Raw genomic sequence first — 72,089 nt, forward strand, 5'->3', positions numbered from 1 at the left:
GTATGCTTTTATTGTTATTATTTTTTAAATAAATTTGACTTCCAGTTTATGATTTTTTGGTAGCTTTATGTTATTTCTGTTTTCAACAATGGGAACTTTGACATCTTTCTGTCCCTGAATTGAATGTTCATTTTGCAAGGGGAAGAAAAGATGACATATTTATTCCATAATGAAAAAGCTAATGTAGAATAACTATTAAATTGAGGTGTTTTAGCAAAAACCAACCAACCAACCGAAAAAACAACCACCCAAATGGGTTGTTGTTATTCTTTTCTAAAACGTTTCTAACAATTCCCAGTAGGAATGGGTGGGGCCAGCCTTCCTCATTTACAATCCAGCTGCCGTGAGTCAAGAGCCTAGCTTGTTCTATTCCCAATTGTGTAATAAATGCAGAAAAAATGATGTGAAGGTCACAATCTTCAAATCCATTGCACTGTATTTCACAAAGGATATCCTGGCAGAAGGTGGGAGGGTACCATGATGTAAAGAATTGTCTGGAAATTTCCTGAATCATGCATTTTGTAAAACCTTATGCTACTCCTATGACTTAATAAGAGACAGGTTAAATCACTCTCCTCAGGATAGTAAGACTGGTTGGAAATACTGCCCTCCGCCCACACAGTTATAGCTACAGCCTAGGTTCAATGATTCCTCATCCTTGTGTTTTTTTCTCATATTTAATTACTTCTTGAAAGATTAAGATTATATACAGAAAAAATAATTCTGGTATCAGAGAATACAGGTATAGTTTTTCATGTATCAGGACTATGTGATGATACTTAAGCAATAGTGTACATACCATAATACATGTTTAATACGGAGTATGAATAATAAAGGACTTTTCTTTTTCACCTTGTTTATAATGAAATTTTATCCAGAGTTTGGATCAAATAAATTTGTGTTAACTGTACTATTTTATTGAAATATTCCAGTCTTAATATTGGATAATTAGAAATAAACATTTTAAAGTATTTATGAATAAATAAGAATCTTTTCCTGTGTATAAAACTGTACTATTTTCATTAGAAATAAACATCACTTTCAAGAACCTGTCTATGTTTGATTTTGTCAATTAGCAGGAAAATTGTAGATCTTAGCAACAGTTGAATTATAATGACCCTTTAAAGATACATACTATGTGAGCATTGTGTGAAGATGAAAATCATTCTTCGATTTATCTCCGTGAGGTGAGGATTAGTAGAAGTGAAGATGAATTTGGACCCTAAGTGTTGCCTCAAATTTCGTTGTATTTAATGATGGCGAGTCGTTATTTGGTCTTTCTTAAACTTTACTCTTTTAAACTGTTACACTTTCTTTTTTTTTTTTTTGTCATCTGCTTAAGGCAGGGATGGAAAGAAAACTGTTGAAGCTGATTAAAGAAAGATTAGACGGTATAGCTTGCACCAGCTGTCTGTAAGGAGAGGAGAAATGGGTGACCTGTCTAAAGCGAAGAGAGAAGACATGAATATGGTAGCAACAATCTAAGCAATCTTGCAAGGGAGGGGCAGGAGGAAAATCAGCTTCCAGTTATCTAAGCAGGTGATTCCCCAATGCATTGGCATCAGAAACCTCAGGTTTCATTTTTTGTTCCTTCTTACCTTTGCATGATGTCTTGCTGGCAACAGGACATGAAGAAATCATAAATCAATCTTAGAAAATAGGAGGGTGGTCTTAATTTGGCTCCAAAGACCCTATTATAAAAACAAAAAGTAGGGGAAATAAATAAATATCTGTTGATTGATTAATAAGTGACCTGGTTTTAGGAGAAGCAGTGAGTAATAACCCTGCTTTTAAGAAATCTGGTCTGGACAAGCTCTAGTCACTTTTAGCTCACGCCCTCACAATGCTGGTCCACTTTCTAGTGCCTCTGAATTTATGTCTCATGTGAGCCAGCCCTTATGGGCTGTCCTTCATGAGCGAACCTTGAAATTATCTTCTCACCAAAACTCACATATTTTGTCCCCCAACACCCTCCTGTTTCTAAGAACAAATTAATCCATGTTAATATAATAACAAATGCTCCGAAATCAGCCTTTTCCAAGTAACACCAACATTGTGTGTGGGCTTTTGGGAAACAGTTTATTATCTAAAATTAATAACTCTCATTGTCAGCACTGCACACACCATGGCAGGTTTGGGGAAGAGTGTGCGTATTTTCATCAGGTGGGCCTTTCAATGAGCCTCAAAAAATTATTCGTTCATGCCTTTTTCTGTAAACATATATGCTTCCATTCTGTTATTCACGAAAGCTGTGTTATAATTTTTTATTCATCATTAACTTCCCACTAAACTGAGTTTTTTGACATTACAGCCATGCCTTATTATTTGCAAAACCAAAGATTACTTGATGTAGAGTTAGTTTACAATAATTAGCAATTCATTTAGCTTGAAATAATGGGAGGTATCTGGTTTATCACCGGCAAGCAAATGGTTACCTTGTACACCAGGAACAAATTAGGTGGACCTCTGAGTGGTTTAAAAATCACTTTTAAAGAGATGGTTTATAGAGATTTTAAAATAGCACTAAATGTGTCACAAGATCAAATTGATACATTTATATCTATGTTATTCTCAACTGATAATTCATAGAATGTATGGACTGCTACATTCTGTACCTTGTATGTCCACATGTAGTAACCTTTCTGAGTTTCCTAACCATAGACTCAAGGAGGAAGGCAGGATAAAGAGATAGAATGGTTTGGGGAGTAGTGGTAGGATAGTAGGAAAAATTTAGGTGCTGTGGCTCGGGGAGGGGTGAAGACTGAGGAGCTCGTGGAGATAGATGAGATTGTAGGAACAATAATCAACTTTATTTTCTGCTTGTAGAGTTTGGAGTATGAGGCATTTGTTTAATCTTAAAAAAATAATTCTCATAAAAAAGTGATTTTTTTTTGAGACAGAGTCTCACTCTGTTGCCCAGGCTGGAGTGCAGTGGCACAATCTTGGCTTACTGCAACCTCCGACTCCTGGGTTCAAGAGATTCTCCTGCCTCAGCCTCCCAAGTAGCTGGGATTACAGGCACGCACCACCAAGCCCAGCTAATTTTTGTATTTTTAGTAGAGACAGGGTTTCACCATCTTGGCCAGGATGGTCTCGATCTCCTGACCTTGTGATCTACTTGCCTAGGCCTCCCAAAGTGCTGGGATTACAGGTGTGAGCCACCACACCCTGCCAAAAAATGATTTTATACTTTGTCTATTTATTATGTAGGGCAGAAAAAAGGCATGAGAGAACAGGACATGGGTAAAGGTGTGACTCAGTTCTCCCCTTTCTTAAAAACATCCCTGAAAGATGAGTAGTTGGTTAATTACTGTTTTTGATAGTGATGATGTGCCTTCATAATTAATCATGTTTGTCCTGAACATAGCAGCAACTAATTTTGGTATTTCCTTTCAGTTTCCCAGGATTTACCCTAAGGAGAAAATTGCTTGACTTCCTATTTCTGTAATTCTATTCTCACATAGTGGCAGGTATCCTGGTGCTTCAAAGAAAAGACCCTTATGAGAGAAGTCTTCATGCCAGGTTTGTCCAGGACATACTGCCCCAAATGTGATGTAGTTATTTGGAAGCATCTATTTGATTCTACACTCCAAGAAAACAGGTATTAGTGTTGCTCAGTGTTAGATAATCGGCAAATACTCAACAAGACCTATACTGGTGCTGACACAGGGTTCTTCTCAGCCACTTGGCCAACTGGAGATCTCAACGGCCAGTGATGCCCCCTCACTGCCTGGGCTCACTCAACACTGAGGCTGCCACTGGAGGCAACCTGCCCACTTGGGCCACCTGCATTATAGCTTGTACCCAGTGTTTGGTGGTTCCTGAGCTATTGTCCCATGTCAAGAAGAATGAGGATATGTTGACAATTCTAAGGGTGAGGATAGCAGAGAAGAATTTGATGCAACAACAGAACAGCTCTCAGTAGAGAGCATGCTGATTGGTTTGTGAGTAAGCAAAGAAGGTTAAAGCAAAGACACCATTCAAAGGTGGGCACAACAGTGCAGAAAACCAATTGAGAAAGGGTAGGTATATGTAAAATAGGTGAAGGGTGGGGATCAGTCAGAGGAAAGTGTGCCAAACAGGAAGACAGCTTCTCCATCTGGCCTGTGGATTTACCCAAGACTTCTAGCTAGGCTTTAAACTGTATTTGGCTTGAAGGTGGGATTTCACCAGGGACCCACCCCATCTTCCTAGGCATTTGACTGCCCCCTGTCACTATCATTGCTACTATGAAAGCATCAAAGGTTTATGTAAGGAAGGCATTCTGAACGTATTCTGGTTCAGCAGGGCTGCTTAATGTAAATTTTTTTTTATAAAAAGGTTTGTATAATAACAATTGCTAACTATTTTCTATAATGAATGAAGAAAACCCATTTTTGATCCAGACTTTAAATTGCTCTTGCTTGGAAGATACAGAAAAATAGATTAGAAATTCTTCAAAATTTGAAGAAAAACTGTATCACAGTAATTTGAAAACAGATATTGGTTAAAAAAATTTTTTTTTCGAGACAGGATCTCACCCTGTCACCCAGGTTGGAGTGCCGTGGCATGATCAAGGCTCACTGCAGCCTTGACCTTTGAGGCACAGGTACTCTTCCCACCTCAGCCTCTCAGGTAGCTGAGACTAGAGGTATCTGGCACCACTCCTGGCTAATCTTTGTATTTTTTTGTAGAGATGGAGTTTCGTCATTTTGTCCAGGCTGGTCTTGAGAGACTCCTGAGCTCAAGTGATCTGCCTGCCTTGGCCTTCCAAAGTGCTGGGATTACAGGCGTGAGCCATTGCACCCAGCCTAATTTAATTTTCTAATTGCTTTGTAGTGATAATTGGTTCAGATGCCTCCTTCCCTGCCTTTTTTCTTTTGCCACGGACATCACTTTTCTACTTTTAAAGTTAGCATATAGGAAACTTTTGAGAAATAATTTTTTCCTAAAAAACTTTATGTTTTCTGCTATCTCAGTACCATATTTACAATAAATAATGGAAAGTTTATCTAAATTAAAGAAAAAATTATTCTTTACATTTTCTTTTTAAAATACTATTTGAGCTTGGGATGCCACAAATAAAATGAGCATCTCCATCTCCTTCTGTCATTTAGTGACAATTTTATTTTGGGCAAATAATCAATAATTCATGTTGCACTTTTTACCAGGAAAAGGTTTTTAGTGGCCTGTTTCCAGAGCAGATGATATTCTTCAAAGTATCAAGATGAGGGGACTGTTGGGATAAAATTGCCCTTTTAAAACATTGCCTGTTTATTTAAAAAATGTAAAAGTAAAGGTAATTTTACTTCTACAAAAATTTATTTTCCTTATGAAATGATATCCATGACACAGTAGTGGATGATCTTTCTTCTTCACAAAAGAAAGCTCTAAAACACATGTTGAGGAATAGAAATACCTTCCATTCAACACCGTGCGCCAGGGGAGATTTTTCCATTGCTTCAGTTTTTCTTATTTTACTTTCAGATTTGCCAGTGATGGTTCAAAGTCAGAATTCAACTTGGAATGGCAAAGCTTCAAGCTTAAATGGACTTTCCATAATGAACAGGTTTAGACATTATTGTATTTTGAGGTCAGTCTTAATTTTGACTTGAAAATACAAAATTGATAGTTTGGAAAGATCTATAAAATCAGATGATTCCTCTCAGTTTTATTAAATCATGCTGGAGGGAGTAGGAATCTGATAATGTTAATGAGCGTGTTATAAAACATTAGCTTTGCCAGTATTTCTGTGGTGTCCAGGCGGGAGCCACACTGACTGATAGCATTGAATCGGTTCTTCTTGTTCCTGGCCTGTGATATACTGTGCTGCTCTCTGTGGACATGTTTACGTTAGTACCTCGCAGTGACCCTCTCTTGGGATGTCTCAGCTATCTGTTTCAGAACTCTCTCGAGACAGAGGAGAAAGTTACATGGCAACCTGCAGAGATAAACATGTTAACTTGCGATTCAGTTGCCCCAATGTTTCTATCTAATTGTCTTAGAGAATTTTGTTCCCAGCACTGTTTGATTTAGAGCATAGGGTTGGGTTAAATTATTACCTAAAATACTCATTGTCATGATCATCTTTTCTTGCCAAATGTTGTGAACCAAAACATAATGTTTTTAACCTCTCAACTTTTATACTGATTTAAGGAGGAGATAATGGTACTCCTTTCCAGATTACAAAACTGTGCCTCAGGAGCAGAAAGAGGAAGTGAAAAATCTTGAAAATGTTTCCACTTCAAGTTTCCTTCTGTTATCTAGAAGAATGGAAAATACGGTAATTCTAGCCAAGAGCAGCGGTCACATAAAACTTAGTTTTCTAGTATTATTCTCCTTGTGGAAACCTAAGCCGTGATGGTATAGAACTCACAAGCCAACTCAGGCCTAGAAACTTAACTCCTCTTCCAGCTGCCACTGAGCGGGAAGTGAGTTGTATTGACTTGCAATGTCTCTATCTTGCCTTTCCCCTTAAAGTGACATCTTGTTTCTTTGCATGTTTTGAGTTGCTCATGGCTTCCAGCTCTGGCATCCTCTTCTCTTCTGGCCATGGTGACCTGTGTGTATTCATGGTTACTATGTGAGGTCAGTGTCTGAGTTTCAAGTCATAACTTCATTAAAGGCTGTGTCTGAGATTGTGCAACACAGTGTTGAATGGATGAGAGCCCAGTGCCCATTGGACTGAGTGAAGGTACAGTCTGTTGTTAAAGCCGCCAGTGGAAATGTGGCAGATAAACAATACTACTTCTTTCCTCCTTGACCAGAAGCTAGACACTCCCGTTAAGAAGAATAGCTAAATAAAAGCAGTTGGTCATTTTGTGAACATCATCATCAAATTTACATTTCCAAAAGGATAAATTTTTATGGAGATATTGTTATTTTTTATATGCCTATCTTTGGTCTGCTCCTTGCTTGGGTATCCTCTGTGATTCTGAAATTATTGAAAAATATGACAATCATCCCTGATTTACCCACGGTAAAATTTTTTATCTTCCTGACAGGGAGGTCAATTTCTTCTCACTGTTATTTAATCTGAGTTTGGAGAATGCAAAATATTTTTCATTTTTGGCTGATCAAAACATAAAAGTAGATATGGGTGAATTTGCTTCATTAAAAGTCACCTGATTAGCTCAGGATTGTCTAATATTTCAACTCATAACTTTCTGGGGCTGATTACATAAGAGAGCATGCTCTTAAGTCTCTAAACAGCTTTTCTTCACACAGTTCTAGAACAGGGCAGAGTGTAAAAATAAAGGCTACAATGAGTCCCAAATATTGCTAAGTAGAGAGCAGAAAGAGAAGAAGGGAAATAGGTTATGGTAAACATACACTTTAAAAACTATGGGCCGGGCGCGGTGGCTCAAGCCTGTAATCCCAGCACTTTGGGAGGCCGAGGCGGGTGGATCACGATGTCAAGAGATTGAGACCATCCTGGTCAACATGGTGAAACCCTGTCTCTACTAAAAATACAAAAACATTAGCTGGGCATGGTGGTGCGTGCCTGTAATCCCAGCTACTCAGGAGGCTGAGGCAGGAGAATTGCCTGAAGCCAGGAGGCGGAGGTTGCGGTGAGCCGAGATCGCGCCATTGCACTCCAGCCTGGGTAACATGAGTGAAACTCCGTCTCAAAAAATAAATAAATAAATAAATAAAAAATAAATTAAAAAAAAAAATAAAAACTATTATTTGAACTAAGCTTTGCTTAATGAGCTACATTTGGATTCACATTTTATTGCTGACTTGTAAGAAATCAGGTGCTAGGGGCTTGGTCAAGGAGAACCTGGAGGGACCAGGGTATGGTTTACAGCCAACAATGCTGGTGAGAATCTGGGACACAGGTAGGTTTGTGGTGTAGAAGAAGGAGGGGAGAGGGTTCAGAAATGCTAGCAACTCAGCTGTAGATAATGGTTTCAAAGTCAGGGTGGGCTGAGGTCAGCATCAAAGCAGGCAAGCCAAATGTGAATATTTCTGAAGTCAAGTCCGTGGGTGCCAGAAGCCGCTACCAAATGCAGGACTCCAACACAGGAGTACCGAAGCCTAAATCGGGGTCTGGTATGGAAGAATCTATGGCAGGTAAATTGGTGAACAAAAGGGCACTCTGTAGACAGTGGCTTTCATCATAAGGAAGTTTTCTTTTCCTGCTCCCAGGTTTAAATGGCTGCTGAGAAGCAAGAGCTTCTCTCCTGCTGCTGCCTAGGCTCTGCATGAGAAGGAGGCAATTGGAAGGGCCCAGTTGGAGTTCAGAAGTGAAGGTAAGGAATGGTAGTGTGAAAATGACCCAGGGATGCAGAGTTTCCCAGGGTAAGCCCTGCTGTTTTGGCCACTTTGTTACTCAGCTAATTTTTAATTCTGAAATTTATATTAGTCCGTATACCTAGCCTTAGTGTAAGGATTCTTATTTTGTAAATTAGCCTACATAAAACCATACCAAATACAGCCTCTGAAATGCAATGGAAAACATTCAATATCTGCACATAATTCTGCCTTATAGTAATAATCTCTGGTCATAGTATTGAAAAGTAAACATAGGAAAGAAAGAAAGGAAGGAAAATAGAAAGGTAAGAAAAAAGGAAAGAAAAGGAAAGAAACATTCAGTTCCTCATTACTTATGCGGATTTCTGCAGCCAACTCGAATTTCTCCCCAGAAAATGGGTTTTTCTTTTTTACTGCATGGTCAGCCTGCAAATTTTCCAATTTTGTATGCTCTGCTTTCCTTTTAAACATAAGTTCCAAATTCAGACCATCTTTTTGTAAACACATATGACTTTGTGCGTTAGGAGCAGCCAGGTCATATCTTGAACACTTTGCTGCTTAGAATTTTTTTCCACCAGATACCCTAAATCATCTCTTTCCAATTCAAAGTTCCACAGATCCCTAGAGAAAGGACACAATGCTGTCAGTCTCTTTGCTAAGGCATAGCAAGAGTAATCTTTCCTCCAGCTCCCAGTAAGTTCCTCATCTCCATCTGAGATCTACTTGGCCTGGACTTCACTGTCCATATCACTATTAGCATTTTGGTCACAAACATTCAACAAGCCTATGGGAAGTTCCAAACTTTCTTACATTTTCCTGTCTGCTTCTAAGCCCTTTATACTGTCCCAACTTCTGCTTCTTACCCAGTTACAAAGTCATTTCCACGTTTTCAGGTATTTTTATAGCAGTGCCATACTCTCCTGGTACCAATTTTCTGTATTAGTCCATTCTCACACTGTTATAAAGAACTACCTGAGACTGAGTAATTTATGAATAAAAGAGGTTTAATTGATTCAGAGTTCCACAGGCTTACCATGAACCAAGACCAGGAGGTTTCAGAAACTTATGATCATGGCAGAAGGTAAAGGGTAAGCAAGTACTTCTTACCATGGTGGAGTAGGAGAGAGAGAGCAAAGGGGGAAGTGCCACACACTTTCAAACAACCAGAACTCGTGAGAACTCACTCACTATCATGAGAACGGTAAGGGGGAAGTCCGCCCTCATGATTTAGTCACCTGTCACCAGATCTCTCCCCTGACATATGGGGATTACAATTAGAAATGATATTTGGGTGAGAACATAGAATCAAACCATATCAGCCTAAAGAGCAAACTACCATTGAATGCTGTTGCTACTCTTTTTTTAATAAGATAGATTGATTTTATGTTTACATGCATTATATTTTTATTGTCAATTATCCATTTTACAAGTTTATTTCTGGTTTTACTCTTAAATGTCTATTTTTGGACTAAAAAGTAATGTGGTCCCTCATTTTGAGTTCTCATTTGGGAATAAGGCACTTCTAGTTCCTACTAATTCTGAATATCTTATTTTTAAGTTACCATTTATTGAGTGTGTCTATGGGTTAAGTACTTTATATGCAATATATTGTGACATTATTTTTACAACTGCCTTCAGCACTCAATCTGTTAAAGATGTTAAATTTGTCTTTCAGCAATTCACAGCTGTGGGGCCTCACAGTCATTTCCACACAAAATTTAGCATGACTGATTGGAAAAATGAATAGACATTATCCTTTATGAGTTGCCCCTTCTTAAGGACATCACCCAGTCAGTAATGCCGCATTAATGCTGAACCCTGATGAAGGGCTGAGCAAATGTATTTTTCCTTCTTTATGATGGTTTTACAAAGTTATTATAAAATAATAAATCCTCATTTGAAACTAATTTTGAAATTACATTAAAGTGAGAAGAAAACAAATCATCAATAGTCTCTCTCTACATATAGCTATTATTATTTTGATGTCTTTCCTGCTAGTCTTTTTTTCTACTTATATGTATTTTAAGTAATTAGAACAACACTCGTTTTCTCCTGATATTATAAAAAGAGGATTTTCATTAAAATTATTTAATAATTTTCAAAAACATTTCACCATATAGATCAGATGTAGCAAGCTGATGATATGTAGGCCTGCATAGCCCATAAACATATTTTGCTTGGCCTTTAAAATATTTAAAAAAAAATTGAATTGTCAATATTTTAAAATCAGGAGATTTCACATGCCCTAGCCAACTGCACTAGTCTAGGTGACTGGTTTGTTCTTTGAGTTCTGGGATGACTCTACCAAAACTTATACTAGCCACTTACCTATTGTGATCTGTTTTAGATTATTTCAATTTTTTAAATGGTCAGAATGAACACTATCAGGAATACCATATTTTCTGTATTTCTGAATGTTACCTTAAGAAAGATTTTGGAAGTAGATTGATTTCATTGAAGTTTCAAGTGTGTTTTTTACACTTTCTTGACTTTCACTTCCAGCCTTCTTTACATTTGGCTAATCTGCTCATACTGTCTGCTAAGCAGGGTCTCAGGCTGACTGCGTGGGCATTAGCCAGACCAGGCCTCCTGCTGGTCTGGAATGGAGGGCCTCTCAGCAGCCAGCATGAGAGAGTGCCCGGCCTGACTTTCCACTCACCTCTTTGCTCAAATTAATCTGGCCAGGGTCTCCTTTATTATTTTTAAAATCAAAGGTGAGTTAGTACAGTGAGGTTGCTTTTTGTTTTGTTTTTTAAGGCAGGGTCTCACTCTGTTGCTCAGGCTAGAGCGCAGTGGTGTGATTATGGCTCGCTGCAGCCTCGATCTCCTGGGCTCAAGCCTACCTCCGTCCCCCTGCCCCCTACAAGTAGCTGGAATTACAGGCATGCACCACCACGCTTGGCTAATTTTTGTATTTTTTTGTAGGGCCAGGGTTTTACCATATTGGCTAGGCTGGTCTCCAACTCCTGACCTCAGACAATCCACCCACCTCGGCCTCCCAAAGTGCTGGGATTACAGGTGTGAACCACTGTACCCAGCCACAGGTGAATTTTGTGATGTTTATTCACTGTACTGGAATATAATGTCATTTTAACAATGAATTTTTACTTTTTTAAAAAATATTCTTATATATATATATATTATTGCATTTTAGGTTTTGGGGTACATGTGAAGAATATGCAAGGTTGTTGTATAGGTACATACATAGCAGTGTGGTTTGCTGCCTTCCTCCCTATTACCTATATCTGGCACTTCTCCCCATGTTATCCCTCCTCAACTCCCCACCCCCTGTTGTCCCTTCCCTAGTTCCCCCCCACAGACCCCAGTGTGTGATGCTCCCCTCCCTGTGTCCATGTGTTCTCATTGTTCAACACCCACCTATGAGTGAGAACATGCGGTGTTTGATTTTCTGTTTTTGTGTCAGTTTGCTGAGAATGATGGTTCTGGGGGATTGTTTCAGTGCATGACTATACTTTAATGCTTAAAAATATTTGCTTTATGTGATAAAATCCCTATTGAATACAGATTTGTCAACACTACACAAAAATGAAAGATGGAAATCCTTATGGAAAGATGAATAACTTTCATTGACCTAGTCGGGAAGTCAAGACACAAATACATGAAGTGATTCAGAGAATAAAATTAAGTACAGTCACGTGTTTGCTTAACATTGGGGATAAATTCTGTGAAGTACATTCTTAGGCAATTTCGTCATTGTGTGAACATCCTACGGTGTACTTACACAAACCTAGATGGGATGCCCTATTACACCCGGAACCAGGAGCATTAAGGAGTCTTTAATTAGAAATAAGGAAGCTTAAAAGGCTTCAGAATGACAAAATGAACTTTGGGGACTCACGGGAAAAGGATGGGAAGGGAATGAGGGATAAAAGACTACAAACTGAGTGAAGTGTATACTGCTGGGGTGATGGGTGCACCAAAATCTCATAAATCATCACTACAGAACTTATGTAATCAAACACCACCTGTTCCCCAGTAACCTATGAAAATAAAAAATACTAAAACAAAGAAACAAGGAAGCTTAGATTGGTTCTCACTTTATGGTAAAAAGTATTATATATCGAGTTTTAGAAATGGTTATTTTCTTCTCCATGGGTCTCTTCTGATTTTTTCTTTTGTTTTGTTATTAGAATGCTAGGTGTTGTTAAAGTTGAGGTGGGCAGAAAGTTGAATGTGGGCTAACAGCTTAGTCTTGAAGAGTGTACGGTGTTCATCTAAGTTTCATGAACCATTTATATCCCAGCCTAATTAGCTAATTAGCATAATGTTACTAAGACAAAAATCACAAATTTCCTTTCCTTTTATTTAAATATGGGCTACTTAACTTGCTCTGCTCTTGGATAACAGAATTTACTCTTAACTGTGAACTCACCAGTTTGTGAATTCATGCTGTTGACACCAGGGATATTGGGAATTTCAGAGAACAGATCAATGCAAAGCAGTTCCTGCTGCTAAAACATGCATGTGTGTGCCTGTATGCACATACATGTGTATGTGCACACACGCTTCTCCAGATCTGTGCCTTATTCATAGTAGATTCATGCTTTCTTAGGACCCTGCTCATATATTTTCTTATTCAATAATTTATTCTTCAACAATAGATGTCAAAGAAAAAATAAATGACTAAAAGTGAATAAAGTAGTGTGTCTTCATGTTCAAAATGTTGACCTGGGTTTTAGAACACAAGATCGATAAACAGGTCTTCTTTTGCTGTAAACATTACTCCAGATATTTTACCTTAAATCGCCATAGCATATCATTCTATAAACTTAAGAGGAATAAAACTACTAATTTTGAACCCTTTGGCAAGGAAATTAACTAGCATGAACATTCTTTCAATAAGCATGTTGGAATCCATTTTCAAGGCTGTTTCTAAGTCATCAGATGAGTATAAAAGAGGCATCAAGTATTTCCATCACCTTCAACAGTTGTAAAGTTCAGAAAACAACGATATCTTTCTTTACTTTTTCAGACACTTGAGTTCTTAGTTGGTCTAAGAGAAAAGCAACATCGAATAGCAATGGTAGCCAAGTTTCCCTGGGAGGGAATAGTGACTTCATAGCTTGTAAACACGGCATTGCCACACACTGACCTGTCTGCAGCTTTGACCTCATGTGACATATTTCTAAATCCTTCTCTGTGCATGTTTGAGGGACAAAGGGATGGGAAGAGAGAGGGTGAGTTGAAGCACTTGGGGGCCACGAGGAGCTGATACTTTAAAGAGCAGCAAAGATGGCTTGAAGAGCAACAAAAATTAATTGTTAAGGACCAAGTAAGGCGTAGAATGCAAATGATAAGAGAGGGATTGGAAACTGGATCAAACTGGGATAGAGTGGAGCTTGAGCAAGATTAGGAACAAAACAAGGGCATTCCAGGTTTACAGAGTAGCATTGCCTGTGGCTTGCTTTTATGGGCTGCTGGCTGAATGCTGCATGAAAGGTGTTGTATAATTTAAAGCACAGGATGGACAACACAAGACTCAGGAGATTTATTTTAATGGTATAATGCTACCTTGATTAGATTCTGTAGTTCCAGATCTGTGTTAAAAATAAGTCAAGAATTGATCTAGAACAACAAAAACAAAAACAAAAGCAAAACAGGGTAATGTATTCTGATTTGTGTCAAACATTCTTAGACCTGGAAGAAGACAGTTAACACAACTTTTGAAAAACTGCCCTGTAATATGTCAACAGAACGACTTCCTGTTGCTCAACATAGAGGGTCATCTTGACTAGCTTAGTTGGCTAAGGGTGTTTTCACCATCCAGACTAGGATGTCCTTAATCTTCTCCACCATTCATTTATAATGGCTCTTTGATCGATGATGGAGAGATATGATAGTGACAGTCCAGATAAATTTCCTGACCACAAATCCCTTTGATTCAAATGGGGTACAGGGTTCATGGTGATAAATATGGACACCTACTAACACAAAACTTTCTGACATTTGTACTACAAATGGCAAGAACTGTGAGGCAGAGTGTAAAGAACACTATTTGAGGAAAGAGGGTGGTTAGGATTTAACTTTCAGTTGTGAAGTCACAGGTGAGCCCCCAAATAACTAAGTAATCTCAGTCACGTTATTTCTCTGAATTTTGAGCTCCATTAAAAAAGGAAGGAGATTATTAGCCATAAATAGCAAAGACTTGGAACCAACCCAAATGCCCATCGATGATAGACTGGACAGGGAAAATGTGGCACATATACACCATGGAATACTATGCAGCCATCAAAAACAATGAGTTCGTGTCCTTTGTAGGGACATGGATGAACCTGGAAACCATCATTCTCAGCAAACTGACACAAGAACAAAAAATCAAACACTGCATGTTCTCACTCATAGGCGGGTGTTGAACAATGAGAACACGTGGACACAGGGAGGGGAGCACTATACACTGGGGTCTGTTGGGGGGAAATGGGGGAGGGATGGGGGGGTGGGGAGTTGGGGAGAGATAGCAAGGGGAGAAATGCCAGATATAGGTGAAGGGGAGGAAGGCAGCAAATCACACTGCCATGTTTGTACCTATGCAACTATCTTGCGTGTTCTTCACATGTACCCCAAAACCTAAAATGCAATAAAAAAAAAAAGAAAAAAAAAGGAATGAATGAATGGCATTTTCAGCAACCTGGATGAGACTGGAGACTATTATTCTAAGGGCAGTAACTCAGGAACGGAAAACCAAACATCGTATGTTCTCACTGTTATGTGGGAGCTAAGATATGAGGACACAAAGGCATAAGAATGACACAATGGACTTCGGGGACTTGAGGGGAAGGTACCCTCTATGGATAGGTGGTTAATGCTCACCATTTGTGAAAACTTTAATTTGTCCATCACATTTTCTTCCAGACTCCTCCATCCACACCCAGCTTAAGATATGAAAAAATCAGCCAGTGATTTGATCGGCTTGCAAAGGTGAGTTGGATAGTGTTTCTTACATGAATCTCCACAAAAGGCTATACCTTGGCAATGTTAGCAGCATCAGCAAGCAATTCTACCTATAAGCAGGATGTCGTGGGCCCTGAATTAAAGAATCCAGGGCAACCTACGCAGTAACAAAAGTAACCAAAGTCACTAAAACGGCTTATATTTGGAAAAAAGGTTTATCAATAGCTTGATGATAGAACAAGCTGTCAAGGCTTGATATTAGAATTATTTTGGAAATTCTTACCTTTTATAGTGACCCCTGAAGCTTCTTGTTAATCTGATGTGAAGCCTTCTTCTACGGGACATAAGATATGAGTAGTAAACACAGATTGCTCTGTGACAGCTGGTATTTTATGGCTAAGCTCAGTTCCAAAACCAGAAATGTATATTTATGCTAATGTGCTAGCTCAAAATTGAAGTAAAGCCTACTTGACATTTTGGAGATTGTCTTTAGACGAGGGCCTGCCAAGGATAGCCTTTCCTGTAGGTGACGAAGATTCAGCAGTAGTTGCCTTTTGTGGAAGGAAAATACAAGTTGCATAGCTATGGTTTTATATATCTTTTGCTTTCACCTGTGTTTTGAAACATTGCATGGCTGCTTCTAAATTGTTCTTTTTAAACCCTTTGATCCATCTCATTATGGGTCAGACATAATATGGTATAGAAAAAAGGCAAAAATATTCTGAGCAGATAGGAATCCAAATCTGGTTTTTTCATAGACTATGTCATATTGGGGAAGACAATTTACCCCTCTTAGCCTCAACGTTCTCATCTTTTAATTGGAAATAATAAGTCCTGGCCAGATGTGTGGCTCATGCTGTAATCTCAACACTTTAGGAGGCCAAGGCAGGAGGATCGCTTCAGGCCAGGAGTTCAAGACAAGCCTGGGCAACATCATGAGACCCTGTCTCTACAAATTTTTAAAATAAATTAGCCAGGTGTGGTGGTGCAGGCAGATAGTTCTAGCTACTCAGGAAGCTAAGGCAGGAGGATTGCTTGAGCCCACACGTTTGAGGGTGCAGTGAGTTACGGTCATGCCACTGCACTCTAGCCTAGTGATGGAGCGAGACTCCATCTCTATCTTAAAAAAAATAGTAAGTCCAACCTCAAAGATATTGAATGAGATAGTATTTATGAAAAATTGTAACACAAACTACAAATGCTGTGTTATAATTATTACTATTCATTACATCATTAGCAGATCTGGAATCCTAGAAAGTAAGGTCTCTATAAAGCAATGAAATTTATTTAAGGGACAATAAGAATTTGTAAGTGAAGCATTCCTTAACTAGGAATGCTCTTCACAGAATTAGAAATATTTTTGTTCAATATAGTGTCCTGTATTTGTTGATGTACTTGGGCATGATCGGGGTTTGCAGATTCCAAGAAGAACAATCTAGATTTGGTGTACTGAGAATGTCTATTACCTAAGGACCGCATTGCCAGAGCACACCTTGTTCCCTCAGTCTTGTTTACCATCATTATTTGCTGATAGTATAACCAGTGGGGGTCCTCTGAGTATACAGTTGTTATTCAGGCTTTGCTTCAATCTTTTTGTTCCTTAAAAAAAAATGACATGGGTTGAAGAAAAAGTTTGATTCTCATGGGTTGATACCATTTCCTTCTTTTATATATTTGGAGGTCCTTCTAGAATACCCAGGGAATTTGTTATCAGTTTCTGTAGCTGGATTATCTCATCAGTATCTTCACAGTGGCACTAATTTCTACTATCATGAAATTGATCCTTCTTAAGGGAGTTGTGGCAACACCTTCTACAAGGAGCCTCTTCCTTCCAGGGGAGCCATATTATGTAATTGCAGGCCCAGTTTTGGCCATGTAAACAGAAAGATCTTTATCATCCTGCAGCGTGGCTGGGGATCTTAACGTTTTGGCTATACAGGGTTTTGTGAAAGTTACCTTTATTAGTGTGGGTTTACCACGGTTGGAGTGACTTGTGTTTTACTCATGGACATTTATGAGTACTGTTACAAATTCTGCATCATGCTGGGTTCAGCCTGCTTTTCTGTATTCAAGGTCACTCTCTGCCAGATGAATGGCTGGCTGTGAAAATTCTTGGTATCATTTTGGTGACTGTAGAGCACATACCTCTCTGACAGTCATCTTTCCTTTCAGTTTTATTCTTCCTTGCATATGTAAGCAGAACACTGGTATGACTGTGTTCAGTTGGAACAAGGATGGTGTTTCTTAATTGATCTTCAGATATCCTGCAGTCCCCGTGTTCTCCTCACCCTGCTGAGAAATGCACTTCATCTGGCTTTTTGGGTAACATTTATTTTAAGTCCTTCCCCTTTAATCTCCGTGAGGTGTAAAGTTTATTCAGGCTTTTTCTTAGGTCACTACAAACGTCAAATTTGTTTAGCCAAGTGGCCCTGACTGATGAACTCTGCATACAAGATAATCCCTTAACAATATTGTCTAAGAAGTCTTAGTTTTGCAAAAATTACTGTGAACTAACCCAACCCTAAATTCACTGCATTGAGGAACAGGAGTACAAAACCGTTAAATCTACAAACGATTCACTGCATATATCACAATAATAAGTAATAAATCATAACAAGAATCCATAGGTACTAGGGTGATTGCCATTATGTCTTAAATTTTCTCACTCTTTTTTTTTTTTTGCTAATTTTCAGAAAAGTGATTAAAAGTCCTTTTGATCATCACTGGCCAAAGGTAATGGATTGTATATAGATATCTAAACTAGGGGTAGAGAATGTACTAGTTAGGACATAAATCACATAAAGAATGAAAACAAATGATACAATTAGAAAGTCGTATGGATGTGGATGAACCTGGAAACCATCATTCTCAGCAAACTGACACAAGAGCAGAAAATCAAACACCACATGTTCTCACTCATAGGCAAGTGTTGAACAATGAGAACACATGGACACAGGGAGGGGAGCACTACACACTGGGATCTGTGGGGGGAAATAGGGGAGGGACAGTGGGGGGTGGGGAGTTGGGGAGAGATAGCATGGGGAGAAACGCCAGATACATGCGAAGGGGAGGAAGGCAGCAAATCACACTGCCATGTGTGTACCTATGCAACAATCTTGCATGTTCTTCATATGTACCCCAAAACCTAAAATGCAATTAAAAAAAAAAAAGAAAGTTGTATGGATGAATGCTGCACAGGAAAAGACTTTTTTTTTCTTTTTCCCAGCAAAAACCTCATACACATTAATAGAAAGAGAATGAGCTTTAAGAATGGCAGAAAATAACAACCAATTATGACTGAAGAAGCTGGTCCTGATGGAAAACATGTGCTTCCTTGTGTTTGCAGTTTGGGTAGGCTCTCAGTGCTGCAAGCACGTTGGAAACAGAAGGGAAATTGTTCTGACTTTTGTAAAAGTCAGGTTTAGTCATGCCCAGGGCTGGGGACATGAGTGCTCCCTGAGCCTCACATCTTTGGAATATGTGAGAGAACAAAGAGGTTTTGCCACGATTGGCTTTCCTTGCAGACTTTCCCTTCATTACATTCCAGCACAGGGGAGCACGTGGTGTTGGAGCAGGCCCACCGTCGGTTTGTTTAGAATCACAAGGCAATACGCTGTGGGTTACCAGCGCAGGCAGTTCATCTGTTACTTTTATTCATTTCCCATTCTGAGTTTTTAGGGAGTTTGGGGAGTTTTGGTTCTTAAAGAACAGGTTTAATTCAGTGTATAAAATATTAGAATGTTTTTCTTCCACTGAATGACAGTTAAACCACTTTCTCTGAGTACATAAGCTCCTCCATGGTTATAATTTAAGCAAGTTTGGAAGCTGTCATGCCATTAGGATGCTTCTTAGTTACGCATCAAGTCTTTCTTTTATTTTATTTTAATTTTTTTGAGATGGAGTCTTGCTCTGTCACCCAGGCTGGAGTGCAGTGGTGCAATCTCGGCTCACTGCAACCTCCGCCTCCTGGGTTCAAGCGATTCTTCTGCCTCAGCCTCCCGAGTAGCTGAGACTACAGGTGCGTGCCACCACACCCAGCTAACTTTTGTATTTTTAGTAGGAGGTTTCATCATGGCCAGGATGGTCTCGATCTCTTGACCTCATGATCCACCCACCTCGGCCTCCCAAAGTGCTGGGATTACAGGCGTGAGCCACCACGCCCGGCCATCAAGTATTTATTGAGTGGCTGAAGGAAAGATAATATTTTGGTAAGTACTTGAGCAAACATTAAAGATCTATAAGTCAAATAAATTGCCTTCATGTAAACTGTTAAAAAAAAAAAAAGATCTATAAGTCTGAGGATCTGAAAGATGTCAGTTTTATCCAGAGAAGAAGTTAGGCACTACAAGAATCAGAGTTAGTAATCATGCAAACAGAGTTTTCTGATAGATGGCCAGGGATGGTTTTAATTTTGAATATTATAGTTGGACTGCAATATTAAGCCTCTTACCACTTTTAAGAACTTCTAGTACAGAAAAAGGAACATGTCCATAAGGATTTCCGTGAGTGTGGACTGAACCACTTCAGCTGGAGAACAGGATGCCAGAGTGTGTGTGCATCACCTCAAAAAGCCACAGCCCATGTCCAGGAGGCAGCTTCCCATGTAGAGGAGCAGGAATTGGTCCAAACTTCATAAATTCACAACGTACTCAATGCTGTGCAATTAGAATGCTTTATTCACCTAGAAAAGTAATGTCCACCAAGTCATACTTCTAGCATAATCACAAGAATTTGAACGCTTCCTGGGTTGAATATGAGCTGGGCCCTTTCCTGGAGGAATTGCCACACAGAGAAACAGCCAGGAGCCCATATTGGCCCTGAGCCCTGAGCATCTTCTTTCTTCAACAAGCATTTATTGAAAGGCTGCTGTATGCCAGGCACTAGGCAAGATGCATGGGGAAGAAAGATGGATAAAGCATAGTCTGACCTTGAAGAACTCACCAAGTAGGTGGGAGACAGACGTGTTCATAACTACTAATGAGAAAGTGTGATAAATCCTGCACTGATGGTTGAACGAAGTGCTATGAGCACAGGGAGGAGAGAGTTAAGCACTAGTTAACACTAGTGAAGAAGTTCTGAGTTGAGAGGGTCCTTACAGCTTACCTAGTTCTTCCAATGCAGGATGCTCACTATAGCATCCCTGACTGATGGTCCTTCAGTCTTTGCTAGATTTCCTTCTGGAAGTGGCTCAATGCATTTTTAGGCATCTCTATTAAATAAATTGATGCAAATGGTTATCTGACAAATGGTTATCTGATGCAAATGGTTGTTCTGAGTCTATCATTATCTGTCATCTCATTTCGTCCTCACCTCAGGATAGGTACTTCTAATATTCATTTTTTTCTCATGAACAACTGTGGCTCACAGAAGTAAAATAGTTTGACAAATTTATATATCCAACGATGGCTGGAACAAAGTCGTAAATCCATAGTCTGACTTCAAAACTGTGTTCTTAGCCTTCCTGATACTCTCATGTGCTTCTATTCTGCCATTTGCTAAGAAAAAGAAGTTCAAGTTCTCTCTTTCTTGACAGCTCTTCAAATATTTCAAGAGAACATTCGTGTGTCTATATGGCCCTCACCTGTGACTTCTCTAGACATCCAGCACTTCTCTAGTCATTCACTCTATTTCCAATGTTCCCCAAAAGACATATTTTTCAGACCCTTTACCATCCTAGCCATCTCTGAAGCCTCTCCTGCTTGTTGATGAGCCTTCTAAGATCTCTACAGAATCAATACAGCATTCTGGAAGTGGTCTGTCTGCTACTGAGTGAAATGTGTGTGGCATCTCTTTACCTGGAAAGTGTTCACTTTTAGGGACCACCACATCACATTCTTGACTTTCAATTTGCTGTCGAGAAAGCTCATAGGTCTATTCCACCACCCCATTTTTATTTCCTTAACAAAATTCATACCTTATTTGCAAAAATTTTGGGAACATGCTCAATTCACCTTATTATTAAGTCATACCTTAAAAGAGATAGAGTCAGAAATATTTCGTCTTCACATGGCTAGAAGCTGGGCAGGTGCATCCTGTAGAGGCAAGTGGCTAGGCAGAGTTGCCAAGGGCATTCTTTCTACCCTTGACCCTCTTCAGTTTTTCTCACCTACAGGAGACATCAAGTAAGCCCTTGATGTTAGGTCGTTTAACTTTAGGAAGAATAAAATATGTTCTCTTCAGGTACGTGGCTGAGGCATCACTGTGTTCTATTTGATCTAGCCTCTTTGGGGCTCTGTGAGAATAGAAGAGCTGGATGATGAGGGAATATGTTTTTCTGGCAGGAAGAACTTGGCCAAGTATTCTGAAAGCTATGTTCCAAATCCCATTGTAGAAAGATTGCTCAAGCCTTAACCAGAGCTTCATTTGATGACCTTAGTCACATTAATATTCGCTGGGGACCTGTGTAAATGTTTTAGTGGTAGTTAAGATTTAAAAACTTGAATATCCAGTCTTTTAAAAGTTATAAGTCCTAGTCCTAACTACCACTGCAAAAACTGAGATAATTTAGAAGATCATTAGATTTTCAAGGTGAGCCAGATTTCAAATATAAATCGTAGATACATTTGAGTATTGCAGAATTATTCTTTTAAAGTTACTTGAAGCATGGGAACTGATTAAGCTATAAAAAAGAAAAAATAAAGATACTTGAAGCTAAATGTACTTAAGCATTAAGATATATATTATGGGAACAAAAAGAGCCACTGAAAGATGAAAGAATATTTTACTTTATTATTTTCATTTCGGGTGGGTGATGTGCTGACATTGTAACATGTTTGAAAGAAGCACATTTCACCCATGCATATAAAAACCCAGTCATTATGCTTATGAACTACAAAAAGATTGAGCATTTTTTTACACTGATTAAAACTTGAGGAATACAGTGTGTTTTTCTAGGGCTTTCGCTGCTGGAAATGATCACCTTGCATAACGGCTCTATTTTAAATCAAATGTCACGCTCCACATTAGCAAGTTCTTCATTTAATCAGGCATAGAAAAACCATCTTTCTGGGCTATATTTTTTTAAGACAGAGTCTCGCTTTGTATTTTAATAGTTTGCAGAATGATCTCAATAAGTTGTTTAAATCTGATTTTGGAAAGGAGTCCTCAATCAGAATTCTCAAAGAACAGCTCTTGCTCACATTTCTCTCTGCAATTCTTCATTGGAATTATCTGTATCTAGATTCGTGGCTCTCCAAGTGGGATCCCAGGACCAGCAGCATCAGCATTGTCTGGGTCCACGCCTGAAGGGCACATCTCAGATGTCCCCCAGACCGGCTGCATCAGAAGCTAGAGGATGGGGTCAAACTATGTGTTTTAATATGTCTTCCATGTAATTCTGTTGCTTGCTAAGTTTGAGAACCAACGGGCTCCATTATTTCAAACTTTTAAAAATCATTCAATTATGTTGGGCCAAATTCTGATAAAACAGAATGAGGAGAGGTCTCTACTTCTACTGTGATTACTGGTGAGCAGCGAACTTGGTCATGTGACTGGCAGAGACTCCTCTTTGCTGTATTTCACCACTAATATAAAAGAATGAATTGTTTGCTCTTTCTTTAGGAAATCCATCTAGGTATCCTGGAGTGCCTAGGCCTAAAACTGGCAGAACAGTGCTTACCTCAGCAGTTCAATCAAACTCTCCACCTAACACAGAAAGAAATACCCTTAAGAAAAGATTCTTAAAGATAAGAAAATTCTTACCCTTTGAAAGTCTGCACGAAATAACTTAGCAACCTAAATTTTAGTTAGAAGGAACTTAGAGAATTTCTTTAATTTTATTGCTGTCAAAAGGAATATTATGTTCAAATAGGTAAGACAGTTTTTTCTGATCTTGAAAGCCTGTAAAGACAGTTGCAATCACCTGTAATCACTTTGTTACTGAACTTAAGTTTAATTGCTGTACATGTCAGAAAATGCATTTTTACATTTCCTATGTTATTTGCTGTGTTAGGGTCACATGGCAATTCAAGTGGTGCCTACAAGCATTTTTCACAGTTGACAGTTTGAATACATCCGTTGCCAAATTCTGTTGTGCTTTGGAGCAGATACCTTCTAGGGCTTGTGAAAGCACAGCTCTGGAGAAGATAACCCTCAGGGCTTTGGAAGAGGGGACAGATCTGACTGCCCAAATCAATACAGACTCTTCCAACCGCAACCCAAATCTCTTTGGTCTGAATACTGGAGGAGGTAGGAAATCCTTAGAGTTGAGCAATTAGCCTTTGTGTGTGTGTGTGTGTGTGTGTGTGTGTGTATGTGTGTGTGTGTGTGAATGGTGTGGGATATGTGTAAGGAGGGGATGCTTTCTCTCTAGCTAGTGGGAGATGCTCACGGGGACTGCACACATTCATGACACGGAGCAAAATAAGTAAAGTGAAATTTTATGTTTTACCTACTGTCTCAAGAGTGTTCAGCAAACCAGTTAAAAAGGCTCAAACTTTTAAAGTGCAGGTACAATGTCAAATGATACTCAAATGAATTTTTAAGACTAGGATTGTTACTGTCTTACTTAAGGATTATACTTATCTTAAATGTCATAGGTACTTTCCATTCAATAATGATTCCTTGCGATTTATATATGTAGGCCATAGCAATTCGATAAAATAATAGTACACTTTTATAATGACTGGTTAAGATTTTTTGTTTTTGTTATCAGAGAGCTTCTGAGAACATTTTCTTCCTTTCCTATTTTTAGCTGTGATGATACTTCAGATATATAAAATGTAGCATTCACCTTCTGGGGTAGGGTTCAGTCAAGCTGATCATTCTCACTCTGGAGAGCTCTGTTAGAGAATCCCTCTTTTCACTGAGTTGAGGCAGCTCTCCTTCTGCACTGTTTCCAGGACAACAGGAGACTGTCAATATGAGAGGCTCATGATGAGCCTATGACTCTGTAGAGATCGGGAGAAGAAGAAAATATTTTATCCATTTCACAGCCAAGGAAACAAATACAGACACAAACACCATAAAAGAGGGAACAGGATTCAAATTACTGAGTAAGGATTTTGAATTCCATACTCAAAGTCTACCAGAGTTTCCATATTAGTGTCTCCTAAAGACATTTTATTTGTTTTGCTGAAATGAAAGACAAAATGCATTCTCTTGACCCGTGCCATCCAGTAGAAATACGTGAGCCATATATGTACTTTTAAATGTTCTAGTAACCACATTAAAATGGTAAACAGAAATAAGTGTAATGAATTTTAATAATATATTTTATTTATCTTAGTGGATACAAGATACTATGATTTCACAATGTAATCATTATAAGAAACTAATGAAACCCTACATCCCTTTTTTTGTATTAAGTTTTCAAAACCACAGCACTAGTTTGGACTAGTCACATGTCAAGTACTCTATTGTCACGGGTGGGTCGTGGTGACTCATTGAACAGCATGACTCTGGAATCTCCTTTTTCTACACTTAGCTACTGATCCAACTTCCCCTCTCCATCAAAAATACAAAGTGTCTTTGCAGACATTGAGTTCCGGTCCCTGGGAGCTTTTGAGCAGAGGCTGGGTGACTACCATTTGGTGGGAATATTGTGGAAACTCTCAATAAAGAGTGTTAGTGGAAGTTTGCACAATGGAAGTGTTAAAAATCCCTTCCAATGCCGTTTTTGATGCTGTGATATTGAGAAAGGAGACAAGAAATTGTGGGTTTGGAAAGAACTTCTTTCCATGTTAGACGTGCCGTTTTCTGCCATTATCTCTTGCTTTGTAATTTACCTCTTTACTACTTCTAATGTGAATGCAATGATTACTTATAGGGTGCTATCTAACCTATAAACAACTCTCATAAACACTATTTATTACTCATTCAATTATTTCCTCACTCACTTAGTAAAAGCATATTAGTCCCTACAATGTATAAGTCTCTGTTCCAGGAGCTGGAATGTATTAACCACAGTGGGTAAGAGCGGCATGGCCCCTGGGCCCATAGAAGATTCAAGCTCATTTGTTCCTATTCTTCCTTACCTCTGGATTTTGGAATCTCCCCACCCATGTTTGGCTTGAGTCACAAAAATAATGGTCTGATCAGTCTCCTGGTATAAAATGTCAACCTGTGCCTGTCGCAGAGTTGCCAAGTGACGAGAAAACTGAAGATGGTGTTCTCAGCTTCTCTGTTGTGATTAAGGCACTAGAAAAAACCAGCACCAATGAGAAGTAAAATCTGCTGACGTTTAGCTCTACGCACGAGTTGAAATTGTCATTTGCATTCAAAGCCCCTTTGCTGTCAGCTAGTTGCCAGATAGACGCTTAATGTCCTTTGACTCTCTGCTACACCTTTTTGTGCCTCATCCCAAAGTTCTGGAAGAATTAAAGCTTTTTCTGAGCCATGTTTATTAATTGTGATGCTTCCGCTTTAGCGAAAGAAAAATAATGGAAACCTCGGGTGTCAGAAAAACTGATTCTTGGGCCTGATAGAAAAAGAAATGAGGATTTCGGATGAAGGAAAATCACTCATAGAAATATTTCAGGGATTTGATTATGATGTTGTACAGTAAGTTTGAAAATACTCTGTCTCATTCATTTAGTTCTTTAGTGTCCCAAAGCACTTTGTGAACTCCGTTGCTAAATTCTACGGTATTCAACTTGTCTGGAATAGCTTCTAACAGTGTCCTGTTACCACCAGAGAGCAGCAGAGAGCTTGGCCGCTTGACTTGATCTCATTAATTAAATAGCTAAGAAGAAAAAGAGGCAGCTGATTAGCTACCAAAATGTTCACCCATTAGCCTGTCTCCCCACTCTTTCACCCCTTCTCTCTCTGGGGTGTGTGTATATGTGACTTTAATGATTTACGTCATTGGTTGGGAAGGGTTTTCTAACTTGTCTAGGAGCTTTGGGGATGGGTCAAGATGCACCTCATTCTTTCACACTCACCCATGCCATAGCCTGAGTAATACATGAAGGCAGTGAATCTGAAGTCTGAGAAAGTACAGTTCTTTTTCTGTAGACCAGGCATCATCAAACTGCTGCCCACAGACAAAACCCAGTTTGCTACCTGTTTTTACAAATAAAGTTTTATTTCAACACAGCCACACGCATTTGCTCATGTTTTGCCTATGGCTGCTCTCATGCTACAATGGTAGAATTAAGTAGTTGAGACCATGCAACCATATGGTCTGAAAAGCCTAAACTATTTACTGTCTTGTCCTTTACAGGAAAAGTTTGCTAACCCCTACATGACACCATATCAGTATTTAAATTTAAATTATGGAAAATATAGGAAAGCAGAAAAAGTCCCAGACTGGGGGGTGGGACATTAACAACGATTGTACTAGTCCTGGCTCTGCTGGTTGGTAGCAGTGTGTCCTTGGGCAAGTCCTTTTACATTCTGAGCCCTAGGTGGCCTCATCTGTTAATGGGGACTGGGAGCTCAGGGCGTAGTTGAACTTGGTAGTTTTTTTGTTAATTTTTTTTTTTGTTAATTACTCTTGCTTTTTTATAGTTTTATTGTTAATTGACAAGTAATAATTGTATATATTATTGGGGTACAATGTGATGTTTTGAGATATGTATACATTGTGGAATGATCAATTCAGGCTAATTAGCATATTCATTACCTCAAATATGTATCATTTCTTTGTGGTGAAAACATTTAAAATCCTCTCTTTTAGCTATTGTGAAATATATAATACATTATCATTAACTCCAGTGACCTTGCTGTGCAATAGAACACCAGGACACTTAATCCTTCTACCCAACTGAAACTTCAAACCCATTGATCAATGCCTCCCTTTTCCCCAGCTACTCCCCCTTCCAGCCTCTGGTATTCATTACCTTTGTTTTTGATATATATATTGTATATATGTTCCAAATTATTTATGGGAGTATCATTTTTCTGTCTCCCCCAGGCTTCAGTCTTCCTCTGGGAAAATCTCTCCAGTGGACAGCTTGTAGGTTGGCATCAATGCCCTAACTCCCACTAGGCCTTTCCCTAGTAACTAGTGCTTTTTTTTCCTGGTGCCTTGACTCTATGTTAATTCCACTCACGGTTTCTGCTCTTCATCTAGGGCCATTGTTTGAACTCTGGCTTCCAATGTAACTGGCAATCTGATTTTTGGAATCTGCCCTTCTGCTTCCTACCCCTACCCTGAGGGTAAAAGGCACTCCCCTTCCGCATTCTCTTTCCTTCTTCTACTTTCAAGTCTCCAGATTTGATGCCATAGGATTTCTCTGCTGGGCCAGCTTATATTATATATCAGAGAGGTCTGGAGTCAGGCTTGCATATCCTTGGGAATTGCCTTAATTTAACTTGAAAGAACAGGTAAAAGGATGAGATCAGTGCTTCGGTTACTTACTCTTGCTAAGCAGGACTCATTTTTCTTTTTCTGAAGTCTGCATTTGGAGGCCTATAGCCTACATCCTTGAATAGCTTTTTTAGAGTTAAGTTATTAGCGATCATACTAAATATAAATGTAACAACTTCAACAATTCTGCTTTCAGATTTCTTGTTGGAATGTCCACTAATCTGAATCAGTATTGATTTCCAAATGTAAACATAAAGAAAAGTATATGAAATAAAAATTTACTATTATATACAGTTCGACTCGACATTTTAGTTTATTACTCTTTTCGATTGATTTATTGGATTAATTAAATATTAAGTTGATAAATTACCTACATTAATTAGTGTTGGGAATATGATAGTCAAAAAGCAAATAAGACACTGAAATTTTTGGAAAGCACAAAATGTAAAATAGAACCTGATTTAGTCTAAATATTTGTACCTATGCATGCTTTTTAAAAATGTAAATACATAGCTAACGCCCTTTACCATCAATCTTAATGTTTGCATTTCTTGATTTATTCACTATTAATGTATAGAATATTCATTAGCAAAATGCCTGTTATGCATCTGGGAAATCACTGATCGGATTTGTGTGCCCCAAATTTCTGATGCCTAGATTTTATAGTGCAGTTAGATATAAAAGTGTTATTATCTATACTGTTGTGGGGGTGTTTAAGTCTGTGTGCTAAGATGCTAGTCAAATTTTGTATTAAAGAGGAAGGAAGCTCACTTTAAAATGTAGCCATTATTATTTAAATATTTGGCCCTTCATAGATGGAGATGATGCTGTTGATACCTTAGCCACTCATATATTTTTTGAAACAACTGGTTAGGTGAGTCATCTTACAGTGTACACTCTTCCCAGTTTCTCCCAGGCCCAGAGGTGTGTGTGGAAGATTTGGGGTCAGAGAGTTGAGTTCAAATGACTGCTCTACCACTTATTACTGGGTGATTTTGGCTCAATCTTTGAGTGCCTGTATCCTTATCTATCACAGAAATGAAACACTCACCTTGCCTATCTCGTAAGATAGCTGAGAAGGCTAAAAGACAACTTGATGATCGAAATAAAGGTCCTAGTACCCGATGCAAATGCAAGCTCAGTCTGGGGTTAAAGTGAAGCCCAGCAGTCAGTGTATGACCATAGCCCATAGGGTTGGACTGATGACCATGGGGCCTTAGGACCAATTTAGTCAGTCGGACTAACTAGCTTGGTTAATCAAAGTTTACTAATTCACTAACATGGACTAATGAGTCCTTAACATTGATCAAATCAACAAATATAGATTTAATATTAACTATGTGCCTGCCAGTGGGCTTGTGTTGTGGAAGCTATAAAGGAGCTCTCTGCCTGTAAGAGCTTACCACCTAGAAGATAAGGATATATCTGTCAGGTGTAACGGGAAAACAGAAACCATTTAAAGTTTTCAACAGAGGAATTTTTAAAAAATTTAAAACAATCACAAACTGTATATAAAAGACGCAGGTATAGTACAGAGAGGGTGTTGCCGGCTTGCTGCACATCATCCCTGGTACTTCAGTGCGTATTTTCTATGAACAGATGTACTATCCTTTGTAAGGATGATATAGCCATTAGAATCAGGAAATTAACATTGTTAGCTCACTACCGTCTAATCTTCAGACTCCATTCAACTATTCAATAATCATTTTTAACAAAAGGACCCAAGAATCCAGTTTGGAATCATACATTGCCTTTGGATATCGTGTCTCTCTAGACTTGTTCAGTTTGAAGAGTTCCTTAGTCCTCCCTTGACTTTCATCACCTTGTCACTTTTAAAGGTTACATATCATTTGTTTTGTAGAATATCCTCTATTTGATTTTATCTGATGTTTTCTCATGATTAGATTCAGGTTATGTGTGTTTGGTGGGAATATCACAGAAAGGATGCCGTGTTCTTTTCAATGCATTCTATTAGATGGAAAACACTTTTCATGTGTCCTCTTACTGATGATATTCACTATAATCACTTTCTTAGGATGGTATGTCCCAGGTTTCTCCACCGCAAAGTTAATCATTTTCCTTTTGTAGTTAAGTATTTGAGAGGGAGGTTACTTTGAGACTATGTAAATATCCTTTTCCTCATCAAACTTTTAATCCACTTATTCATATCAGCACAAACTGTTGGTTTCTTAATTTGTTCAATAGATTATAATTTTTATTGTCATTATTTTGCTGTTCATATGACCCCTAATTTGGCCAGTGAAAGCTCCTTCAAGCTGACTTTTGTGTACTTTTGAATGCCCCCATCATTCTTTGAGTACTTTCTTACATTCTGGCCCCAAAAGACATTCCAGGCTCATTTTATTCTTTCCCTTCCATAGCCCTGAAATCAGTCACATCTCTCAGGATTTCCTACTCCTTTTAGTGGAGAATAGTATAGAGATGAATACCTGGTATTCCATGCCATATAAATGCGTCTATATGGAGACAAAGATGTGGTTCTCAGTGTGCTCATTGCTATTGCAGTATTGCTGCTTTAAGACCCTCACAGAGGGAATTTAATTCAGGAAACTGATTCAAATGGTGATGGGGAAGCTGGGGCCACCTGATTTGGAAATAGAGTCTTTGCAGATGATCAAGTTGAGATGAGGCAGTAAGGTGAGCCCTAATCTAGTGTGGTGGCTGTCCTTATTAAGGAGGGGGAACATACACACAGGGAGAATGTTGTGACAATAAAGACAGATCTGGGTGATGCATCTACAAGTCAAGGGATGCCAAAAATGGTCAGCAAACTCCCGGAAGCTATGAGAGGGGATAGAACATATTCTCTCAGAGAAAACGTCAGGATACCCTGCTGATACCTTGATCTTGAACTTCCAGGCTTCAGGACTGTGAGACAAAAAATATATATTGTTTAAGCCCTGCAGCTTCTGGTACATTTTTGTGCCGGCCTTCACAAATGAATACACCACATTATAGGTGGGTATCAGGTACTTAATCATCTACTGATAAAGTGGTACTTGGTCACTGACAGTGGAAAGTGGTATAATAAAGGGGCTGAAAAGAAAGGAGCTGTGACCCAAAGACTTACTGTGTCTTCTTCCCACTGTTCCCTGGGACCCACCTAGTCAGTGTTGAGCTCATGGCTCCTCTTCCTCCTCAGCCACTCACCAATGGCACCAGTGGCTGGGAAAAGCCAGTGGCCAGCTCTCTTTGTGACAGTGTTCCAAGCTGGCTCCTGCAGTTGCTCAAGCACTGGGAGCAGAGATTCCAGCTGTCATTTTACTTCCCTCTTATGTGAACAAGCTTGACCTCTTCCCTTCAGCCTCAGGTTTACGTAAGTCTGATATCAGCTCACTACCTGGATATAAGAGCAGAGTATGTAAAATCATATGCAGTTGGTGTGAAGTTAAAATGCATCCTGTGTTCATGGAACAACATTCCTGCTCTCTTGAATATAGAAAAAGAAAAGAAAGTTTCTATTCTGGTTTTTTAGTTGGCTTATTTGATTATTTTGCCTATAGACTGTCATCTGCTAAAGCTAAGTAAAGGCCAGCTTTTAGGTTTCAAATTTATATTGCCAAATTTCTCATGCATGACATATTGGGGATTAATTATATACATTTCATGGAATAGAATAGAGAACCCAGAATATAAGGCTGCACACCTACAACTATCTGAACTTTGACAAACCTGACAAAAACAAGGAATGGGAAAAAGACCATTCAATAAATGGTGCTGGGATAACTGGTTGGCCATATGCAGAAGACTGAAACTGGATCCCTTTCTTACACCATCTACAAAAATGAATCCAAGATGTATTAAAGACTTAAACGTAAACCTCCAAACTATAAAATCCCTAGAAGAATTTTATAGGCAATACCATTCAGGACATAGGCATGGGCAAAGATTTTGTGATGAAGACATCAAAAGCAATGGCAACAAAAGCAAAAATTTACAAATGGGATCTAATTAAACTAAAGAGCTTCTGCACAGCTAACACAGCTATCAATAAACAGACAACCTACAGAATGGGAGAAAATTGCTTCAAAGTATGCATCTGATATGGTTTGGCTCTGTGTCCCCACCCAAATCTCACATCAAATTGCAATTCTCAGTGTTGAAGGTGGGGCCTGGTGGGAGGTGATTGGATCATGGAAGGGTTTCTGATGGTTTAGCACTGTCCCCTTGGTGCCACCTCATGATAGAGTTCTCACGAGATCTGGTTGTTTGATGTATTACCTCCCGCTTCACTCTCTTTCTCCTGCTTTGACCCTGTGAGACATGCTGCTTTCCTCTTCACCTTCCGCCATGATTGTAAGTTTCCTGAGGCCTCCCCAGCCATGCTTCCTGTACAGGCTGCAGAACTGTGAGTCAATTAAACCTCTTTTCTTCATAAATTACCCAGTCTCAGGTAGTTCTTTTAGCAGTGTGAGAACAAACTAATACAGCATCTGACAAAGGTCTAATATCCAGCATCTATAAATAACTTAAACAAATTTAGAAGAAAAAAACAACACCATAAAAAAGTAGGCAAAGGATATGAACAGACACTTTTCAAAAGAAGACATACATGTGGCCAATAATCAAATGAAAAAAAGCTCAATGTCACTGATCATTAAAGAAATGCAAATTGAAACCTAAATGAGATACCATTCCATACCAGTCAGATGGCTATTATTAAAAAGTCAAAAGATAACAGATGCTGGTGAGGCTGTTGAGAAAAAGAAATGCTTATACACTGTTGGTTAGAGTATAAATTAGTTCAACCATTGTGGAAGACGGTGTGGCACTTCCTCAAAGACCTAAAGACAGAAATACCATTCAACCCAGCAATCTCATTACTGGGTATATCCCCAAAGGAATATAAATTGTTCTACTACAAAAACGCATACACTTTTATGTTCATTGCAGTACCGTTCATCACAGCGAAGACACGGAATCAACCTAAATGCCCATCCCTGATAACTAGATAAAGAAAATGTGGGTTTATACCACATGTTCTCACTTATCAATGGGAGCTAAATAATGAGAACACATGGACACACAAAGGAAAACAAAACACTGTAGGCCCTTTTGGAGGGTGGAGGATGGGTGGAGTGAGAGGATCAGAAAAAATAACTAATGGGTACTAAGCTTAATACCTGGGTGATGAAATAATCTGTACAACCACGTATGGAAGAAACCTGCCCATGTACCCCTGAACCTAAAATAAAACTTAAACAATTATATACATTTCAAAAGGGTACTCATCAAATAGTGAAGATTAATATCTCATTCCTCAGGAGATGACACATAACTGGAGGTACTCAGTGTTACCTCATGTGGCAGATACAGTTCAGTCCTATCCGCAGAGAACTGACCTTTATGGAATCTGGCCTCAGTATTGAATATATTGCTGACATATGCTATGTGATATTGCATGCTTATTACTATACGTAACCCACAACACAATGCACTCTTGCTATTAAGCCTATGTTTTTGCCTATGAGGACTTGAGACAAAGTAAAACTTTTACCTCTAAGTACTTAGATGTAAAACATGTGTCACTGATGTTAGGAAAGGTGGCAGGACAAAGGCCCTGGGGTCTGGGCTATGGAAAAACTGGAGCCTATAGCTTTTCAAAAAGTAATGACTTTCACGATCATTTATATAGGACTATATTTAATGGGCTCCATATACTGAGTAATGATTATGTCCTGTTTTCTCTATAAAAGTAAGAAGTGGGGTAATTTTCAAATGTTTTCAACTTGCATATTTTTAATTCAAACGAAAATATTCCTCTTTTTCTTTATGTGGAATATTCTGGTCATTCTTTCTCTTTGAACTCCTGGCCTCTTGTTCATAGTCTCACATGTAGCAAGGATGCATGGAGAATAGATAACATTAGCTTTCTGTCTTTACACATTTTATCATTAGGTAGAACAAAATACATTTTATCATTAGAACAAAGTACATTCATCATTAGAACAAAATCCGGTGCCTGGTGCTGTTTTCCTCACAGTGCACCTGTACCCCAAGGGGAAAATCAAACCTCAGGATAAACACATCATCTCTTGTGGGAGCATCAACTTGACTCCAGGGTATGAGAAGTAATATGATTTTTATATTAAAACACACCCAGATTTATTGTAGAATAGAATATGTAATCTGTATGATTTTTAAACACAGAACACAACTGTGCACGGCTATTTTTTTTTGCAAGATGTGAGCAATATAAGGTAATATTTAAAGCTGAATCTCTGGACTCAGGTGAACGACATAAAACTTCGCTTGACTGGGCAAATTTTTAAATCGTTTTATCCCTCAGTTTCTTTGTCTATAAAGTGGGGCTGATGATCACGTGTAACTTACAGAGTTGGCATGAACATTAAAGGTACTTAGCTCACTGTTTAGCACATGGTAAACACACAAACGTTAGCTATGATGCTGCTGGTGGCAGTATGATCAGAACCTTGAAGATGAAAATGGATGCTCCTTCACTAGGGGTGAAGATGCTTGCATAGTGCTGCTCTGGAGAAATTAAGTCCTACTTCTGCCCTCTTTTTCCTGGGTCAGCGTATTCAGAACATACTGAGAAACTGGCCCAAAGCACAACTGTGAAGGAGCAATTGTTACCTTTGACCTCAGAGCCAATGGTGCTCGCAGGTTGGTGCATAGTCTTTGGATCATTAGGAGTAAAACATCACCTGGAGAGAAACAGCTGGGAAGGTCGGATTGGCCAGTGAGTGGGCAAGGATGAAGAACCATAGATTTTAACTTAAGGGTTTGCAAGTGGCCCAGCTGCCCCAAGAGAGGTGTCGGGCCCGAGGTTAAATATTTATTAGTGTCAGGTGAGGTTAAGTAGTGAGGTTAAATATCAGGATGAGAACTAGAAGGTGCTAACGCTACTCCTCTCCTGCGGCCATGACTGAACTTACTAATGCATTACCACACGTTTTCAAGCCGAGGGCAGGTAAGGTCTCAGAATTTTCCTCAATTTGTTGCTCCAGGCAAACACTACTAAATGATTGTCACTTGAGATTTTTTCTGGGTAGCTCTTCAGAAATTCCAGGAGCTTTGGACACTATTATTTAGAAAAGTCAGCAACAGAAGTGGCTTCCAAGACTCACCTGCTTGGAGAAAACGTCTGTGACTCATGATATTTTAGTTTCTATTTCCTACAAACAAGTGGTGGTTTTTTTTTTGTTTGTTTTGTTTTTTTTTGAGACAAGAGTCTTGCTCTGTCGCCAGGCACCAGGCTGGAGTGCAGTGGCTCAATCTCGGCTTACTGCAACCTCCGCCTCCTGGGTTCAAGCCATTCTCCTGCATCAGCCTCCCGAGTAGCTGGGATTACTGGCGTGCGCCACCATGCCCAGCTAATTTGTGTATTTTTTAGTAGAGACGGGATTTCACCATGTTGGCCACGGTGGTCTCAATCGCTTGACCTCGTGATCTGCCCGCCTCAGCCTCCCAAAGTGCTGGGATTACAGGCATGAGCCACCGCGCCCGGCCCAAACAAGTGGTTTAATCCAGCTTTCAGGATGAAGACCAGTAAGATAAAGCTAATGACAGCAGCTGGAATGACGTATACCAAACTCCTAACTTTTCTGATGTGTTTGCCATTTAAAAAGAGTTTGTTAATAAAAATGAGTGGGTGTCACGTTGGAATTTTATGCTGTGGGGTTTTGCGTAGATTCCTGCCTGATTCTGCCTAGACTAGTCGGTGCTTTCTGTTCTCAGGTGGGAGGTGTATGTGTAGGTTACACCAATGCACAGGCTGTACTAATGCACAGGCACTCAGGCCAGTGCCGAGCAAGGCTCCAGGGGGGGAAGTTAGGTCACAAAGAAGAAGGCGGGTAAAGAGTGAATGTCGTGTTCAGTGGGTGAAGCACAAACCTGAAGTTGTTTTACTTTTTGCCAGTCATTACCGCTACCTTCATTAAGTCGAATCTCCCTTCTCTACTGTGTAGCAAAGAATTGAACTTTCTGGAGACCAAGGCTGAGGGTTGCTTTAAGCTCAGGAATTTGAGGTTGCAGTGAGTTATGAGCTATCCCTGCCACTTCAGCCCGCATGACAGAGCGAGATCCAGTCTCAATAATAATAATAGTAAAAGTAATAAAACTCGCCTCTGCACTGATTTCTGGGAGGAATTCTCTGAGTCCCTGAAATGTCTAGCTGATAACAATGTTTCTGTTTACCCGGAGGCCTTGGGCCACACTAGATCATCTAAGTGTGATTAAGGTGGGGGCTTTGGTCATGTGTTATTGGTTATGTGAGCATTTACCATGCATACATTAGAGCCTCAATAAAGACTCTGGACACCAAGGCTGGGGAGGGCGCCCACGGTTGGTGGTATCAGTGTGTATCATCCCACCTTGTTCTGGGGAAATTAATGCTGTCTGCGACTCTACTGGGAGAGGACAATTGGAGGCTGCATGAGTGGAACTCTCCCGGACTCTGTCCCAGACTCTGTCCCGTGCCTCTCTTCTTTTGGTTGATTTTAATGTATATCCCGTCTCTGTAATTAACCATCATCACGTGTATGACAGATTTCAGTGGGTTCTGTGACTTCTAGCAAGTTACCAAATCTGAAGGTGGTCTTGGGAATCCTTGAACTTACAACTGATGCCAGAGATGAGGGTGGTCTTGGGGACTGTTCCTTAACTTCCCATCCACTTAAAGCAGATTCCCTTATGATACCATGGATAGATTCGGTAGCTGTCCAGATCCTTTGGTTAGCGAGGATCTATTGAATTTAGAGGTCCAATTTTAAAGTTTCAGTCTCCTTCATTGCCAGCCAGATTTGTAGCTTGATGTAGGAGGGGTAGGCCTTGGTCTTCTCTTTCAGTCTTGGGCCCCTCACTGTGGGAGTACGTGGTCTTCCTCTGGAATTCTCCCTCTTCTACTAAGCCTCCAGCTTCACATTTGGTTTGAGCCTTGATTAGAGAGAGGAAAAGAGACAAACATTGCACTTCATTAGTTGTCCTTGTTTTTTTAGCTAACCTTAAACAAACGCTGATGCCCTCTGTGTGGCAGGTGTCAAAAGTGCTGGTGCCTCATGGGTCATGTGGTGGGCTCTCCCAGGGTTTGACGGGTGGCTGCCCACTGCAGAGTCCTGATTATACCTGTTTACATCCTCCAAACCTCGTCTAAGCTGCCTTAGTGCTGGGGGCTCTCCTCCTGGGAAGAGGGCATTGAACAGATTATTCAGATTACATTTTTCAGGTCACTTGACAATATGATTAGGGTTCACTGTGGCTGAGCTCTTCTTTGTTACCTGTTTAGTTCTGTTCCCTGGTGGCCAAAGGGTAGACTAGTGGTACTTTGTCTTAGGTAGGCTTTACAGTCTTAAAACTTATTGAAGGCTTTGAAGAGCTTTTGTTTATGTGAGTTATAGCTATCAATATTTACCATCATAAATTAAAACTGAGAAATTAAAAAAAACTTTACTCCTTTAAAATAATAAACCCATTGCATGTTAACAAAATTAATTTTTTATTTTTATTTTTATTATTTTTCTTTTTGTTTTAAATATGTTATACTTTAAGTTCTGGGATACATGTGCAGAACATGCAGGTTTGTTACATAGGTATACATGTGCCATGGTGGTTTGCTGCACCCATCACCCCATCATTTACATTAGATATTTTTCCTAATGCTATCTCTCCCTAATCCCTCCACCCCCTGCTATCCCTCCCCTAACCCACCACCCTCCAACGGGCCTCAGTGTGTGATATTCCCCTCCCTGCGTCCATGTGTTCTCATTGTTCAACACCCACTTATGTGTGAGAACATGCGGTGTTTGGTTCTGTTCTTGTGTTAGTTTGCTGAGAATGATGGTTTCTAGTTTCATTCATGTCCCTGCAAAGAACATGAACTCATTCTTTTTCATGGCTGCATAGTATTCCATGGTGTATATGTGCCACATTTTCTTTATCCAGTCTATCATTGATGGGCATTTGGGTTGGTTCCAAGTCTTTGCTATTGTGAACAGTGCCGCAATAAACATACGTGTGCATGTATCTTTATAATAGAATGATTTATAATCCTTTGGGTATATACCCAGTAATGGGATTGCTGGGTCAAATGGAATGTCTATTTCTGGATCCTTGAGGAATTGCCACACTGTCTTCCACAATGGTTGAACTAATTTACACTTCCACCAACAGTGTGAAAGAGGTTCCTATTTCTCCACAGCCTCTCCAGCATCTGTTGTCTCCAGATTTTTTAATGATCACCATTCTAACTGGTGTGAGGTAGCATCTCAACGTAGTTTTGATTTGCATTTCTCTAAAGACCAGCGATGATGAGCATTTTTTCATATGGTTGTTGGCTGCATAAATGTCTTCTCTTGAAAAGTGTCTGTTCATATCCTTCACCCACTGTTTGACAAGGTTGTTTGTTTTTTCCTTGTAAATTTGTTTTCGTTCTTTATAGATTCTGGATATTAGCCCTTTGTCAGATGGGTAGATTGCAAAAATTTTTTCCCATTCTGTTGGTTGCTGGTTTACTCTAATGATTGTTTTTCTGAGCAGAAGCTCTTAATTAGATCCCATTTGTCTATTTTGGCTTTTACTGGCATTGCTTTTGGTGTTTTAGTCATGAAGTCCTTGCCCATGCCTATGCCCTGAATGGTATTGCAGGGTTACTTGACAACATTATTATGGTTCATTGTGGCTTCCTGTTACCTCTTTAGTTCTGTTCCCAGGTAGCCAAAGGGTAGGCTAGTGGTACTTGGTCTCAGGTTGGCTTTACAATCTTAAAAATTATTGAAGCCTTTGAAGAGCTTTCATTTACGTGAATTATAGCTATCAATGTTTACCATATAAGAAATTAAAACTTGAGAAATTAAAAAATACTTTACTCTTTAAAAATAATAAACCTATTACATGTTAACATAATTAATTTTTTAAATAAAAATAACTAAATTTCCTCAAAGTCAAAGAGAAGAGTGACATTGTTTTTCATTTTTGCAAATATCTTTAACATTTGACTTATAGAATGACAGCTGGATTCTTATTTTATTCTGCATTTCAATTTGCCATGATTTTAAAAATTAAGGTATCCAAACTAAAGCTGGCTTAACATAGATACACAGTTTGAAAAGGAATTGTATTTTTGTAGCCTTTTCTGATTATTGTGAGTAGTCTTTTGAAATACTGCATCAAAATTTAACAAGTGGTAGTTTCTTAAAGGCTGATTGCAATGCGGAGTCTAAAACCATATCATGAATTTTCCTACTCTGTTACATTTAAACCCATTGGTCCTTCTTCCACGCTGAGTAATCTCTTACCCATGCATGATTTTGTAACGTGATGCAGTGGTCATTTGAAAAATATTGGTTTACTTAGCTACTCAGATCTTCCATATGTGGACACATTTCATTATTTAATGTCTAAAAGAAATCACACCATGAATCTCATTAGAAGTCTAAGCATTGGGAGGCTGTCAAATTCACTGTGGTGGACACAGGGTTTCCAAAATTCTTATTTTAATTTGAAAAGTTGAGTTTTATCTTTTGTAGCAAATACTCTCAGTGGTATTCCTGACCGAGCATGGCGGCTCATGCCTATAATCCCAGCGCATTGGGAGAGCGAGGCAAGTAGATCCCTGGAGTCCAGAAGTTGGAGACAAGCCCGGGCTACATGAAGAAACTCCCATCTCTGAAAAGAAAAGAAAAAAGAGAAAAGAAATTAGCCAGGCATGGTGGAACATACCTGTAGTCCCAGCTACTTGGGAGGCTGATGTTGGAGGATTGAGCCCGGGAAGCAGAGGTTGCAGTGAGTTGAGATCACACCACTGCACTCCAGCCAGGGTGACAGAGTGAGACCCTGTCTCAAAAAAAAAAAAAAAAAAAAAAAAGGTTTTCCTAAAAGTTAAAGGTTTACTTTGTTTATTTTGAGAAAATATCTGCCAAATACCCAAGACTGAATAACCACTCTTTGTTATTCATTCTTTCACGTGAAAGTGGGGATAGTGGTGAGCAGACTAATAACTATGTTTTAATCTAGAACACGTTAATATGTTACCTTACATGGCAAAAGGGGCGTGGCAGATGTAAGTCGGTTAAAGCCCTTAAGAAGATTATCCTGAATTACCTGGTTTAGCCCACTGCAGTCACCAGGATCCTTATGAGTAAAAGAGAGCGGCAGGAGATCTGAAGATGCTCTGATTCTGGCTTTGAAGATAAGGGTCCATGAACCAAAGAATGCAGGTGGCCTTTAGAAGATAAAAAATGCAGGAAAATGGATTCCCCCCACCCCACGAGTCTCTAGAAGGAACACAGCCCTGCTGACACCTTGATTTTACCCCAGTGAGACCCACGTTGGATTTCTTACCTCCAGAAGTGTAAGATAATAAATTTGTCTTGTTTTAAGCCACCAAGTTGGTGGCAGTTTGTTACAGTAGCAATAGAAAATGAATATGGTATTCCATGAAACAAACCAATTACTTCAACTCACAACTCAAACAATCACACAAGTGCTTCTCCTGAAAACAACGTAGTGTTTCCGTAAGCAGCACAAACGCTTTGTGTTCTTCCCATCCATTTTCTCACAGAATATTAAAATACAAACCAAGTGACGAGATTCCATACGTTTAATAATTTTGGTATCAAGATGATAATGATCTTGTAGAATGAGTTAGGGAGGTCTACCTCCTCTTCAATTTGGGGGGATAGTTTCAGTAGGACTGCTACCTGCTCTTCTTTGTACAACTTGTAGAATTCAGCTATGAAGCTGCCTTGACCAGGGTTTTTTGGGTTGGTAACGTTTAAATTACTGATTGAATTTTATACTTGTTATTGGTCTGGTCAAGGATTCAGTATCTTCCTGGTTCAGTCTAGGGAGGTTGCGTGTTTCCAGGAATTTTCATTTCCTTGAGGTTTTCTAGTTTGTGTTCCTAGAGGTGCTCATAGCAGTCTCTGAGGATCTTTTGTATTTCTGTGGGATCAGTTTTTATGTCATCTCTGTCATTTCTGATTGTGCTTACTTGTCTCTTATTTTTTTTTTGTTCATTGTTAATCTAGACAGGGATCTGTCTTGTTTAGCCCACTGAGTATCTACCCAAAGAAAAAGAAATCGTTCTACCAAAAAGACACCTGCACCTGCATGTTTACTACAGCACTGCTCACAATAGCAAAGTCGTGGAATCAGCCTAGGTGCCCATCAGTGGTGGATTAGATAAAGAAAAGGTAGTACAGGCCGGGCACGGTGGCTCACGCCTGTAATCCCAGCACTTTGGGAGGCCAAGACCAGCGGATCACTTGAAGTCAGGAGTTCAAGACCAGCCTGGTCAACATGGCAAAAGCCCATCTCTACTAAAAAATAAAAAATTGGCTGGATGTGATGGCAGGCACCTGTAATTCCAGCTACTCTGGAGGCTGAGCAGGAGAATCGCTTGAACCTGCGAGGTGGAGGTTGCAGTGAGCTCAGATCACTCCACTGCACTCCAGCCTGGCGATAGAGTGAGACTCCATCTAGGAAAAAAAAATTGAATGAGGTCATTAGGGTGGTACTCTAATCTGACAGGACCAAGGTCTTTGTAAGAAGAGGTAGAAGGATCAGATACAGTCCCCTCCCTCCGCACACACAGAAGAGAGGCCACATGAAGAAACAGTGAGAAGGGGGCAGTCTACAGGCTGGGAAGAGAAAGTGTTTGGGAGACACCCAGGGCTTCACGGAACAGTGCAGACTGCTGGGGTAGGTCCTCATTTTACAACCATCTTTAATCTCCACAACATGTCCTCCTTCTTATGGAGGCATGGGAAGAGCCAAAGTGCTACCGGACGAGAACTCAGCTTGTAGGTTCTTGGCCTCTCTAACCCCGAAGAATGGGGAAAGGGCCCCGGAGGAGCGGTGAGTTTACTGTTCAAATAAATATTGTGGTCCCAAAAAGTTTTGCAGAAGAGCGATCTATTAGACAGAGAGAGAGAGAAAGAAGACAGCTCCCATGCTGTCTTGGGAGGGGATCCAGAGAAGAAATTCATCCAGGTAGGAGCAGCTGGAGTTTTAACCCTTGAGTTATTCCCTCCCCATTCATGTTCTCGTCTAATGAGAGGAGCTCTCTCAAACTTCCTCTGGATTGATTGATCTTTGACTCTGATACCAGACTGGCTACTTGTTTTACAACCCTGAGTCACAGAGCCCTCGCCTCCCAGAGCTTTCCATGGGAATTTGGGATGAAAGAGCCCTGCCTGGCTTTCCCGAGCAGGGGAAGATTAGGCAAAGAACTTTACCTGACCCTCGTGGGGGAGGTGCCCACAGAGCCCCAGCTGCCTGAGGCAGGAAGCCTGGAAATCCCTGCATTTGAAACCACGTGCCTGGCAGACAGGAGAAGAGAAGTTTCTTTCTTTCTTTTTTTTAAAAAAGAACAAGATTATAGTTCATATTTCAATATACGACTTCTGCATAACCAAAAATTAAACCACCACAGTAAAATGAATGAGAAAAAACATATTTGCAATTCTAGACAAAATATTAGCATCATTAATCATAAATGAACTCTTCAGATATCAGTACAAGGAGACTAACATTACAAGAGAAGTGACAATAAAAGGAACAGAGGAAAATGGAATGGCACAAATGAGTTATAGGCTATATGATACAGTTAACAAAATAGCTGAGAAAGTAACGTCATTATAAATTACATTATCCATCCTTACAAATATTGATATCTGATGTTTGCACAGCTTTAGGAGATGAAGAAGTTTCTTTAACACAGTCCCTCAAAAGCACTCCCTTTCCCAGTGTCCTTTTGTACTTGCTGGAAAGGGGGTGTTACTGGGATGGTGCTGCGGGGTGCAGGGTTGGCCTTGGAGAAGGTGGTTGTGTCTCAGGGGCAGTGAGTGTCTCTTTTCTCAAGTCTGAGGACGCTCACTATTCAGATCAAAAAGCTTTGAATTTTGTAGTGGGGCTCAAGGAGTTACAAATAACAATTCTATCTTCCAAGAGAATTCCTGGTTCTGTTTGCAGCATGAGTTAAATACCACCCTGTATTAGTCTGCTAGGGCTGCCAAACAAACATCACAGATTGAGTGGCTTAAAAAACAGATATTTATTTTCTCACAGCTCTGGAGGCTGGAAGTCCATGATGAAGGTGCTGGCAAATTCAGTTTCTAGCGAGACTGTCTTCCCAGCCTGTAGACTGCCACCTTCTCACTGTTTGTTCATGTGGTCTTCCTCTGTGCGTGCACAGGGAGGAGAGCGTATCTGACATTTCTTCCACTTCTTAAAAGACAGTGTTAGGGTGTGTTGAGCCTCAGAGCATGCCTCTGGCCTTTTCCTGCCCTCCTTTCACCTGCCTTAATCCCATCAAATTAGGCCCTACCCTTATGACCTCATTTAATCTTAATAACCTCCCATTGACTCTCTCTCCAAATACAGTACATTGGGGTTAGGGCTTCAACATGCGAATTTGATGGGGGAAGAGAGATGCAATTCAGTTCATAACACATCCCAAACCATGTTGCTTTATGGGAAAAACTGAATAGAACTCAGGAAGAAATTTTAAAAGTGTTTGGTTTTTTTTTGGTTCTGAAATTTTATTAATTGACATTTTATACAAAGATATGTAATTTCTCTTTCTTTCACTTTTTTTTTTTTTTTTACAATTGTTTAAAAATTATACTTTCAGCTCTGGGGTAGATGTACAGAGCATGCAGGTTTGTTACATAGGATATATGTGCCATGGTGGTTTGCTGAATTCATCACCCTGTCTTCTACATTAGGTATTTCTCCCAATGCTATCCCTCCCCTATCCCCCATCCCCCTGCTATCCCTCCCCGAGCTCCCCACCCCTTGATAGGTCCCGGTGTGTGATGTTCCCCTCCCTGTGTCCATGTGTTCTCATTGTTCAACACCCACTTATGAGTGAGAACATGTGGTGTTTGGTTTTCTGTTCTTGTGTCAGTTTGCTGAGAATGATGGTTTCCAGCTTTATCCATGTCCCTGCAAAGGACATGAACTCATCCTTTTTATGGCTGCATAGTATTCCATGGTGTATATGTGCCACATTTTCTTTATTCAGTCTATCATTGATGGGAGTTTGGATTGGTTCCAAGTCTTTGCTATTGCAAACGGTACCACAATGAGCATACATGTGGGTGTGTCTTTAGAATAGAATGATTTATAATCATTTGGGTATATATCCAGTAATGGGATTGCTGGATCAAATGGTATTTTTAGTTTTAGATCCTTAAGGAATTGCCACACTGTCTTCCACAATGGTTGAACTCCCACCAACAGTGTAAAAGAGTTTCCTATTTTTCCACATCCTCTCCAGCATCTGTTGTCTCCTGACTTTTTAATGATCGCCATTCTAACTGGTGTGAGATGGTATCTCAATGTGGTTTTGATTTGCATTTCTCTAATGACCAGTGATGATGAGCTTTTTTTCATATGTTTGTTAGCTGCATAAATATCTTCTTTTGAAAAGTGTCTGTTCATATCCTTCACCCACTTTTTGATGGGGTCGTTTTTCTCTTGTAAATGTGTTTAAGTTCTTTGTAGAGTCTGGATATTAGCCCTTTGTCAGATGGGTAGATTGCAAAATTTTTTCCCATTCTGCTGATGGCTGGTTCACTCTAACGATATTTTCTTTTGCTGTGCAGACACTCCTTAGTTTAATTAGATCCCATGTTTCTATTTTGGCTTTCGTTGCCATTGTTTTTGGTGTTTTAGTCATGAAGTCCTTGCCTATCCCTATGTCCCGAATGGTATTGCCTTGGTTTTCTACTAAGGTTTTTATGGTGTTAGGCCTCATGTTTAAATCTTTAATCCATCTGGAGTTAATTTTTGTATAAGGTGTAAAGAAGGGATCCAGTTTCAGTTTTCTACATATGGCTAGCCAGGCTTCCCAACACTATTTATTAAATAGGGAATCCTTTCCCCATTGCTTGTTTTTGTCAGGTTTGTCAAAGATCAGATGGTTGTAGATGTGTGGCATTATTTTTGAGGACTCTGCTCTGTTCCATTGGTGTATAGCTCTGTTTTAGTAGCAGTACCATGCTGTTTTAATGTTTTGATTACTGTAGCCTTCTAGTATAGTTTGAAGTCAGATAGTGAGATGCCTCCAGCTTTGGGGTTTTTTTGTTTGTTTGTTTGTTTTTTTGATGAGGATTGTCTTGGCTATGTGGGCTCTTTTTTGGTTCCATATGAGTTTAATGTAATTTTTTCCAATTCGGTGAAGAAAGTCAATGGTAGCTTAATGAGGATAGCACTGAATCTCTATGAATTACTTTAGGCAGTGTGTCCATTTTCATGATATTGATTCTTCCTAACCATGAGCAAGGAATGTTTTTCCATCTGTTTGTGTCCTCTGTTATTTTCTTGAGCAGTGGTTTGTAGTTCTCCTTGAAAAGGTCTTCACATCCCTTGTTAGTTGTATTCCTAGGTATTTAATTCTCTTTGTAGCAATTGTGAATGGGAGTTGACTCATGATTTGGCTCTCTGTCTGTTATTGGTGTATAGGAATGCTTGTGATTTTTGCACATTGATTTTATATCCTTTGACTTTGCTGGAGTCGCTTATCTGCTTAAGGAGATTCTGGGCTGAGATGATGGAGTCTTCTTAACATGCAATCCTGTCGTCTGCAAGTAGAGACAATTTGACTTTCTCTTTTCCTAATTGAATACCCTTTATTTCCTTTTCTTGCCTGATTGCCCTGGCCAGAACTTCCAATACTATGTTGAATAGGAGTGGTAAGAGAGGGCACCCTTATCTTTTGCCAGGTTTCAAAGGGAATGCTTCTAGTTTTTACCCATTCAGTATGATATTGGCTGTAGGTCTGCCATACATAGCCCTCATTATTTTGAGGTACGTTTCATCAATACCTAGTTTATTGAGAGTTTTTAGCATAAAGTGCTGTTGAATTTTGTCGAAGGCCTTTTCTGCATTTATTGAGATAATCATATGGTTTTTGTCATGGTTCTGTTTATATGATGGATTACATTTATAGGTTTGTGTATGTTGAACCAGCCTTGCATCCCAGGGAGGAAGCCACCTTGATTGTGATGGATAAGCTTTTTAATGTGCTGCTGGATTCGGCTTGCCAGAATTTTATTGAGGATTTTTGCATCAATGTTTATTGTTGATATTGGCCTGAAATTGTCTTTTTTAGTTGTGTCTCTGCCAGCTTTTGGTGTCAGGATAATGTTGGTCTGATAAAATGATTTGGGAAGGATTCCCTCTTTTTCTGTTGTTTGGAATAGTTTCAGAAGGAATAGTACCAGCTCCTCTTTGTACCTCTGGTAAAATTCGGCTGTAAATCTGTCTGGTCCTGGCCTTTTTTTGGTTGGTAGGCTATTAATTGCTGCCTCAATTTCAGACCTTGTTATTGGTCTATTCAGGGATTCGCCTTCTTCCTGGTTTAGTCTTGGGTGGGTGTCAGTGCCCAGGAATGTATCCATTTCTTCTAGATTTACTGGTTTATTTGCATAGAGGTGTTTATAGTATTCTCTGATGGTAGTTTATATTTCTGATGGTAGTTTGTATAAAGTGGTGATAACCCCTTTATAATTTTTTATTGCATCTATTTGATTCTTCTCTCTTTTCTTCTTTATTAGTCTGGCTAGTGGTCTATCTATTTTGTTGATCTTTTCAAAAAACCAGCTTCTGGATTAATTGATTCTTTTGAGGGTTTTTTTGTGTCTCTATCTCCTTCAATTCTGCTCTGATCTTAGCTATTTCTTATCTTCTGATATCTTTTGACTTTGTTTGATCTTGCTTCTCTAGTTCTTTTAATCATGATGTTAGGATGTCGATTTTAATTCTTTCCTCATTTCTCTTGTGGGCATTTAAAAATGTTTTCTTATAACCTACTGTTAACACTCTTCAGAAGGCCAGATCTGCTCCTGAAGAAGTGAAGAAGCAAAGTGGTGCAAATGAGATGTGCCCTGAGGCCTGAGAACACAAAAGCAATTGTGGACCCTCAGTTTAATTTCTGTATTTGGCTTTTTGCATACACTGGGTGTCAAATAAATGCCACAGACCCACTTATGGGTGGCCTAAAAGAGAAGCTGGATGTATTTGATGTCAGAAAAGTTTCAAGTAGGATGTATTTGATGGATGTATTTGATGTCAGAAAAGTTTCAGACTGAACCGTCACACTGGAACCCCTTGGGAAAGCAATAGGGTTGTGTGCCTTGGGGGTCTGCGAGCAGCTCTTGCACTTTCTTGCTGTGTGATTTTGGACAAGTTAACTAAAGCCACATTTCAGTCTTTTGTGAAATAAAAAGATACGCAAGGTAACTAATGTTTATTATAGGGATCTGATCATCTAATGCATGTTGAAGTGCGTTTCACACTGTGCCATTCAAATTTTAATTTCAATATAATCATTAACTTAGAGGGCTTTAAGAGCAAGTGCGAGGGCAGCCTGACCATCAGAAGCAGGTCCCAGGAGGGAGAGTTAGGCCCAAATGCGGCGATGCTTTGCACCATACCTGCCTTCACTGCATTTCATCTCAGTGCTGAAAATCGGAGCTGAGACTCTGCCACCGTTCCTGTCTGTGGTGATTCTCATGCTGGTGGTGTCCTGAATGCACTTTGAAAATATGATGAAACCAGGTTCATTCAGGACATCACCTGCATTAGACTCACCACAGAAGATTGTTAAATATGCAGATTATACCCTCCCAGATGCAGATTTCTGATGCTTCCTTCCAGATCCCTGTAAAGAATCTCTCATGCTGCAGTCAAGGAATTCCATTTGTCAACACATGTCCAAAGTGGTTCTGATGCACATTCAAGTTTGAGAAGCATTGCCTTAAGCTCTTTGTGACTCAAGTTCTTTTCTTTCTTCTTGACACTTATGTTTAACGGTTTATTATAAAGGATATTTCAAAGGATACAGATGAAGAGATGTGTTGCATGAGGTATGAGGGAAGAGGCAAGGAGCTTCCACGCCTTCCGTGGGCGCGCACCCTCAAAGGACTTCCATGTGTTATCAATCAATCTAGAAGCTCTTAGACTCCAGTTCTCCTGGTTTTTTATGGAAGCTTCATAACATCAGCATTTCTTCTCCCTAGAGAATTCCTAGAATAATTCTTCTCTCCTCTCATGGGAAGGTCTTAAGACTCACAGTCAGGGCCGGGGGCTCTAGCAGGGACACTCTAGTCCCACTCATGCTGGTAATCTCAGCATTTAGGGAGGCCAAGGCAGATGGGTCACCTGAGGTCAGGGGTTCGAGACCACCCTGGTCAAGACTGCAAAACCCTGAATCCACAAAAAAGACAAAAATTGGTCGGGCATGGTGGTGATTGCCTGTAGTCCCAGCTACTCGGGAGGCTGAGGCAGGAGAATTGCTTGAACCTGGGAGGCAGAGGTTGCAGTGGGCCGAGATCGTGTCACTGCACTCTAGCCAGGATGACAAAACGAGGCTCCATCTCAAAACGAAACAAACAAAACAAAACACAACCAAAAACTCACAATCAGAAATAAGGAGAAGAGTAGAGTCCTGTTTTGGGGCAGGTGAAAAGAGGGCAGGAGAAGGCCAGAGGCCTGGCCCTGAGGCGTAATGCACCCAACGTTATAACAAAACACCTTAACGAGGCCAGTAACCATGGACGAATGCCAATATATATCATGACACCACAGGTCATTCCCTGCTTTTCAATCATGAATCCCTTACAGCAAAACAAAGATACACAATCATTCATAAGTGGTCCAGTCCACTCATTCTTGTGTGAATGTCTTGCACCCACCACAGTTGGGAATGTGCTGGGTGATACCTAAAACCAGCTTATCTCAGAGTATCATCCAAGGCCCACAGTGTGGGCCGCCACTATTAATTATTCAGGGCCCACATGCTCTTTAGTCAGCAGGTGATGAATCTTGCCAGGATTAGGTCCGTCTCTTTAAGGGAGTGGGTTCCCTTCTGTCCCAAGGTGTGTCTGGAGATACCACCTGGGAGCTGGATGGCCTTGATGCTTATGAATGTTTGTGTCTGCACATTGAAGAGTTAGATATTTATTATAGTCTTCACAGTCTAGGCTTGTTTGTATCTGTCCGCCTTGTGAAGGCTTCCTCTCGCTCAGGCTGGAGGACAGTGGAGTGACCTCAGCTCACTGCAACCTCCGCCTCCGAGGCCACTTAGGTTTTCAGGCTTCCCTTTATTCTTGTCAGGTTCTAAAAGCAAGCGTGGTCTTGGCAAATACATAGCTTCTCCCTTTCAGACATCTGGAATAACTGAAAGACGACGCGGTGTCATCTCTTGCTCTGAGACTCTTTAGAGTTGTTAATGTAATATTGGATTTCCCTCCATTTATAATCGTTTATTCATTTCTTTACCCATGGCTATTATTCCTCCTGTTTTCCATTTGCTATTTATTTTGACTCAAACTCTGACACTTATGGAAAGGACATTAGGTTTGGCCACTGTGCTGGTCTAGATTGCTTTCAGTAATACTAGTCTGGGCCAGATGGCGTGGCTCACGCCTGTAATCCCAACACTTTGGGAGGCTGAGGCGGGCAGATCACGAGGTGAAGAGATCAAGGCCATCCTCGCCAATGTGGTGAAATCCTGTTTCTACTAAAAATGCAAAAAATTAGCCGGGCGTGGTAGTGTGTGCCTGTTGTCCTAGCTACTTGGGAGGCTGAGGCAGGAGAATTGCTTGAAACCAGAAAACGGAAGTTGCAGTGAGCCAGGATCGAGCCACTGCACTCCAGCCTGGAGACAGAGGAAGACTCTGTCTCAAAAAAAAAAACAAAAACAAAAACAAAAAACACTAGTCTAGCAAATGCCTCTCCCTTAGTTCATCCCCATTCGTATCGGGTAGGGTTACATAGGTTCGAAACCAATGTGCCATTTTTACCACCAGGAAATATAGCTGTATTTATTCTTAACCCCAATTTTGCCACATGGGGTGAAGGCACAATCCACCCCTGTCAGCCCCTTAGGAATTCCGACACAGTTTAAAACACAATGAATGTTGCTTGCTTAGGATCATCTCTGCTTCCAGCACTTGTAGTTACAGCCCTCGGTCTATGACCACTGCATCAGGTAGGAGAGAGAAAAAATTTTTTTTCGAGGTGATATGGGAAAAAGAAAAAAATAGAGTCCATATACCAGTGTAGTCCTCCCTTGGCAAGCATTGCATAGTTTCCAGCTTGTTTCAACCCCCTCTTCCCCAAGTCAACCACAAAAACTGAAAAAAATCTAGCAGGGACACTCTAGTCCCACTCACACCGAGTGTGAGCACACGCTTGTGAAGGCATGCAGGCCAGCCCTTCCTGCTTTTCGCTCCTTCTGTTTTAGACGACTCGTGTTTTAATTGCCTCTTCTGCTTCTCCATCAAACTATTACTCTAAGGAGAGATCTCTCCGCCCATTGTTGGACATTATGGGCTGTACAGTGAGTTCCTTGGTCTGAGGAAATGATGATTAACCATCCAAATCAATGCACCATCATGTTCGGTTTTTTTGTGGCACTCTGAGCATTTTCATCTTCTACTGGGTAAGCAAAGGCCACTCACAAGTCCGTGTCTAATCCTGTCAAGATCCATGTGTAGCCCCCAGAGAAAAGCAGCATCAGTCTCAGGTGCCAGCTGTGTTCAGGGCCTTCCCACCAGTGAATAAGTCCCATGCCATTGGCAGTCTGTCTCTTTTGCAGAGAAACAGAACAGTTCTTACTGGCAGGCCTGAGAGAGTGCAAAAGGAACACTTCTTTTTTTTTTTTTTTTTTTGAGATAGGGTCTTACTCTGATCGCCCAGGCTGGAGTGCAATGGCACGATTTTAGCTCACTGCAGCCTCGACCTCCTGGGCTCAAGTGATCCTGCCACCTCAACCTCTCAAGCAGTTGGTGCTACAGGCACATGCCACCATGCCTAGCTAAGTTTTGTATTTTTTTTTAATAGAAACAGGGTTTTGCCATGTTGCCCAGGCTGGTCTCAAACTCCTGAGCTCAAGTGATCCTTCTTCCTGGGCCTCCCAAAGTGCTGGGGCCTCCCAATGGCATGAGCCACTGTGGCCAGCCAATGCCTTGATTCAGCTAATCTCCACACAGCTGCGGTAACCCCAAACCCACTCATTTCATGGACCAAGGTGGCCCATGTGAGCACATGGGGATCTCTTCTTGTTGACTCCAGTCACCTTCCTGACGTGGAAGGGAGTTCTTCTGATGGGCGTTGACTTGTTCTACTTTAATGCACCCACAAATTTCCATAGGGCCATACCTTGTGTGGGCATCCCTTTAATCATCCAGGTTTCCTTCTGCCAGAGTGTATAGTCAGGTCATTAGTCACTGCCTGTGAGTCTGTAAAAACCTAAACACAGTGATTTTTACCACGTTCTATCCTCCTGTTACTGTTAGAAAAGCAGCATGCAATTCCATCCACTGAGCTGATCTGTTTTTTTTTTCTTTTTTTAAAAAATATATATTTTATTGAATTTTATGTTCTGGGGTACATGTGAAGATCATGCAAGATTGTTGCATAGGTACATATATGGCAGTGTGATTTGCTGCCTTCCTCCCCTTCACCTATATCTGGCATTTCTCCTCATGCTGTCTCTCCCCAACTCCCCACCCCCTCTGTCCCTCCCCAGTTCCCCCCCAACAGACCCCAGTGTGTGATGTTCCCCTCTCTGTGTCCATGTGTTCTCATTGTTCAACACCCGCCTATAAGTGAGAGCATGCGGTGTTCGATTTTCTGTTCTTGTGTCAGTTTGCTGAGAATGATGGTTTCCAGGTTCATCCACATCCCTACAAAGGACACAAACTCATCGTTTTTTCTGGCTGCATAATATTCCATGGTGTATATGTGCCACATTTTCCCTGTCTAGTCTATCATCGATGGGCATTTGGGTTGGTTCCAGGTCTTTGGTATTGTAAACAGTGCTGCAATGAACATATGTGTGCATATGTCCTTACAATAGAACGATTTATAATCCTTTGGATATATACTTAGTAATGGGGTTTCTGGGTCAAATGGAATTTCTATTTCTAGGTCCTTGAGGAATCGCCACACTGTCTTCTACAATGGCTGAACTAACTTACACTCCCACCAACAGTGTAAAAGTGTTCCTATTTCTCCACATCTGAGCTTGATCTGTTTTTACCTTCTTTCTTACAAAAAAATTTTTATGATTAAAACTTTTTTTTTTTTAGACAAAGTCTTGGTGTCACCCATGCTGGAGTGCAATGGCATGGTCTCAGCTCACTGCAACCTCCATTTCCCAGGTTCAAGCGATTCTCCTGCCTCAGCCTCCCATGTAGCTGGGACTACAGATATGTGCCACCACACCCAGCTAAATTTTGTGTTTTTAGTAGAGACAGGGTTTCACTGTGTTGGCCAGGCTGGTCTCAAGCTCCTGACCTCGTGATCCACTTGCCTCGACCTCTCAAAGTGCTGGGATTACAGGCGTAAGCCACCGTACCTGGCCCAAAATTTTCTTTTTATATTTTTGTAGAGATGAAAACTTGCTATGTTGCCTAGGCTGATCTCAAACCTGAGAGCTTAAGTGATCCTTCTGCCTTGGCCTCCCAAAGTGCTAGGATTACGGGCGTGAACCATCATGCCTGGCCAATTTTTAAATAATTGATAATTTTGTGGGTACATAGTAGGTGTATATATTTATGGCATACATGAAATGTTTTGACACAGGGCATGCAATGCATAATAATCACATCATGGAAAATAGGGTATCCATCCCTTCAAGCATTTATCGTTTGTATTACGAACGATGTAATCAGTGTTATGCTATCTAGCACTAGGGCCTTATTCATTCATTCTAACTATTTTTTCCTACTTGAAACTATCCCCTCCACTCCTAACCCCTCCACCCCCCTTCCCAGCCTCTGGTGGTCATTCTTCTACTCTCTATCTCCACAGGTTTAATTGTTTTGATTTTAAGATCCCATAAATAAGTGAGAACATGTGATGTTTGTCTTTCTGTGCCTGGCTTATTTCACTTAACATAATGATCTCCAGTTCCCTCCGTGGTATTGCACATGACAGAATCTCAGTTTTACATTCTTTGATCAAAGTAGCAGTCTTCCAAACAGGATGTTGTGCATTCACTTGGAACTGCCGTCTGTAAACCAGCAGCTCCTTGTTGGTCAGTTGAGAGATGTTCACAGAGTGCTGTCCAAGTGTTGATAGATTCCAGCAGCACCTTACATAGCTCCAGCGTCAGTCCTAGGGGTAAACAGGCTTCTTGCTATGAGTATCTCCTTCTTGCATTTCTCTGCTTGGTTATTGCATTCAATAACCAAGGATTTGAATATTTTGCTTTTTTCTTATTTGCATTTCCTTAACCATCCAGTGAACGGCAAAATCCTGTTTAAACTATTTTCATTGTATTATGGAATACTTCTGTTCACTGCTATTCCCCTTAGAGAATTTCTCTGTTATGTCAATATCAATGACATAGCATTGATATTTCAGGTGTCAAACTCAGGACTCTTTATGTCCTTCAGCCATGGGGTAGTTTCAGTTACCACTGCATTAGCAAGGTAGTAAAGGCCCCTCAAGTGGAAGTTCTCTGGTCCAAGGTCTCAGTAGTTGCTGGTGGGAGGCAATCATAGGCCTTTGCTGTATGTCCTAGAAAATACTCCATAAAGGGCAATCAAACGGAGAATTTGTCCCTGATAGCACTACAGCTTCTGCTCTGTATTATGTGGGCTTGGGAAATCTTACTGGTTCCCATTTGGCATGTCCAATTAAAATTGCCTGAAGCGCAAATTTATGTGCTTTCTCTTTTACGGTACTAAGTAGGGAAAACATGCCCCAATCAGACACAGTGTTTATTCCTTTGATATTATCAGGTAAAAGAGACGCAACCATTTCACATGAAGTGTGTTCAAATATCCCAACCTGTAAAATTTATCAACTTTTATGCTTTTATGTTCTAGTTCCAGAAACTTCTCTTCTTCACCCCCAGACCATTTTACGCTCTCTTGTGCGAAAAAGAGGCTTTGGGTCCCCAACCAGAGGTCTGACTAAGGGACCCTGCCATCTCGTCAATACCTTGATTAACCAGTCTAATCATTGTCCCAGGCAATCCCAGGTGTTTTTTGTTTTTTTTTTTTTTTTGAATAATATTTACCTTTGGGCTTTAAAAATACCTCCAACTGTGAGAAGTGTGGCAAATGGTTTGGGGTCTTTAAATACTGAGGAATCAGCAGAGGCTCCCTTTGGTCCACTCAATGTTTGATGATATTATATTAGACTTTTGTTTCAACCCCATCAATTTTTATTTTATTAATTCCATTTTAAAGAACCAGCTGAATATTTTTATCCTGTTGGGACAAGTCCGATGACTCTCTTCTTTCTTTCACCTCTTAGTTTCACCCATCCGCAGTATATTTATTCTTTCTTTTATTATTATTATTATTTTTTTATGCATTTTAGGTTTTGGGGTACATGTGAAGAACATGCAAGATTGTTGCATAGGTACACACATGGCAGTGTGATTTGCTGCCTTCCTCCCCTTCACCTATATCTGTCATTTCTCCCCATGCTATCTCTCCCTAACTCCCCACCCCCACTATCCCTCCCCTAGTTCCCCCCAACAGACCCCAGTGTGTAGTGCTCCCCTCCCTGAGTCCACGTGTTCTCATTGTTCAACACCCACCTATGAGTGAGAACATGCGGTGTTTGATTTTCTGTTCTTGTGTCAGTTTGCTGAGAATGATGGTTTCCAGGTTCATCCATGTCCCTACAAAGGACACGAACTCATTATTTTTGATGGCTGCATAGTATTCCATGGTGTATGTGTGCCACATTTTCCCTGTATTTTTTCATTTTAGTTTTTTATTTTTTATTTTTCTGAGACTGGGTCTCTCTCTGTTATCCAGGCTGGAATGCAGTGGTGCAATCATGACCCACTGCAGCCTCCATCTCCCAGGCTTCAGTCATCCTTCCCCTGCCTCAGCCTCCTGGAGAAGCTGGGACTACAGCCATGTGCCACCACACCTGGTTAATTTTTGGATATTTTGTAGAGACAAGGTCTCACTATGTTACCCAGGCTGGTTGCAAACTCCTGAGCTCAAGTGCTTCTCCTCCTAGACCTCCCAAAGTGTTGGGGTTACATGTGTGTGCCACTGTTCCCAGTCTTTTTTTTTGGGGGGGACAGAGTCTCACTCTATTGCCCAGGCTCAGAGTGTAGTTGTGCAATCATGGCTAACTGCCACCTTGGCCTCCTGGGCCCAACTGATCCTTCCCTCTCAGTCTCCCAAGTAGCTGGCACTATAGGCATAGGCCACCATGCACAGTTAATTTCAAAATTTAATTTAATTAAAAAATTTTTTAAAGAAGAGGTCTCACTATGTTGCAGAGGCTGGCCTCAAACTCCTGGGCTCAAGCAATCCTCCCACTTCAGCCTCCCAAAGCCCAAAGTGCTGGAATTACAGGCATGAGCCACCATGCCTGGCCTCACCTTAGTTTTTTTTAATAACTGTTTAAAAATTTCTGTCCTGAGTCTTTTGACTTTCCCCTTCACCATTCTTTTTTTAATGAACCTAATGTTTGTATTAGCATCTGTAAAACCCATGGGAGGAAGCTGAGACAGCAAATTTGATAAGGCTTTTTTTTTTTTTCTCAGCAAGGCAATTTCCTTCTATAGAAGGGTGCAGCATAGGGATGCAACAATGGCAGCCACGCTACTCTTACTTGATTCTGCAGGAGTCATATTGCAGGCCCTTATAGAAGCGGCTCTCTTAACCATAGCATCTACCAGTACCTGGGTAATGGGCATACCCAGTGCGTGACTGGCTCTTTCATTATGCCGTTAGTCTCGCATGGCTTGGATACAAAGCACATCAGCTGCCTCATCTAGAGTGCTCCACTTGGCATTTAGAGGGGGAGTTGGACAGCCCCCTTCTCCGGGTAAACAGACTGTATAGTGGCAGCTTGGATCCAGTCCACGAGGCTGGCTGTTCCAACAGCAGTAAGCTCCTGTGTTTCTGGTCCATATATACCTGTCTTCCACCGTTCAACAGTGAGCTGTGGTTCCTGCATCATCTCAAACATGCTCTTCCACTCTGCAGCATTTAAAACCAAAGACACTGTCCCTCAATTATCTGCTCTCATAATCCAGCTTAGTAAAGGTTTCTCAGGAAACTGATGAGGCTGGTCTCCAAAATGGAGCCCTCCCTTCACACTACACCCCCTGGTTTCAGCAGTTACTTGGCTTTGCTTTTTCCCCACATTGACTACCGTCTTGGTGGCCACAGGTCTCAGAGATACTTTCTCTTGTCCCCACACAATTTTGCCCTTAGAGGCTGGTGGCCTGAGCTCATGCTGTCTGTAATTAAGTTTGGTCTAGTATTAAGATCAGACCCAGAATTCTTTCTAAATTTCATTTTAGCTATTACAGATAACAAGAACCAAGGGATTGAATATTTTGCCCTTTTCATATTAATTTTCATTTCCTTATGCATCCAGTGAACCAGCTCCTGGGGAGTTGGATCCGTCTCTAAATTCCATGGGTAACTTTTACTTTTAGGAACTGATTTCAACACGGGGGTGGCTTCAAACCACGGATGACCATGTGGTCACCCAGGAATCAAAGGTTTCTCATTCCCCACCCTCTCCTTATTTCTCTTCCCAAACCACATGTTTCTATGAGTGAGGGCTGTCCTAGCAAATTGAGCTTCCTGACACCATTCATTTCAGGGAAAATCTCTATTCTCAAACCATGGTTTTCTGCCTTCATACCAGCACAATGGTCATCAACGCGGAAGACTTCTGTGACCAAACATGTGTGGGTTTTCTCCAACACGCCAAGCAGTGGACTCTGGCTGGCATCCTCTCATTCAATTCTGACACTGTATACCTGAAGATGGTGTAGGATCCCAAAGGTTGAGGGCTCAGTCCTCAAGACTGCCCCCACTCCCCCACACCACTTGCAAGTGACTGACTGGCTTCAAGTTGGGTACAACTTGAGGGGTTTGGATTTGTCTGTCTCCTGTTGCTATCATTGTCAGCTACTCCGGAAAGGTAGTCAAACTCAAAGAGGGAGTCGTAGCCAACTGGATTAATGAGACAGCTAATTTACGGACAGTATCTATGGTTTTAAATGCTGTGGAGCGGAAGAGCATGTTTGAGTTGATGCAGGAACCACAGCTCACTGTTGAAAAGTTGAAGACGGTTATATATAGTCCAGGCGCTCAAGAGGTTACTCCTGAGGGAACAGCCAGCCTGATGAGACAAGAACTTGGAACTTGCTAAACTGTGGGAGTTAAAAGAGCTGTAATGCTCCTGCTCACTGAACTGTGGGCGGCTGGAGACAAAGAGCTGTAACACTCCTGCCTGCCGAACCATGGGAGTGAAAAAAGCCACAACAACAACGACTCAGCTAAACACTCACATTGATTGGTTTATTACAGGGGATTTTGCAAAAAATACAGGTGAAGAGATGTATAGCGTGAGGTATGGGGGGAGGGGCAAGGAGCTTGCATGTCCTTCCCGGTCACGCCACCCTCTAGAACCTCTGTGTGGTCAGCTATCCAGAAGCTCCTGGCTCAAGTGTTTCATCCATAAAAGAGCATTTTAATTTAAATGTTGTCAGATCTCCTGTGTAGGAGAATGATATGTGATTGAAATAAATTTCAATTTTTTAAAATAATTTACCACCAACTGAAAGTTATAACGGTCATACTTTTTATTCTCAATCAAGAAACCAGCTTGTGTACTTTTTATTTTAACAGTTAAACGCATAGGTACATGGTGGAGAGTCATCAATGCATGGAAATAACATTTATTTTCTGTATTGATTTCCTACTATTTAGAAATAGAAGCATTCACTATCTTGTTCTGGCCAAAATGTTTGCTTGCTGATGGTTTAATCTGAGACGCATGGTACAAGATGGAACTGACAGAATCGGCTGTCTCACGGTTAGGTCTGTTGGCAAGAAATCTCAGCCATCCGTGGGGCAGCACAGTGTCTTAGGACAGAAAGGGGCATGTAGGCCAATGCTGACAGCGACCAGGAATTGTAGGAATGCAGTGGAACGAAACTGCATCCAGTAAATGCCTTGCTCCAGCCTGTGGAATCCTTCTCATTTCATCGCCAGATGACAGTTAGGTCTTCCTTGACACATGATGCTGAGCTGGACCCTGCATTCACAGGATGATCCATTTTCCTGAAGCAAATTCCTGTGCTGCCAGAAGCAAGGGACAGGTTCCAGATGACTGCTGGTGACTCCTCTGTGAATCCCAATTTTCCACATATGATGACCATATGTCCTGGATTTTCTAGTCTAGACCCAATTTTATCTGATTTTATACTTTTCAATAGAATAAATAAATCTCTAACTAGATATGACATAATTCATCTTCATTTATGAGATAATGAATATTATATAACTATACTCACAGACCAGAAAAAAATATTTTTTGTCAGGTCAGACTTTCCAAATTTTGGTTCAGAAATCATGGTAATCTAAAAAGTCAGATGTGAGGCCAAAATATTTAATGATGCTAAAATGGGCAGGTAGAACTATCTCACGAGGAACAAGCCAAATAAACACAGGTCGGACTTGTCTGCTAAAGACAGCACCCATTTGTATAACTATGTATAAATACGCCTGCTGTCCATCGATGTTCTTCTACAAGTGGTTTTGTTAGTAGTCTGTTAGGAGATTTTTTAAGCTGGGAACCACTCCCAGCTAAGGTAATGCTGGAAGATGGGTTTAAGAGAAGCAGCAGGCATGCCCGGCTACTCACTGGAATTCCTTTTACAGCATCTGTCTTTAGATCCCATCTATTGCTTCTTCCTCAGTATTGATTTTCATGGACAAGACTTCACCAGCCATTGTTGGTCTGAGTTTCTTTCATGCTCCTGGGCAACACACGAAATATTTAATACTTCGTGTTTCTTCTTCTTTAGATCTGCCCTGAGAAGTTGATATAAGCTAAATCCCTGGTTCCAGCTCAACTCTGATTTTAGTTTCCAACCCTCTTGGTGCTCTTAGAACCATTTTTCCCTTGTGCCGGATTTTGTAATACGTGACCATGATGTCTGAACCAAAAATTGGAATGTCTTATAAGGGATTTATGTCTCTTATTTGTGCATTTATTTATTTGAAATGCCTTATAAATGGGGACAACCTACTTGAGAGTCAGTTATCAATTTAATTAATCACTTTTACTTTTCTGGCCTATGTATTGTAAGGGGTCTGTGTGGTCCTCGGTTTTTTGGTAGATCTCTATAGGTGACTCTTGGCTGTGCACATGGCCCATGAGCCCTGCAGCTCTATCTGCTCATGCCCTGCCATGCTTGGGACACAGAAATATCTTTGAGAAATATCTATGAGAGTACCTTCTGCTGCAGTTATCCTCTCTGACATTTGAACCCCCCAAGAGGTTCTGCTGGAAATCAGAAACCAGTCTCCCTTGCTTTTTGCTTCCATCCTAATTCTGAAAGAATCCTTCTCACATCCAATGGACAAAGGTAGGATTCTCCCTTCAAATTTTTGCCCAAGACCTTGTGTCTCCACACCTAATCTTCTCTTCACTCTGGAACACAAAATCCAGGCAGGCTCATTCTCTGTTTCTGTTTTTTGCCTTGCCAAAAGCTTTCCCCAGTGCAGCCAAGTCGCTGGATACTGGGAGAACAATGAGCATAACATGTCTTAATATCTCAGAAGTACTAACTGCATGGCCACTTAAGTGAGCAATCTCTTAATAGCTTATAATTCTCTTAATAGCTTATGATTCTTGTGTAATTTTTCCCAAGTGTCTTTCCCTCCTCTTGATACATGTTCTGGAAACTAAGAACAAATCTGCAATCCTACTGAATCTCCTTGCAAATAGAGCCCCTTCACTGCAGACTGTAATATAAACCCTTTCAGATGCTATTTTCTTGCTTTTGGTTCCTTTTGCAGAACTCACACTTTTAAGGAAAATTTTAAAACAGGATTGCAAACTAGTATGGATTGAATTGTATCACCCCAAAATGTATGTTGAAAGTCTAATTCCTAGTACTCAGCATGTGACCTTATTTGGAAATAGGGGTTATTGTGATGTAATTAGATGACGTCAGATGGGAATAGGGTAGGTTCCTAATGAGTATGACTGGTGTTCTTTTAAGAATTTGGCCACGTGGCTGGGCACAGTGGCTCATGCCTGTAATCCCGGCACTTTGGGAGGCCGAGGCAGGCAGATCACGAGGTCGAGAGATTGAAACCATCCTGGCCAATGGTGAAACTCCATCTCTTCTTAAAAAAACTATAAAAATTAACTGGGCGTGGTGGCACACGCCTGTAGTCCCAGCTACCTGGGAGGCTGAGGCAGGAGAATCACTTGAACCCAGGAGGTGGAGGTTACAGTGAGCTGAGATCATGCCACTATACTCCAGCCTGACAACAGAGTGAGACTCCGTCTCAAAATAATTAATAATAATAATAGTAATAATATGCCATGTGACACAGAGAGGGGACCAACACAGACTGGGTGGGGCCTATGGGAGAAGATAAGGAAAAATAACTAATGGGTTCTAGGCTCAATACCTGGGTGATTTGCACAACAAACCCCCATGGCACAAGTTTACCTGTATAACAAACCTGCACGTGTACCCGTGAACTTAAAATAAAAGTTAAAAAAATTTATAATTCAAGAAAAAGTAACGGAATATGGCCATGTGAAGATGGCAGGTTGGGATGATGCACCTACAAGCCGAGAATGCCAAAGGCTGCTGGCAGACCACCTGAAGGTGTAGCCAGGCCAGGAAGAATTCCCCTGCAGGTGTCAGGAGGCAGCACGACCCTGCTGACACCTGCATCCTGGACTTCTCTTCTCTGGACAAATTTCTGCTTATAGTCACTTCGCGGTACTTGGTTAAGGCAGTCCTAGGAAACGAATACATATATCATTCATAGCTTAGATTATTTATGGTTTTGAAAAATAGAGGTATAACATAAATAGTGACATACATAAAGTAAACATATATGTATTTTAAGTGTATTGTTGAATTTTTATGTGTACATTTTAATAGTTTTTACTATGCTATGTAACTGTCATTTAGATCAACAGACAAATTATCTCCAGGACGCGAGAAGACTGCTTTGGGCTGCTTCCCAGTCAATAGCATCTTCTTTGACCCCAAGAGGTAACTGATATTTTGACTTCGATCACTCTCATTGGTCATGCTTATTCTTGAACTTTACATAAATGGAATCATAAACATGTGCATATTTAGTGTCTGGCTTCTTCTGTTCAACATAGTGCCTGTGAGATTCCTTCATGTTATTGTGTGTACCTGCAGTTCATTGGCTTAGATTGAAGAATGATGAGCTGTTCACTGCTCTGAACATAAATTGGCTCCCTCTTGGTTTTGCTATGTAAATTGCTTCCATGACTTGTTTAACTTTGTGATATAATTTTTATAAAATTTAAAAACTTTATAAAATTTCTAAATGACTGGAGCTGTCAACATAAGAGAGTTGCAATGACTCGGTTTTTTAAAAAATTAAATACACATGTGCTTGACCTCAGCGACATGATAGAACGAAATTAGGTATTGTAAACTAGAAGAGACATGCATGTAAATTACATACCTCGCTGAAAAGGCTGTGTTGGAGCTCTTGGTTGATTCCAGAAAATTTCAGGAGAAAACAAAAAGTATTTGGTTTAAAAAGCATGGTGAATTCTCTTTGACCCAGCAATTACAAATCTAGGAACTTATCTCAAGGAACTAACTTGCAAATAGACATGCAGAAACATTTATTACAAGGATGTTACATTTATCCGTACTTACGGCAGGGCTGGGGAGAGAGAGGAAAGTAGTGGTAGGAGAATTTGGTCAAATAAATTAAGGTACATTCATGAAGTGAAGCCAATGTATTGTTCTCATCTGTCCTTAAATTTAGTACGTTTCCGTTTAAGATCAACAATGGAATATTTTGCAGTGCTTGTAAATTACCTATGTGTTTTGGAAGAACATTTAGTGATGTGGAAATGTTGCCTACATATTGTTTATTGGCAAAGTTGTTACAAAACAAACACGGGATAATCTCATTTTTGTAATAACAGTATGTGAATCTAGAACAAAGATTAGAAGGCGAAATACCAACTTCTTAATTAACAGGGGTTACTTCTTGGTGGTAGGATTATGGGTGATATAAATTTTCCTTGTGCTTTTGGCTCTTCAAATTTTTGATGTTTTTAAGATAAAACTATTTCTTTTTTATTATACTTTAAATTCTGGGGTACATGTGCTGAATGTGCAGGTTTGTTACATAGGTATACACGTGCCGTGGTGGTTTACTGCACCCATCAACCCATCATCTACATTAGGTATTTCTCCTAATGCTATCCCTCCCCTAGTTCCCCACCCAATGACAGGCCCTGATGTGTGATGTTCCCCTCCTGTGTCCATGTGTTCTCACTGTTCAATGACCACTTATGAGTGAGAACATGTGGTGTTTGGTTTTCTGTTCCTGTGTTAGTTTGCTGAGAATGATGGTTTCCAGTTTCATCCATGTCCCTGCAAAGGACATGAACTTATCCTTTCTAATGGCTGCATAGTATTCCATGGTGTATATGTGCCACATTTTCTTTATCCAGTCTATCATTGATGGGCATTTGGGTTGGTTCCAAGTCTTTGGTATTGTGAACAGTGCTGCAATAAACATACGTGTGCATATGTCTTTATAATAGAATGATTTATAATCCTCTGGGTATATACCCAGTAATGGAATTGCTGGGTCAAATGGTATTTCTATTTCTACATCCTTGAGGAATCGCCACACTGTCTTTCACAGTGGTTGAACTAATTTACGGTCCCACCAACAGTACAGTGTAAAATTGTTTCTATTTTTCCACATCCTCTCCAGCATCTGTTGTTTCTTGACTTTTAATAATCACCATTCTAACTGGCATGAGATGGTATCTCACTGCGGTCTTGATTTGCATTTCTCTAATGACCAGTGATGATGAGCTTTTTTGTTTCTTGGCCGCATAGATATCTTCTTTTGAAAAGCGTCTGTTATATCCTTCTCCCACTTTTTAATGGGGTTGTTTTTGTTGTTGTTGTTGTAAATTTGTTTAAGTTCTTTGTAGATTCTGGATATTAGCCCTTTGCCAGATGGACAGATTGCAGAAATTTTCTCCCATTCTGTAGGTTGCCTGTTCTCTCTGATGATAGTTTGTTTTGCTGTGGAGAAGCTCTTTAGTTTAATTAGATCCCATTTGTCAATTTTGGCTTTTGTTACCATTGCTTTTGATGTTTTATTCATGAAGTCTTTACCCATGCCTATGTCCTGCATGGTATTGCCTAGGTTTTCTTCTAGGGTTTTTATGGTTTTAGGTTTTATGTTTAAGTATTTAATCCACCTTGATTTAATTTTTGTATATGGTGTAAGGAAGGGGTTCAGTTTCAGCTTTCCACATATGGCTACCCAATTTTCCCAATACCATTTAATAAATAGGAAATCCTTTCCTCATTGCTTATTTTTGTCAGGTTTGTCAAAGAGCAGATGATTGCAGATGTGTGGCATTATTTCTGAGGCCTCTGTTCTGCTCTATTGGTCTATGTATCTGTTTTGGTACCAGTACTATGCTGTTTTGCTTACCGTAGCCTTGTAGTATAGTTTGAAGTCAGGTAGCATAATGCCTCCAGTTTTGTTCTTTTTTCTTGAAATTGTCTTGGCTATATGAGCTCTTGTTTGGTTCCATATGAAATTTAAAGTAGTTTTTTTCTAATTCTTTAAAGAAAGTCAATGGTAGCTTGATGGGGATAGCAATGGATCTATAAGTTACTTTGGGTGGTATGCACATTTTCACAATATTGATTTTTCCTATCCATGAGCATGGGATGTTTTTTCATTTGTTTGTGTCCTCTCTTATTTCCTTGAGCAGTGGTTTCTGGTTCTCCTTGAAGACGTCCTTCATATCCCTTGTAAGTTGTATTCCTAGATATTTTATTCCTTTGTAGCAATTTTGAATGAAAGTTTACTCATGATTTGGCCCTCTGTCTATTATTAGTGTATAGGAAGGCTTATGATTTTTGCACATTGATTTTGTATCCTGACACTTTGCTGAAGTTGCTTATCAGCTTAAGGAGATTTTGGGTTTTCTAAATATACAATCATGTCATCTGCAAACAGATAATTTGACTTCCTCTCTTCCTGTTTGAATACCTTTATGTCTTTCTCTTGCCTGATTGCCCAGGCCAGAACTTTCAATACTATGTTGAATAGGAGTGGTGAGAGAGGGCATCCTTGACTTGTGCCAGAAGATAAAAGCATTTCTTTAAAAATGCATAGAAAATAACTACCTGTTTTAAAGGTCATCTTCACTTTGCAATAGATGATTTGATGTGAAAGCACAGCAGTTTTGGATTATCATCCATCTGAGGTAATTTTTAATATAGTTCACCTTTATTGTACATTATTTTATACAGGCAAAGGTTAACTTTTAATTACATTTTTAATGTTTTCAGAAAAATCCTACTTTTTAATGGTAAAACAAGTAATATATATTCATGTATATATATCTATATCTATATATATAGATATATATATATATCTTCTGTATGAGCCCCATGAGCAAAACCTATTTTTCTCTATTAGCATCATGTAAAGAACTGGGTGGGAATATCGACCTACCTGGCCCAATGCTGCTCTGCTTGCTTCTGGAAAGGAAAGGCAGTCTCCTTCTTGTAACCAGGAATGAGTACACAGGTTTATTGCAGGGAGTGTGGATTTTAAGGCGGTATGTAATGGAAGAGGGTGCTGTAGCCTGAATGTTTATGTTCCCCCAGATTTCATGTATTGATACCGAATCCCCAATGCAATAGTGTTAAGACATGGGGCCTTTGGGTGGTGATTAGTTCATGAGAGCTCCACTCTCCACTGGATTCGTGCTGTTACAAAAGAGGTGAGGGAACTTGTTTGCCATTCCAGCTATGTGAGGACATAAAGTACCACCTATAAAGAACAAGCTCTCACCAAGAACAAGCTCTCACCAATCAACAAGCAGATTCAAAAACATTGAATCTGCTGCCTCCTTGATCTTGGATTTCCCAGCCTCCATAACTGTAAGCAATAAATTTCTGTCGTCTATAAGTTACCCAGTCTAAAGTGTTTTATTAAAGCAGCCTGAATGAACTCACAGGGAAGTTTCTAGGTATTTCAGTTTTGAATAGTTTGAAATCATAATTTCAGATTGGAATTGAATGGAAAGAACCGAGAACACTGGGTCCCTGTGGAAACACAGGAATCTGAGACAGAAGACTTGGGTGTGAGGAATGAATGAACAGTGGTCCCTGATGGTGCCTCCTGATTTGAAATCTGCAGCTGAGCATTTTCACTTTGTCATCTCAAATTCTTCTTGTATTTTTGTCCTTTTTCCTCTGGTATTTTTTTTATATCACTCTTGTGTGTCTTAGAGATGAGAAAGCAGATGTTTGGTTTGGTAAGACTTTCAACATCTGGTGTTCACTACAGTCCTGTGAAAGTTATTGGTTTTGTTCTCATCTGTCCTCAAACTTAGTGTGTTTCCACTTACGCGCAACAATTTTATGGAAGTTTGAAACAGAATAAAAGTATTATATTTTTGATATTTTTCTTGTGTCTATCATAGTCATCTCTTAAGCATTCTCTCCTTTTCCTTCTTTCTTTCTGTCTTGCTCTCTCTCTCTCTCTCTCTCTCTCTCTCTCTCACACACACACACACACACACACACACACAACCTAAAGGCAGCCATATGGAGACATTAAATGCACAGAATTCTCATAACTTTATGACATTTTTATTTGTGACTATCCTCCTTCCCATTTAATTTTCTTATCAAATACTACTGTTCTTCAGATCAAAACTAAGAAAGCAACAAATCTTTCCCCTTCCCATTGCTGATCTGTTTTGCTGGTTTGTTTCTTGCTGCCATGAATTTTCCTCTTCCTGGTGAATGCGTTGATTCTCATTAACTTTCTTCTGCGGCCCTCGTATTGAGACGGGCCCGTGCAACAAGGGCCCAGGGCTATATTACAATGAGATGCAGAAGACGAACACGCATGCATTTAGACATCCTTCCACTCTACAGGATTCTTAAGAACCTGATGTAGTCAACACCTTGGCTTTATGTGACCAGAAGTTCAGGAGTAGCTGTCCCTGTTGTTTGATGACTGCAGGGACTTTTTTCTGTTGGTATCAGGTTCATTGAACAAGCAGATGGTTACTGGTGACTTGGGGACTCAGTCTTAGGAGTCCTTCCTCTGCAATCCTGCTCTTATGACGTGCTTCCGGCAATGAACCCACTACTTTCTTTTGTAGAACATTCTCCATGGGTTTTAGTTATTTAGAATTTCAGACAAGAAAGTTGGCTAGCCTACTGAAGTCCTTTTTTTTGAGTTGCATTTTTATGTTTTTACCATTGATGTCTGCTCTTGTAATCTTATCTCTTCTTTCTCCAATTGATTTTCCAGTGAGAAGTCACTAAGTTTGTCATCATATTCATGATCTTGGGCTGCCAGGTTTAGCAAATAAAAATACAATATGCCCAGTTAAATTAGAATTCCAGATAGAATGCAAATACTTTTTAGTACAAGTATATCCCATGCCATATCTGAGACATATTTATACTATACAATTATCATTATCTAAAATTCAATTTTAATTGGACATTCTGTATTTTGTCTGGTAATTTTACTTTTATTTGATTTTGCCTTCAGGGCCTGTTCTCACTGAATTAACATCTTCTCAAAGAATAACTGAGGAGATCCAGCTCAATCCGTCATTTTTCCCCCGCTTTGTGGTTATAAGTTGTTGGTGCAGAAAGTTAAGACGTCTGATGAAAGTGAGTCTTCTGGCATTTTCTGTGGCATTTGATATGCTCTACCTGACCTCTGGGGCTTTACGCATGGTATATATGTCTGGAATTTTCTCTCCTCCCTTAACTCCCACTCTCATTTCTTTGGCTTTTAACTCTTCATCAAGTTTCAGTTTCAAGGTCATTTCTTTCCTGTGAGATCCTTTCCTTGGCTAGACGAATACCAGGAGGAAGCGTTTGTCCTCTGCATGCACACAGCATACTGAACTACCCTTCTGGGAACTTGCTCATGGAACTAGGTCTGTGAGGAGGAGACTATGTCTTTCTAGGTCATTGTTGTATCCTCACTCGGTGTCTAGCGTAGTCCTTAAATGAATGAATACATTCAGACGACTCAGAGCTGGGCCAGAGGAATTGGTGAACTTGCACAGTCTCCAGTATAAAATTTCATAAGTGAAAATGAAGGCAAACATGCTTGATTCTGGGAGAATGGACCATACCCAGAGGAGAGGGATGCTTTGAAATAGAGCAGACAGCTTTCAACCATAGTGTTCTCTGGCCCATACTCCATGGAGTTGCCTAAATCTCAGGGCAAGGGGACTCCAGGAAAGAGTCAGGTGAGGAACAGCCATTCTTCTAGAGCCTCTCTAGATTGCTTATGCCATCGTCAGCTCTGTAACAGCAGCTGATCCAGGAGTGAAGACTGTACCTTTGGAGTGTGGCCACGGCACTCTTAACACGGGCATCTGTGCTATCATCTGTAGCAGGTGGTGCTGGTGTAGCTCACAGCTTTGGATTCCTCTGAGACAGGCATTATCTACTCTGGGAGCTTAAGCAGGACAGAAGGAAAGGACGGACACCCATGGCAAGCACAAGCATCAGTTCCAATACCCCTGGGAGCCTCCCAGAATTCTGGAAGAGTTATCTAAGAGGAGACTAGAGTTTTGGCAAAGCAGCTGGAGAACAAAGCCAGAAAAATCCTGCTTAAAACATATGGTGACCCTATTTATCCCCTGGCTGGTGTGGCCTGAGAGACATCGGCTGTATCCACATTTGCCAGCCTCTTTGTTTAGAACATTCATAAATAAAGATGATGGCTAATTCTTTCTCTTGCACTCTACAGGGTAGGGTAGTTTATAGTTTCTCTCTGTAATTAAATTGTAGGCTCTGGAGGAGTGGAGAATTTTATGAGTCAGAGGAAAATCTGATAAACTGGCCTTGTCCTCGTTTGAACAGGGTTATGACAATATGTCATGTAAGGGTGTTATTTATTAGTATTTTTTAGAAGTAATTTGCCTCTTTTTATTTTATAATAGAATAGGCCTTTCAGATAATCATGTAGACTTTCTTCTAATTAAAATAGCCTATGCCTGTGCAAAACAGAAAAGGTAGGACTCATTTTCCTGCTTTGGGTTTGGAGGAAAATGAGCGGACGCAGGATAAGAGGATGTGATGAACACGTTCTGACTTCCCTTAGGATGGCGTGATTTTTTTCTCCTCACTATCTAATGCAATGCCAACATTTACATGTTCCTACAGAGACAGTAAACGGAAGGAGAATGGACAGTAGATGAAGCGCTGCTGTTCTGGTGAATAGGTGGGGTCACTGCAGCAGTTTTCTAGCTCCAGAGGTTATGGCAGGTGGTGGAGTGGGTGACCCGTGGGAGTGGGCTCATACATTGTAGAGACCTTTCTGTGGGACATGTGGAGCCCTGGTGTGACATCTTTGCTTAGCTAACAATACCGTTTATGACAAAATTTTTAATATTTGTTTTAAGCTGTAGTTGAAAGGGAAATAGTTGTAATAGGGAGCAGAGAGTGGTTACGATACTGATTATGAGAGGAATTAGCATCTCATTTTCTTCTCAAATCTACTTGCAAATATGAATTTGCATCAAGATTGTGCCATTTGAACCCTGACCCACTTCCTACCCCGCCCCCCACTCCTAGGCCCACTTAATCTATGCCATACATTATAGCCCGCTGGAAACTTCTAATGCCTTGATCCCAGAGAAAACAATTCCTGGCTGATTAAACCAGAATCTTTAGGGTGAGGCCCAGGCATCAGCTATTTAATAAAATTTTCCAGGTGAGTGTAATGTCTAGCCCCGATTGAGAAAAATTTTTTTTTTTTTCTGGAATGTACAAAACTCTTTGCAGACTCAGAGTGTTGACGATACAGACCAGATTGCAGAAGAAGACTGTAGGTCTCTCAGAGGTGGCTCAGCAAGCAGCCTGGAAGACCCAGCAAGGTGGTGGCGGGCAGCACTTATGCCAGGCACCATTCCGCCTGCCCTGTATGTGTGAGTGCTGTGCCAACCCAAGGGTCAGTGGCGGGGCCTTGCATATCGCAAACATCTACACACAGACGCCAGCACTGTTCTGTTTTTCTCCCCAGTGTATTAGGAAAGCTTTTTAAGTTTTTCGATCTTGGTAACCTACTGAATACATGTCAATTATGGAAAAGGAAATAATCAGCCAAATTTGGCTCTCCAGATGCGTGCGTGCGTGCGTGCGTGTGTGTGTGTGTGTGTGTGTGTGAGAGAGAGAGAGAGAGAGAATGAGGCAGAAGAAGGCAAAGAGAGGGAGAGCATATGTCTCTTGAGGTTTAATTTTTCTCTAGGAACTCATCCTAAGCAAGCATAGAGTGGAGAGGGAAAACCTGCACTTTGAAGAAAAGCTGCTGTCCTGGTGCAGAGGTGAGGTCCTTGTGGCAGCTGTCTAGCTCCAGGGGTACAGCATGTGGTGGTGGCCAGCGGGAATGAGCTGATGGAATGCAGAGTCTTTTCTGTGGGACACGTGGAGCCCAGGTATGAAGCCTTTGCCTGGCTAGGCTTGATGGTAAGTGAGAGTATCATGAGTCACCCTCACCAGGACCTAGTGGCCATTCTCCTTGGGATCCTGAGATCAGTCAGGGAGGGATGTCTTATTTAAGGGGAACGTATACACAATCTTAATGTGATGGCCCTGAAGTCAGAACCAGATGCTAGGTATAGTTTCAGTATAACCAAGCCCTATCTATATGGGCCCGGAGCGAGAAGAGCCGCAGATGTGGGCAGGTTGGTGGTTTCACGGAGGATGGTAGATTAAGAGACCAAATATAACGAGGGGATATCCATGGTTAGAAGGACTGTAGAAGTAGAATGTGCTATGCCCGATTAATGATCTAATGTGCAAATGTACAATTAATGATTTTATGGGCTGGATGATATCCATGAGGAGGACGTTTGTATGTGTTGTTTGAATTTAATGTGCTATAGTCCAATGTGATAATACAGTTCTTGCTTGTAAGCATGTTCTCTGGCGTTATATGCATGTTTTGGTGTAATGTGCTATGTATGATTAAGCATGTGTAGTACTATGTATTATTCATGGGGATAAACAATCTTGTTGGCTTGGGAATCTTAGACAATTCTGTCCACCACATGGATTCCACCCCACCACGGGAGGCAGGCGATGGCCCGGCCTGAGACCAACTCAGAGAGGGAAACTTCCGTGATGATTCCGTAAGTCTCAGTAAGGTGTCTTCTACAGGGCTCTCCCAAGCCCACCCAGCTAGTCACCTTACAACTCATCTTCTGTGAAGAAGGAGTTGGGTCGTTGTTTTCTACGTGAGAGTCCTGAAAAGATGTAGCCAAGGAAGCATGGAAATAAGAGGGTTTTTCTAAAGCTGTTGGTTGGAATGAAAGAAAGAATAAAACGAAAGATAATTTGCAAATATCTATTCCAGGTCATTTCACTCTGAGGAAATGTTTTATTCATGCTGGGATCACAAAGATTTGAACATTTCTCTTGAGTCGTTTTCATTCATTTTATTTTACTATTAATTAAAAAAAATTATAATCCGGCCTCAGCAGCCTCAGACCTCTGTGACCAAAATACATCCATGACCTTTAATATGATTAATTATCATAATACTGTGTATATGGTCTTGCTGTGAGAACCTCCGGAGGTCCCCTTTAATTGCACAAAAACAATGGCAGGGTGACAGCAACAGCTTTTAGGGTGGAGTTTCAGCCTTGAGCAGCACCTCAGGGAAATGACAATGGGCCTCTTCATCCCACTGTAATTGAGCTATATAGATTTATCCCAGAGGATTCTCTGTGGAGCGAGAAGATCCCTGAGATGTAATAGTTAATATCCGTGGTGCTACAGCTGTTATTTACCAGCCTGTGAAGCCCATTTTCTTGGGTTACCAAATGATGGACAGTAATGAAATATGTCTTCATCAAGCAAGTACCAGTGTAATGTTATTATAGACACAGCATCAGAATCTGTACTAATCTGTACTCATGAAACTTTCGATTTCTTCAAGGAAACACAGAACCTTAAGTAGTAAGGGAAAACCGTGTGTGCTATATATCAAGATCAACAGTGAAGAATAAAAGTGGTTAGGATCAGTTGGGGCAAACTGCTTGGAATAAGTAGGAGTTGAGAGAGGCCCGAAGGTTAAGGGGGATGAGAAAAAAGGTGAAGGATATCGGACTCTGGGTGAGGGAATTGGTAAGCAAAGGTCTGGGGGTTAGAAAGAGGATGTTATATTTCAGGGACAATGAAGCGACTGTTAGCTTGTGCATTTGTTTCCTGAGGCTGCCGTAACATATTACTATAAGTGTGTTCTCTCACGGTTCCAGAGTGGAGAAGTCCTGGAAGTTGCTGGCAGGGTGGGTTCCTTCTGGAGACTCCAAGGGGGAACTTGTGCTCTGTGCCCTCCAGCTTCAGGAGGTAGTCTGCACTCCTTGGTGCTCCTTGGCTTGTAGTTGCATCCTTCCCGCCTCTGCCCCTGTCTTCACATGTCCTTCTCTCTCGGGTCTCTGTGTCTTTAATCCCTCCTTCATTTCTCTTTTAAAGACACTGATCATTGAGTTTAAGGCCCACCCTGAATCCAGGACGGTCTCCCCCAGAGATACTTGATGAATGACATCTGCAAAGACCCTATTTACAAGTAAGATTACATGCGCAGGCAGCAGGGGTTAGGATTGGATGTATCTTTCGGCAGGACACTATCAACCCACTACAGACAGTAAAAGGGGATAAGGTTGAATGGATGGAGAGGTCTGCTTGTGCCAGTTCCTGAATTTTTGTGTCATAGTGGGGATTCCAATATAAACTTCTCAGCTATCATTAAACAATGGACATTTTGGGGGGAAGGATAAAGGAATGAGCTCATGTGGGGTAATTTGCATTGAGTAGTGAGGAGAAATTAATCTGAAGGCCAGAGAGTCAAGGTGCATGAACATGGACCAAGGACTATAGGTCATTCTTACCTGGCAGGGGAAATACGATGATCACTAAGAATTGTATGTCATCATTAGTAATAAGTGGTGATTTGCATATATCATGGGGTATCTTGCTCAGATTTGCCTCTAACTTAAGACCATAGGGTTCCTCCTATGGTCTTGAGCCACAGCCAAGGTGACATCTACACAGAACTCTTTCTATACTAGCAAAAATCATCCTTTGTTGCATCCTAGCATAATGCAGGTGGAAATGGAGTATATGACCTCTCAGGTTTGGGGAACAACCAGTAGAGGAGCATGATGCTTTGAAAGCAACAGGTACAAAATATTTCTCTTTAATTAGCTAAGAGTTAGAATCAAGGAGAACCCGGAGCCAATGTGGCCAACATCAGGGGCAAAGAAACTTGGCTGAGACGTAGGTGTGCAACCACACACGCACTAAGTCAGGAGATGACACACCTTAATTTCCTGATGCCTGCTTCTTCCCCTAAAAGTTTCTGTGTGCATATCCTGCCCTTTCAACTGTGTTGCAATCTTCTTGAGAATACGGGCCATATTTTAAGATTATAGCCCTTTAGCATAATGCGGGGTGCACAGCATATACTTAGCCAGTGCTTGCTTGCTTGATGGAAACAGCTACTGGTCTCCTTATTCTTTTCAATACTATAAACAATGACAGGGATGAAGGTTTTTCTCTAAAGTGGATGAATGACTTGTAGTCATTGTGGGTCTTCCTATTGCTTCTAAAATTTCTGGGCATAGA

The 72,089-nt window shown here is 40.4% G+C and overlaps 1 long non-coding RNA gene and 1 other non-coding gene across 2 annotated transcripts; one reads left to right on the forward strand and one right to left on the reverse strand.

The window, feature by feature from the left end:
- Nucleotides 1-14,934: 14,934 nt before the first annotated feature.
- On the forward strand, nucleotides 14,935-41,220 carry LOC116565549. Its single transcript, XR_004275495.1, has 3 exons — nucleotides 14,935-15,031; nucleotides 30,767-30,772; nucleotides 41,208-41,220. It is a non-coding gene; the product is annotated as an uncharacterized LOC116565549 (long non-coding RNA).
- Nucleotides 21,883-21,985, reverse strand: LOC116565634. Its single transcript, XR_004275550.1, has one exon. It is a non-coding gene; the product is annotated as a small nucleolar RNA U13 (small nucleolar RNA).
- Nucleotides 41,221-72,089: the final 30,869 nt, after the last annotated feature.

Source organism: Sapajus apella, unplaced genomic scaffold (assembly GCF_009761245.1).
Source record: "Sapajus apella isolate SASKATOON/1434 unplaced genomic scaffold, GSC_monkey_1.0 scaffold40, whole genome shotgun sequence".
Classification (NCBI taxonomy): Eukaryota; Metazoa; Chordata; class Mammalia; order Primates; family Cebidae; genus Sapajus; species Sapajus apella.